At 39.8% G+C, this 70,128-nt stretch overlaps 7 protein-coding genes across 8 annotated transcripts in view; all 7 read right to left on the reverse strand.

Annotated features, from left to right (window-relative positions):
• Positions 1-14,763: 14,763 nt before the first annotated feature.
• tmprss2 (transmembrane serine protease 2) lies at positions 14,764-23,643 on the reverse strand. Of its 2 annotated transcripts, none has more exons than XM_044043034.1 (15): positions 23,524-23,643; positions 23,069-23,194; positions 22,674-22,730; positions 22,346-22,547; positions 20,786-20,878; positions 20,559-20,675; positions 20,337-20,466; positions 19,567-19,677; positions 19,392-19,432; positions 19,069-19,237; positions 18,807-18,973; positions 18,606-18,701; positions 17,444-17,586; positions 17,193-17,345; positions 14,764-16,583 (listed from the first exon to the last, which is right to left on the reverse strand). In XM_044043034.1, the coding sequence occupies exons 3-15, from the start codon at positions 22,686-22,688 to the stop codon at positions 16,575-16,577; spliced, it is 1,446 nt and encodes a 481-aa protein (XP_043898969.1). In that variant the 5' UTR covers positions 22,689-22,730; positions 23,069-23,194; positions 23,524-23,643; the 3' UTR covers positions 14,764-16,574. The 2 variants fall into 2 exon arrangements, with proteins under 2 accessions (XP_043898969.1, XP_043898968.1); XM_044043033.1 differs by having other exon boundaries at positions 22,674-22,744.
• A 1,612-nt stretch (positions 23,644-25,255) lies between these two features.
• On the reverse strand, positions 25,256-33,282 carry acat1 (acetyl-CoA acetyltransferase 1). Its single transcript, XM_044042969.1, has 12 exons — positions 33,159-33,282; positions 31,225-31,272; positions 31,016-31,133; positions 30,522-30,617; positions 29,303-29,403; positions 28,631-28,774; positions 28,204-28,354; positions 28,029-28,124; positions 27,471-27,584; positions 27,098-27,162; positions 26,720-26,877; positions 25,256-25,608 (listed from the first exon to the last, which is right to left on the reverse strand). Exons 1-12 carry the CDS (start codon positions 33,207-33,209, stop codon positions 25,488-25,490), a joined length of 1,263 nt encoding a protein of 420 aa, XP_043898904.1. The 5' UTR covers positions 33,210-33,282; the 3' UTR covers positions 25,256-25,487.
• A 497-nt stretch (positions 33,283-33,779) lies between these two features.
• Positions 33,780-37,920, reverse strand: mmp30 (matrix metallopeptidase 30). The gene is made up of 10 exons (XM_044041409.1): positions 37,616-37,920; positions 36,078-36,325; positions 35,810-35,958; positions 35,608-35,733; positions 35,364-35,525; positions 35,089-35,281; positions 34,703-34,827; positions 34,445-34,604; positions 34,252-34,352; positions 33,780-34,166 (listed from the first exon to the last, which is right to left on the reverse strand). The coding sequence occupies exons 1-10, from the start codon at positions 37,721-37,723 to the stop codon at positions 34,063-34,065; spliced, it is 1,476 nt and encodes a 491-aa protein (XP_043897344.1). The 5' UTR covers positions 37,724-37,920; the 3' UTR covers positions 33,780-34,062.
• A 1,078-nt stretch (positions 37,921-38,998) lies between these two features.
• LOC122780194 (collagenase 3-like) lies at positions 38,999-42,358 on the reverse strand. The gene is made up of 10 exons (XM_044043046.1): positions 42,249-42,358; positions 41,895-42,142; positions 41,659-41,807; positions 40,679-40,807; positions 40,291-40,452; positions 40,047-40,176; positions 39,827-39,960; positions 39,590-39,749; positions 39,411-39,511; positions 38,999-39,228 (listed from the first exon to the last, which is right to left on the reverse strand). Exons 1-10 carry the CDS (start codon positions 42,345-42,347, stop codon positions 39,119-39,121), a joined length of 1,422 nt encoding a protein of 473 aa, XP_043898981.1. The 5' UTR covers positions 42,348-42,358; the 3' UTR covers positions 38,999-39,118.
• Positions 42,359-45,284: 2,926 nt separating this feature from the next.
• Positions 45,285-48,305, reverse strand: LOC122780195 (collagenase 3-like). Its single transcript, XM_044043047.1, has 10 exons — positions 48,180-48,305; positions 47,851-48,098; positions 47,618-47,766; positions 47,376-47,504; positions 47,076-47,237; positions 46,813-46,936; positions 46,518-46,651; positions 46,249-46,408; positions 46,037-46,140; positions 45,285-45,934 (listed from the first exon to the last, which is right to left on the reverse strand). The coding sequence occupies exons 1-10, from the start codon at positions 48,276-48,278 to the stop codon at positions 45,825-45,827; spliced, it is 1,419 nt and encodes a 472-aa protein (XP_043898982.1). The 5' UTR covers positions 48,279-48,305; the 3' UTR covers positions 45,285-45,824.
• A 1,406-nt stretch (positions 48,306-49,711) lies between these two features.
• On the reverse strand, positions 49,712-58,842 carry LOC122779713 (matrix metalloproteinase-18). Its single transcript, XM_044042300.1, has 10 exons — positions 58,711-58,842; positions 57,270-57,526; positions 55,984-56,132; positions 55,755-55,880; positions 54,951-55,112; positions 53,295-53,424; positions 53,079-53,215; positions 52,822-52,981; positions 51,273-51,373; positions 49,712-50,800 (listed from the first exon to the last, which is right to left on the reverse strand). Exons 1-10 carry the CDS (start codon positions 58,840-58,842, stop codon positions 50,664-50,666), a joined length of 1,491 nt encoding a protein of 496 aa, XP_043898235.1. The 3' UTR covers positions 49,712-50,663.
• Positions 58,843-64,546: 5,704 nt separating this feature from the next.
• acer3 (alkaline ceramidase 3) overlaps positions 64,547-70,128 on the reverse strand; it is a 10,866-nt gene continuing 5,284 nt past the window's right edge. Inside the window, exons 5-11 of the mRNA XM_044042357.1 lie at positions 70,051-70,128; positions 69,905-69,940; positions 68,570-68,628; positions 68,354-68,455; positions 67,308-67,412; positions 67,162-67,207; positions 64,547-67,079 (exon numbers count right to left, since the gene is read on the reverse strand). The exon at positions 70,051-70,128 is cut by the window's right edge and continues 4 nt beyond it. Of these exons, the coding sequence (XP_043898292.1) occupies positions 67,026-67,079; positions 67,162-67,207; positions 67,308-67,412; positions 68,354-68,455; positions 68,570-68,628; positions 69,905-69,940; positions 70,051-70,128 (480 nt within the window). The 3' untranslated portion in view covers positions 64,547-67,025. The remainder of the gene's footprint in view (positions 67,080-67,161; positions 67,208-67,307; positions 67,413-68,353; positions 68,456-68,569; positions 68,629-69,904; positions 69,941-70,050) is intronic.

Here is a 70,128-nt window from a genome sequence, read left to right on the forward strand (position 1 = left end):
CCTGCCTATCGCCCGATATAGCTGAGATTGGCACAGCACCCCCCGCGACCCTCTGGTGGAGGATAAAGCAGTAGATGATGACTGATGACTCTTTGAAGTGCGTTGAAGGCAGCATGCAGACAGTAAATGTTCCCTTCCTATCTTAAGCGACCATGTTTTGTTGTGATGAGAAAATCACATTTGCATTATACGTGGGAATTTGAAAAGATTTTGCTGGCACAGACGCGACAGAAACTGCAGTGACATCCGCTGCCATGTGACTGTATGAATTTAGCATGGCCCATTTACGTTGGAATAGCAGGCAAGCCCGGCTATACTACTGTAGTCCCCCTCCCAGTGTCTCTCTCTTAGACTTAGCGTCCGCATCAGACACCACATGAACATGCTCTGCACAGGAATGCAGGACCTGTCACTGCCTGTCTGGCCCCTGCATGGGCTTCCAGGCAAGCATCCCCCAAAATAAAACAGATCATTATCACTAGACTCCAGCCACCCAAAACCAAGACGGCGGGGAGGAAAACACACTATTCCTCACATGATGTATACAAAGTATGTTTTTGTTTGTGTTGATTTTGTCTGATCCCGCTACCCGTCAGTCTCCTCGGCTCCCAGCAGTGACGGTGGCGTGTTGTTCAACCAGTTAGGGTGCCACACTCATTCTGACGCGCACGCCTCCCTTTTCCTCGACTTGCTTCGCAAGTGCATTTTGCTTCTTTTCCTCCATGAATACAACTTTACCATTTCTAAAAAGAAGAGGAAGCCACTGATGGAGTTCTTGACAGTAACTCTCATTTTAAAGCCGTGCAACAAATTATGTCAAAGCAAAACAGCATGTTGAAACTAATGCTTTGGCCAACCGGATAGCTGTGATGATGAAACTGTCATCAACTGGAGAGGATGACGGACATCATTCAAAACATGAATTGGCACGTTATATAAAGAAGGGAATCCACAGAAGATTCACTGTTGAAGACAGGAAAGTGCAGTCATTTGCAGGACTGTGAGTAAAACAGAAGAGTGGGACCATATTATGAGGAATGGTTTTCTTTGAATAGCATTGATTGCTTTTTTTTTTTTTAATTTATCCCGTCTTTAGTTTTTCTGTTAATGCATACTAAGTCGTACAAGAAAAACAATGGTATGTATTAATTAAATGTGCATTATTTGTGTACTATACTAGTTCTGTGACTTTTACTTTTAAATGTCACTTACTGCAAGCGTTGGTGTTTAAACGAAGAGACGTGATCAATCGCAATCTCATATAATTTTCCAAATCATATGAGAGCCCTAGAAATCATACACTGTGAACGCTGCCACAATCAACTACTTTCAACTACTTTCCCAGACTGCCTGCAAATACAGAGAGCACCAAAAACTCAGAGGTCCCTCGTATATGTGGCAACTCATCAAATCAACTGACTGGCTTACACTTTAAAACTTAATGATATTGTTAGCAGACCATCACATTTATCCAACCTATGATCTGCATAAAAAAAATTTAATAAAATCCAGAAAATAAAAGTTTAAGAACCATAATCCACACACACACACACTGACCTTCATTCATTTTGAAAGCGTAAACAAAGTATTATCCCTAATATTAAACATAACCAGTTAATGCACATACCTAACCTTAAACTAACCACAATTCAGATCTTGGCCTTAAACATATCCAGTTCCTCCGAAAATAGAAAATTTGCCTTATTAGGACAAGGTTTTGGTCTCCATAAGGACTAGTGGTCCTGACAAGGTCAGTGTTTATGCCAGAAAAGGTCCCATAGAGGTTACAAATACAAGTACACACACACACACACACATAAATTGTCCTGGCACTGATCCATCTCCTGATTGCCTTTTTGTTTTGTCTTGTTATGTCCAATCACTCAGCCATATGGTGTCACTCCAGTGAATAGTTGGGGTACAGAGATTGGATTAAAATACGGCCATAACTCACAAGAGCTCAATCCCTATTTCTCTAATCCCTGCTTTAACTCCATGATATGTTGTGCGGTAATAACGGCTGTTAGTTAAATATCAAACAGCTGTGGATGTTGAATGATAAAGGTTTATAAAAGAGACTTGATTTAAATGTTTTTTAATTACTGTGTACTAATGAGACACTTGCATGCTGTATTTACATACGACTTCTTGTGGATTTATGACGCTGCATTTTACTGAGAATACATGTATGTGTTGTTACAAGAACTGGTCAGTCAAGGCTGACACGTTTCTGCCTTTTTCTGTGAGAAAGTAAACATCACACAACATCACTCTCCTCCAGATCTGGCACAAAGGCTATAGCTCATTAAATCTGTTACAAAGCAAAGCTAATCAGACATTAGCTGAAAGACAGGTGTGTGGTAATCGCCAGCAACAGATATCACAACACCCAAGGAGACATTCTCAACTCCTCTTTGTTGTTGGAATACATAAAGATAACAGTTGTCGTGATATTTCAGCCTGGACAAAACGGATCGACAGAATGACACTGAATACTTCCGCAATACACAGTTATCAAGGAATTACATCCTACAGAGCTTGTGAGCAGTTAGTGATGAGTAAAGGTGGGAAGTAAATGAATTACATTTACTCGCAATGCTGTAATCAAGTAGGTTTTTTTGTGACCTTTTGTGTACTTTTTAATTAGGTATATTTTTTGAAGTACTGTACTTCGCTACATCTTAAATAACATCTGTTACTGAGTAGAAAAAATGTTGGCCATTTGTGACCTTTGACCCATTTTGACTGATACAATTTGTGTCGACATATTTCATTTTGTCAGCACTTTCATTTGTAAAGGTTTGCCTTCAATTAAAAACAATTCATGTGAGATTTATGTGACTCAAGAAAGAACCCCAACTGTGTTAAAAAAGTAACTAAATGTTAAACAAGCTACTTTTTTTACTTGAGTACATTTTTACTTTTAGACCAGAACTTTTACTTGTACTTCAGTACACTTTTATCAAAATAGTGGTACTTTTACTTGAGTAGAATATTTCATTTACTCTTTCCATGTCTGGTGATGAGCTACTATAATTCATTTATTGACAAAAGAGGTGTGTCCATATTGAGTTACCAAACTAAACATCTCTGAAACATAGTAGAACAGTGGTTGTAAAGAGAGAAAAAGACAGCAAGTTGACAGAAGGTGTGGCATTTCAAGTAAAAAATGGCTAGTCGACACTTGCTGGATATTAGAGAAATTGATCTCGACACCCCTGCTGAGAGTGTGATGTGTTCTTCCCGCTAAAACAACGAGTAACGCTGCTCAAATATCACATGATTATTTATATAAACAGGCACAAAGCTACATCTACCATTCATTTAGAGCAACACACAAGGACAGCAGATGAGGTGGAGTTGGGTAAACGGCGTGTTCAAATGAACTGAAGATGAAAACTTAACATGAAAATCGGGATGAAATGTCAGCATTTTGTAAACACTGCTGTCCCTAATCATGAACCTGGTAACAGAGCTGTGAAGCACACGAAACATCCTGCTGTGTTTTAAAGCAAACATCGCTTTGACCTGTCTGAGCTGTCAGAGAGGAAATCCTCCTGCTTTGCTCTGCAACACAACAACCACAGCTTTGAACGCGAATAAAAGCGTAAACTTGCAATGACTCCACATGCACTCAGATACCAAAAAAAGAAGATAGAATTATCAATCTCTCAATAACGTGTCATGCATCTTTTTTATATATTCACAAATAGTCACATTAAGTGATCAGCATTCAGAGTGTGCAACAAACGGTACACAGCATCCAAAAGGTTTGATTACTTCAAGGATAAAACTTGCCGATTACTCCGAACACACGACTTACATGGAGTTCAAGACTGATATGTAATGGAGTCCAACACCAGTTGTGGTACAGTGGAATCTAATCAAGAGAATGAAACAAGACGTTGGCGTCTCTCAGCATGAGCAGAGTATTGTTTTAAACCAAAGAAGCCATTTGGTAAGTGAGTGATCGCTCAATGGATGCCACAATAATGCAGCATCTCATCATCACAGTTAGAATGAATGTTTTCACTGTTCTTAATAAACCAAGTTCCAAAAAAAAGCCAGTGTTACAAGGAATTATATCCATTAAACTACATATCAAAGAGTTGGATTCCCAGGGGAAAAACCTTTACAGCTGTTATTAACAAAAACGCTCAAGTACTTTGACTATATTTAAGGAGCCCAATAAAATAGATATGAGATAATGTCTTAAAGATGACCAATGATGGCAGGTTCATCCCAATCTGAGACTCATAAGGAACATGGGGGGCTTTGCAGCCTGGGTCAGACTGCTGAATAATTCAAATCAACTTACGCGGTAGGAAAAGAGGAACTGTAGTGTAAGATACATCCGCAGACCCTCATTTTATTAGATCATCTTTGAATCCTTCTCTCCAACCATAAATTTCTGAACACATTGTGAGACAAAGTCACAATTCAAGTTTAATGAGTCGACATGTCTGCAGAATGAAGAAATGGAGAAATCGTGTTCCCTTTGAGAGTAATTTCTCGCCATTAGAGGGTGGAAAGTGCTGTGTCTGCTTGAAAATAAGCTATGTGCCATAAGCTTCCCACTGCAGGTACTTTCACAAGAAATGATTTTATGCTTCCAAAACCACAGCGACAAAAACGGTAATGGACAAAATTCTCAGAGGCAGCTCATAAACGACATAGTAACTGTATCATCTGTGTGCTGACGTCAACTCTGCAGCTTTTTACCGAAAACATTTTGTTATTGTGTCATAGGAATCTGACAGACAAGTTATTTAACGAGTCTTTGCCAAAGGTTTAGCTCAAAAACTAAAGTTTACAGCAACCTGGAAACCATCTTTCAATTCACAATGATTGATATCTCAGTTTTGAGTATGTGCATGTTCAAACTGTAGAAGTTCAAAGTCAAATGTAATCAATAATATCATCAATATTTGTTCAAATACTTTTGGTCTCCTTTATCTGTGTGTGTTAGTACTGAGTTAATGTACTGTATCCATGCAATGTTTACAAGCCATAAAAGAGAAAAACAAAAATACTATTGCCAGACATTAGATGACATTAAAACTAACCCTCACATGTGTTGTTCTCTTTTCTTTTCTGTGCTATATTATTTATTTTAACTTTTAAATGTTCATTCAAGCTGTACCAATTAGATCTAGAGAGAGATATTCACAAAATGACTGCACTCCAACGTTTTAGTTGCTGTCCAAATATGCACACTGGTTAAGTGAGAGAACTAAATTAATGTTTGCTAGAGCCCCAGTTGACAGGGCTGAAAAACACTATTTTTCCCCTCATAATCACTTTGCCTCATAAAGCCGTGACCAATCGAGTGGAGAGGGAAAGATTCCTTGACGGCCCACCTTAGCAAATCCATACATCGATCACAGTCATTGACTACTTTGCATCACACAGCTCAGTGCTCTCCTGTCCAGTCTTGACTGAGTGCACAGCACGGTCATCCACGGCTAATTCAACGTTTGTTTTTTAGGATAGCAGGTTTATTTAGCTGATTAAAGGAGGCGGTGTTTGATAAGGTGAAATCTTTTTTTATTTTTTTTTATTTATTCAGATCTGGGTCACTCCAGCTCAGATCCAGGACAAACTTGCATTTATTAACCTACTAGTAGATTCCACTGTGAAATTATATTTATTTTTAAAACAATCTAAAGTAAAGCGACATCAAAGTTAACATCTAAAAGTCACATTTCGGTGACCAATTAGCTTAGTCAGAAAAGTAGTTTAAACATTAATGATGAACAGGAACATTAACAACTAATAGTATATGAAACAAAAACATGTGTCCCTAGCTGTTTTTCATTAAAATGTGCATGTAATGTAAAATGTTTTTTAGAATTTGATGTAGGATTGATCGTAATTGAGAGTGGGATTTGACCAGAGATGTGGTAAACAAGAGGTGGGTCGCCTGTCATTCACAGAGGAACAGTCGCTCTAAACATCTTTGAGTTTGACTCTTCTGGTGCGTAACTGTCCAATATGGGGTGGCAGCGTTGCCTAGTAACCACAGCACATGACTGACCTTATCGGTGTGGTCATAAAAATGTATGAAGTCCTTTTATTCATTTTCCCTTCTCTGCTGTGCCCCCTTATTTCTCTCTCTCTCTCTCTCTCGCCTGTACATTATTGTGTTTGTGTGTAAGAGAGAGAGAGTGGGAGACGGAGAGAAAGAAAGAGAGAGAGAGAGAGACCAGCAGGGTGGTAATGAAGGGCTACCTGACACATGCCACACACAAGCAGCATGACGAGGGAGGGGTGGGGGAGAGGATGCAGTAAGAGGAAAATCAGTGGGTCACAACCTACGCAGAAAAACACGTGTGAACTGGTTCACTTTCACTGAAACGTTTCTATTATGCCCCCTAAAAAAAAAACCATGCAGGGATGCAGATTTAAGAAACATAATGGTATTTGGATTACATGTTGTGTAACCCATAATCATGGTTGCTGTCACTATCCCATCACTGTGATCTAGTATGTTGATGCAAATCTGTCTAGTTTACAGTGTCTTAATCTGAGCTTAATCCCCAGAACATATTTATGGAACTGTCAAGGAATTATGCAGTGGTGGTGTTGTGTATGACAGTGTGGGATTTTCCGGGGCCTTTATAAGAGCCGGGGGGCAATGCAGATGATCCCACGCAGGACATTATGCACTACGTTTGTCAGCTCATTGACACAATATCACAGAGATGGGGTTGCTTTCTTGCAAATTGCTCTGTTGTTTCCACGGGGAGCCCAGATGTTAGCCTCGCTGTCCCACTGACAACATCTGCACAGCTGTGTTGTCGGCTGCCACGCACAAGCAGAAATCTCCACAATCAGCTCTTGAACTGGTGACAGCCGGGGGCAGGTCGGCACAGATGGCAGGACGGGGGTGTCAGGAGACTGACACGGGGTGGGGCGGGTTGCAGGTAGAGAGTGGGGCTCCCATCTGGCCCCGGTGCTGGCACTCTGCCCTGGGGCATCTTCAGCGTTTACTCAACAGAATGCCTGTCAGGAGTTGGAAGTCACCTTGTGCAAAACATTGTACTCTCTTGGTGCTTTGACAGGATTTGAGGAGGATGGCAAGGATGGGGGTGGGGGTATGGAGGGAGGGAGGGAGGGAGGAAAATTAAACAGCTTCAGTCTATACTAATATTAACAGAGAGTGGAGGGAAAAGAATGGTTACTAAATAATTAATCCCAAGACAATAGCTTGTCCAACTTTTTTTTAGCCTGATTCTGGTGACGTTATGCAGTATGTTGTGAGGTCAATTAACTGCTTGGTCTCAAATACGCAGACAGATGCCAGATATGTTTGAAAGAGACCTGGCATTGCTAAGATTTAGGGAGCAATTTAAGTGAAAGTGACCTTCTAAGACCTATCTAAGAAAATATACAGATGAGCATGTGTAAATGAAGGATTACCTCCTCCCATGTTTCTCTTGTATTCTCTTTTTTTACTCTCAATTGCTGAGGACTTGATTGTATGCACAACTCAGAAGTTTTGACACTCGGTGACACTGTCATAAAAAGCTTTCCAGGATTTTTCAAATGATCATTCTAAAGCATAAATTAAGGACAGGCATTGTTGAACGAAAAATATTATGGGGGTTGTATAGGTTTTTCTTGCAAGGCGGTTTTTAACCATTTAAAGTACAATAAACCTGATGTGAAAATGAAAAAAAAGTGTTTGCATTAACTGCACATAAAACCTAGAGATCTCTGTTGACTGCAGAATGGGACACTGCTCAGTGGGTGCTCAGGTTATGACCCGGCTGTTCAGGGCAGAGGGCCAGCACAGAAGAAAAGCGCTTTACGGATGGACCATGTGTTCAGGTCATCTCTGCTTCTTCTCTCCTCTCCTTCTTCACAGCTCCCCTTTAATCCCAGCCTCAAGCTTCCTCCCTTACCTCTCCTTACACCACCTCACCGCCCCTCCCCTTTACTCTGCATATTGCTGGGACATACGAACAGATGCCCAGTGTCTAAGTCACGCATTATGTTCTTAGAGGATGTCCTGGTAATTCTGTTTTTTGTGCACAGCCAACCCTTGTGTTTAGAAATGGTGAGGATGGGAGGATGTGCAGAGGACAACAGGTAGCCATGTTGGCCTGGTCACGTGATGCAGCAGTCTATGCAAAACAAGATCTTCAACACCCAGAGGGGTCACATGTCTGTTTGGAGTGTGTGACAAAGAGATGGGAATAATATTCACAGAATTAACTGACGGATACCACACATAGACGGATGCATTGTTAAATAAGTATAATATCCTTGTGGTTATTTGTAATAGTATCATTGTTATCTAGGGGATAACTAAATGGTATTCAGGGATATCAAAATGAGAGTGTGCCAACAGCAGCGTTTAGTGCTGTATTTTATAACATGTTACTCATCAAGAATTTAAAACTGGGGGAGCAGGACTTCATTTGCGATAAGAAAATGTGTCACTCATGGAGACTCGGGGAGAAAGTGGTTTGACAGACCCTGAGGGGGCCACACTGACCTAAATACAAAAATTGTCAACAGAAACCGTTCACTGACCAACCACATGAGAGAACACGGGGGCAACAAACATTCAACTCTACAAATAACTGTGTGAAAACACCTGATCTGGGGGTCCACATCTCCAGAGGCCATTTTAATGTTTCATAGGACAAATCCATGACAGCTGTGAAGAACCACAGTAGCAGATAAACTAAGGCTGATGCTTTCTACACATGTGCAAAATACATGTTTATCCTCCCTAGAGGAGTAGATCAGGCTTTAAGTAACTAGCTGGCTTACTATTGTTTTAAATCCCTTTGTTATTCCTATTGTTTAAGTATGTAAAGGATTTAGACAGATGTTTATCTCTTATTGTTTATGTTCGTATGTTTTTCTACATGAGGGCTGAAAAGAGATTGTTAAGATTAAATTTTAACCCTTCCAGGAAAGAAGATTTTGCCACACGCTCACCCTCACTCATCGCTGAGGACTGACGCCACCATGTGGTCAGCAGAGGTGGAGTCCACAGTGAATCCTACAAACCATGCTTGCTGTTTTATAGATAGATAATCAATGGAAGGCTCATCCGTAAAACCACATGATTTGTTTGATATGATATGTCATTATACTGTAACAATCTGAAGTTTGGATTATCTATGTTAATTATTATTCCTTAAAATTAAATGATGAAGGTGCATTATTTTATGCTTACCGACACCGTAACAAGCAAACACAGCGAGGTGGAAATATGATACATATATATATATACTGTATATATATATACATACACATGATATTTATATGATACATTAGCTTTTTAATGCATAATTAAACATTTGGCAGAATAATAGGCAACTGAATTACGGGTGCTTAACTCGTCCCTTCATCTCTACAAACCACATGATCCACTCATAAACACACAAACAATTCAAGATTGAAACACTTTTAACATCACTTTCAGTAGTGAAGGCAAAGATTGTTATATGCAAATATTGTGAATACAAATATGGCTGTAGTTATTATAACCAGTCCATTATACAAATGTAAACATGCGACAGTTAGCTGAATTTAATCATATGACTGTTATTATATTATTATTACTATTATTAATATTTAGATACATGTTTTAATGTTTTATTTATATATATATATATATATATATATATATATATATATATATATATATATATATATATATATATATATATATACATATATATGAGACAATGAGAAATGAAATGAGAAATGAGAAAATGTATAGTTTAACTAGGGTTACAAGGATTATTAATCGATGACTAAATTAATGGTCAACTATTTTGATAATCGATAAGCGTTTTTTTCAGTAATCAGAACAAGCTTTTTGATTTTTTTAGCTTCTTAAATGCAACTAATTTCTGGTTTCTTTGCTCCATATAACAAAGAAATCATTAACACTGAATAATGTGGATACGTTGTGGACAAAACAAGACATTTGAGAAAGTCATCATTTGGAGGTTTGGTCAACACCGATCAACATTTTCTGACATTTTACGGACCAAATAAAAATAAATAACAGATTAATCGGTTAACAATAAAATACTTGTTAGTTTCAGCCATAGGTTCAATTAAAAATGACTCTCAGCCCCTACAACTTGGCCTCTCGCAGATCAGCATATCATAACCTGTATGACTATAGGTGTATTCCACAGGTAAAATCAGGATATTATTACTACAAAATCAGAGAAAACAGACTTGCAGAATCCTGCTCAATAACATGGAGAATTGCCTCAACCAACTGCAGCCAAAAACCTTGACAAACGTAGAAGAATTTTCTTAATAACCTTTGCTCTGTGTATAAAGGCAGTGAACACAAGCACGTGTCCTGTGAGCTGGACTGCACCCGTAGCTTACTACTGGTTGACCTACAAAACCAGTGAGAGTGCTGACGTTCATCACAACCGCGGGACCCTGGTGTGTCGTAAAGACTCATGCTGAGCTGACAGTCTATGAGGCTTGACGCATGACATCGACCTCGCGAAAGAATTGGGGGGTGTGGGGGGGGGTGGATAAACACACAGCTGCCCAGTAACAAGCGCTCTCTCTTTTCATTGGCTGCAGACAAATGTTGCATTGATCACAGTCTTTCTGCAAAATGACACATGGGTTTGATCCACACACAGGCAGGATTACAGTAACACACTCACACTCGCAGCAGCTCGTGTGTGCACGCCCACAATCTTCACACACATACAGTACACACACACAATACATGCACACAGCTGATATTCACACAGTGACAAAGTGTTGGTGAGAACACGGGCAGAATCACACCAGTAAGCCTATTTTTTCCTTAAATATCCTCTGAGAATTTATTTCCCCACTCAAGATTAGCACTTAGCCCCTAGTAACAGCACTGTCATTGTTTTGTTACACTTCACTCACTGCGGTTCATACCTCGCATCAACACAATTTCCATTGCAGATTCAGTGACTGGCTGCTTTTCACCTCTTTATGCCTCTAATTGAGAACATGACTCAGAAGTGAAATGCAATTTTCCCAGCCAATCTTACTCTGTCAATAAATTAAGAAATTACACAAAGATAATGACGTGAGACAAAACAGGCTTTCAAAATGGAAAAATCTTTGTTACTAGACTACACTGGACAAATGATCCAATTAGTTGTATGAATGTTCTATATTCTTATTGCAGAGACGGCCATGATTTTTACGTGTGCTGCTCACATGTAAATTGCAGCATAATATAAATATCATTCAATATCGCCTGCTTTCTGCGGCTACAGTATATATGAAATAAGAAAGCTAAACTACAGAATGGTGCCGATGCGCATTTAGAGCCTCTGTTGTTGCGGTGATTCTCGTCTAAATCTTTCCGTTGTATGAACTCCTAAGATGTTTTTTATAAAACCAAACAAATTCACAATGTGGTAAATCAAACACTGATCTTAGCTCAGGTCAATATACCTGTGAACTACAGCATGATGGAGTATGTGCAAGAACATCATATCATACAGGCTGTATGCATTTTCCACACAACTCTTCAGCTTCAGAGTCAGGAGATCCAGTGAAAAAACACTTTGACTCAAACCCCTGGGTTTCCCTGATCTTCCTATGTCTCATTTGAGAGGCAACAAGAAAAAAAAAGCAAATAGATGAAAGGTGATCCCCACAGTGGGGGATGACGCACCAAGGGTCCTCACGCTAAGCAGGCTGCTATTCAAATGAGTGGCTAATTGTGGCATCTGTTAACCCATTGAAGAGGTGTCAGTGCCATATCACAGGTCTGTTAATTGGCACAAACAGGTAGCAGATGCAGGCTCTGGAATTGAGCATCTGCCAATTAGTGAGCCAACCTCCATGCATAGCCAAGAAGATGCAGGGAAATTGGAGAGGAGAGGACTTGTCCAGGTGGGGGGATTGTAAAATACAGCATCTGACCTCCTCCTCCCAACCAAATGCACACAGCTGGAGTGACACATTTTACTTTTAAATATTACTTTTAAATGACTTGCCAGGCGTTCTGAAATCAAAAGCATGATGTGTGACACAGCAAATCTGGTGTCCTGTCCCATCATGCCTTGCTCTACCTTTTACACAGATGCTGAATCAGCTCTGTGACTACCTCGGCTACTGGCAGGAAGGGAGAACAGTGATGCCCACCACTGTGTACAGCTCTCAGTCAGGTCATGTTTATGTTACCATTATTCATTCATTGCATTCTCTTCTGATTCAGGCAACAGCAGCTCTTATGTTTTACTGACTTACGACTACCTGTTCCACCCCAATTACTTTCACCTGTTTCAAGTTGAATCACTGTCCTGACATCCTGCTCTTCAGGTGACAGTACAATTTTCTGCATCTGGTGTCGGGGATTGTCGTAGGGCAGTACACACATCCTCTGCCTATCAACCTGATAGAGGTGATGTTGCTGTTCTGTTCCAGGACATCCAGAGCCATTACCTTTATCAGATGACCCAGTCTTGTTTAGCCTCTCTGAGATTGTCTTGCAAACGGGCAAGCTGCAATGTTTCATTTGCCTGCTAAACATGGCTCATTGTTGTCCCTGACCCTTTGAGGGTGGGGGGTGGCGAGGTTAATACTGATGTTGGCAGCTTATCGGTGTAACATATACAACACATTTATTCTACACAGTGCAGAATTACTATCACCCCGCCAAAGAGTACAGTATGTGGTTTATATCTGGTTTATGACCTCACACACAAAAAGAAAGGACCGATGCTGTCGTCAGATGTGTGTTTCTCCAATACTTTGGTTATGCGTTGTAAAAATAGTGTTATGAGACTGGATACATTTTAGACGATCTTTGTTTGTGATAAGGCTTATGTTTGGTTTTTGAATACTGCACTGTAATAATCAGATAACATTATTTAGACGTGTCAGATAGTTTGGCCTGTAGCCACATAGCTGTGTATGCTCAATGTTAATATCCTTTAAATTTTTATTGCTAACTTGCTATCTTTCTTTTTTTGTTGTTGTTAGAGGTTTTTATTTCCTAAGTATACAATTTACTGTTTTTTTGCTGTATGAAGTGATAAAACTCAATAAATATATTGGAAACAAATGGCTTTAAAATCAACCCCTCCTGACTGGTTCTGGCTTCATATTTTTTAAGTTTACAGATATGAGTTACATATTTTAGATGTACTCGGTTTGCATCAGGACATACATTATCTACTACAATTCCAAATAAAAGCAATGGCACTGTACCTTGCTCACACCATTTGCTGCTTAATCCTCTCACTGCTTTTCTTCTTTAAGTGTTGCTGATGTGGGTTCATCTCTTGTAGAGAGAGCACTGTATGCACCTCAGTGAACAGAATGACACGGCTGTCTTCATTTTGAGCTATGTTCAATTCTTCTGCAAAATGAAAACATCCAATTATAGTCTTACAGCTCAAAAGGCATTTCATAGTCACATTTTTGTTAGGACCAAGAGGTTGGGAATAAAGCTATGGTTAGGCTTCACTTGAACTGACGGAGCCTGAGGTGTGACCTTTAATGAATGTTTAAAATTATACAGCTACCAGACATTATACTCACTGTGGACAATTTAGAGTTGACTTGATTTTCAATTATTTATCAGTTAAACATGAATTTTACTGTGAGGAAGTTGTGTGTTGACGGTGATACATTCCTCCCTGCTTTAACCCAAGCACAGACCTACTAGACCTTTTTCAGAGCAGACATTTTGACATGGTTTAGCAGGGGGGAAAGCACAGGTGTTTCTGATAACATTAATTTTATTATTATCACCTGTGCCAAGTCAATGGCTCCACTGCACAGCAACCAGTTTGTGATGTTCTATAAAACACAGGTGTTACTTATCACATCAATGATGCTACTGTTCAGGAAGCTAAATGGGACTCGGCCAACATTAATTTCATAATTTACACCAACGATTTTCTAAAATGTGACCTCTCAAAATGGCTGTTGTGAAAAGAGCTAGTTTGCAGAGTTTGCAGAGTCATTATCAAACAAAATGAGAAAGTAACATATTAAATTTCGGGCCAATACTCAGTTGAAGTTAATATTTCTCTCACCTTTAATCATTCTCTCAGTGAAACACTGAAAACAAAAATGTTACATATCATAACAATGCAATTAACTGACAAATGCAGGCTGTTTCCTGGCTGGTTTGCTAGCTCGCTAACATTCACAGTTTGTCCTCCGTTTCATAGGAAAACGTACACTTTAACAATAACACAACTGTAGAAAAAACAAACAAACACGGGCTTCAAACATTAGCATCACAAAACTGTTAGCATCTGACCTGTTCATCCTGAGGACACTTCTTTTGACTTATACAACCTTTGCTGCAGTTTCACTGGACGTGGAGCGATGCAGTGCACAAGTCGATACTGACACCTGTCGGACATTTTATGGTATTACTACTGAGACATCAAAATCAAAGTCATACAGTAAACCACGATGTGTATTATGTTTATGCTTTATTAAAGCATGCCAAAGAGAATAATCAGAAAGTCAATACATTTTTTTTTATTTCAAATTATTTTTTTTTACATTTGTCTTTTACATACAGATGAGTTGTCTGTTCACCGTTTGCAGACTTTTTATTTTTCTCTCAGTGCATAATTCTATTTTCATACTTGCCACTAATATTTTTTATTATTAGTTTTACTAATATTATTTTTGGGGGACCACTATGTTCATATACTATATCAATAAAAGGTTTTGTTTTTTTAAGTGACAGACAAAGGCAAATATGTAGCTATCAAATGTTATTAAAAAAATAGTCCTCGATTGTACAAGGTCAAACGGATTTTTATTTTTATTTAAAAGGGACAAGCACAAAACAGTTCTTCCCCAGGTCCTTTGATGGCCATTTACTGTATAGTCCAAACTGTTATTACAACTACATATCATTATGAAATATTTAATATTATAGCTTGGAAAAAACAACAACAGGGCATATTGTTCCTAAAAACAAAACAAAAACACAAAGTCAAGTAGAACAGGAGTCTATCATGAGCTAAAGTTCACAGATAGACACCATGATTTCAGTTCCGGCAGGAGGTCACAGAATGCCTCAGTGATCTCTGCTGTACAGTGTCTGATTACATCTATTATACATTTAATATAAGGCCTTACTAAAGAAAGACATTCTCTGATCTCATTCTCTATGATGGTGACGCCCCTTCCCTTCTCAAAAAGTCTTCCAGATCTCCATTTTTCATTTTAATTATTATAATTATTGCACATAAGGTGATTAGAAAAGGAATGAAGTATGTGAAAAGTGATACCAAAAAGGACTCTCCTTGTGGCCGTCCTGATGCAAGAGCTCATAAAGCACAAAAGTACTTCAGTACAGAATAACACATATTCAAATACTAAAAATATGTTATGACAGATAAAATACGTAAGAAACTCAATTGCTTAAGTGATGCAAAATAAAACTATGGCTAACTTCTTAAATAACTTTGGTGGAAATTCTACTATGACAAAATGAAATAACTGTTAAACAGTGAAAAACAAAACAACAGATTTAAAAAACAAAACAAAAAAACAACTGATCTCAAAATTAAGAAATGAATGAAGAAACTGCCCTGTTGTCCTGACCCTGAGCCAGGATTGGATCAACCAGGACTCATCTCACAGTTTGATGTTGTTTGACTCTAAGCAAATGACGCCCGACTGTTGTTTATTTTTGATTCGTCTTCTGCACTCAAATGTTTGACTTCATTTGCCTGGAGAGCTGCAGTCACATAAACACTGAAGGACTGGTGATGTCATCACCCTGCGTTGTTCATTCAAAATCACAGAAGTTGATTCAAATGTAAAGAAAAAACTAAATAAGAGTTGTATGACTGTCCACAATGAAATCAGCTTTAACCTCTGATGTACAGTTTTAGTGATTCTGAATGAAAGGATACCAATTTTTAAACTGCAACATACATATAGACTATGACATGTGTTGAAACACTTAGTTATTAAAGTTTAATTGATAATTCAGTTGTAACTTCCTGTGCACTGTAGCTCGGAAATAAAAATGATTTAAAATAAATAAACAAAATTGCAAGCTAGTGGCATGAGGTTCTATCCAATCATAAAATGAGAGGGAAGTCTGTTGAAATGGTCATCGCTGCATACTGTTGCAATAGCATGTCCAGCCATACCGTATGCCCCTGTGCCTGCTAAGTGCTCACTGAGTGCGTTTCTAGAGGCAGCAGGTAGATGCAGGACTGCAGGTGGAGTTTTTCCAGTATGTGTAGTAACAGTCAAATGAACTGCAGGTATGAGCCACCTGAGACTGCAGACAAATGTCTACATCTACAGAACATTTAATGTCACAATGTCAAACCCAAACTCAGCTCTTTGTGCAAAAAAATCAAAACAAACAAAAAATAATTATAACAAAATAGATAGATTTTTGTTCAAGTATAACCATCACTTGTATCAATAATTGATATTGAAAATTGCTATAATCAGTTTTGCTTTACAATCTTCCTGAATCTTCCCAAAGTTCCAGCGTAGTCACAGATTCAAAGTGCTGAGTGTTTAAGTAGTGCCGCTTAATGAAAGAGGTATGCCTTCAGGTGTGTTTGATGTCTCGATCAGTCATTCTGTAACAACAACAATACAAGAATTAGATGCCTGGTGTGAGAATATCATTTATCTCCTAACAAATTTGCCAACTGGAATCTTTAACCTCACATCACTACTAAACTATAGCACCTATTTACAAAACTGAAAAACTCAGAAAACGACCAGTGTCTAGTTTTAATTACTACTTATATATAATATACTCATAAAAATGAGTATCTCAGGGCTGGACCATAATTCGTTTTGACCTCTTTTCTGTCCATTAAGTAGTTTAAGAACCATAATCAACTTTGCCTTGTAATTATCTGACATTTGTAAAGATTTTAGCCTTTCTCTTTTTTTTTTTAAATTAAATTGTGATAACGTTTTTGGCCATATCACCCAGCCCTAAGAGTCACTAACGTCAGAGTCCTAATACTGTACTTCTTTCTATCTTCTTTTTACCCATTAGGAATCACTATTCACGCTATTGAAGCATATGACAACAGAAAAGCCACAGGATTGATCTCTAAAACTCTAAAACTCCCCATCATCTGTAAAAGAATAACTGTTTTCTAAATCTAGATCCATCATTCACTAAAGCTCCTTTTATCGGAGGGAAACATCTCTACTGCATTAACATACCATACCTGCATTTGTCCATATACCCAGTTAAGGAAGTAGGTAACATTGCCATAGACGCCTGGCTTGTTCCTCAGAGCACATCCATAGCCCCAGCTGGTGTCCCCTGCCAGCCACCACAGATTTCCCTCCTTGACCACTAGAGGCCCTCCACTGTCACCCTGCAGCATTGCAAAAGAAACGCAAAATATCTCAGGTTACTTTAAGACAGTGGGTGCAGGGTGCCTGTGTGTGTATCTGTGCGTGCGTGCATGACTACCTGACACGTGTCGACTCCTCCCGCCAGTTTCCCAGCACAGAACATGGTCTCAGTGACTTTTCCGTTCAACACACTTTGTCTGTTACAAGTCTCTTCGCTGTAAATAGTCACCTGTGCCTGATTGAGTCTGTCAGGGGTAGGTCCTGAGGAACAACCCACAGTTAGCTCAGCCAAAGTGTTCAAAGAGTCATGCCATTTTCTTGCTTTAAAAGGTCCACTGTGTACATTTTGAGTTTAATTGTATCAGCTGTATTGAAGGTACCATTTTGAACCACCATGTTTTTACAACAGCCCACAATGCACAAACTTAACATCTTCTGAGTTTTGATGATAACTGAAGGCTCCATGGGTGTATTTTCATAGCTGTAACATGCACCTTCAGCAATAAATGGTAAAATTTATGAAAAAATGTACACACTGTACCTTTAAGATTAAAAAGCAGGTGAAGTAAGAATATATATATATACTGAAAAACCACTAGCACGCAACTCGGCTGGTTGCAAAGGGAACTCAGTTTGAAGGGAAGTCTATGGGAAAATCAGTCGACTTCTCACTTTATTTACAACACCAGTAAACATTTTCCTGAGGATTAATGGTCTCAATCACTAGTTTCAGGTCTTTCATAGCAGATTATGTCAATTGTGTAATTTTCTTTCCTCCATTTGGAGAAAAATAGACTCAAAAAAAAAAGTATGGAGAGGAAACCCCATGTAGGAGTAGTAGCTCGCAGCATTGCCTTCAGAAAAAATGCTGGGGTTCACAAGCTGATCTGACCGAGGGCCCTTCTGTATGGAGTTTGCATATTCTCCACATGTATGTGAGTTTTTTCCGGGTACTTCAATTTACTCCCAGAGTCCAAAAACAATCAGAGGTTAATTGGAAATTCTAGATTGCCCCTAATTGACAGTGTGACTGGTCGTTGGCATTAGGATGAACAGCCTTTTGCCCTGTGTCAGCAGCTGGGATTGGCACCAGCTGTCCCGTGACCCTCGTGTGGAGGAAAAAGGGGTAAAAAAAAAAAAAGTGGACACAGCATTACCAACAGCGGGTGTAAAGTGTGAATTTACAGTTTCAAAGCCCCATCATGGCTCCAGGGGGAAAACAGCCACCGCCTGTATTCACACAATGAAAAATGGACATATTCGTTTAGCTCTGAGCTCACCAGATACGCGTAAGGATCCCCATCCTGTGATCCAGGCTTGACGTTCAGCTGCGAGGTTAACTCCAGCGTTGGGGAGACACACTGGTTTCACCGTGCCTGGAAAACAGTTTTAACTATTGCCATTATCAATATAGACATTATCTCACAGGTCTCATCATCATTCCATGTAATTAAAAAGAAATTTTGTTGGCATGCACTTACTAGATAAAGTCAGAGGTGAAGTGAGCCTTAGTAGAGCGATGTCATTGTCGTGAGTATCTGGGTCATAGTTTTCATGATTTATGATTTTTTGAACAGATTTTCCAGAGGTCATAGAGCGAAGGCTCACACCGCCAGCGTAGACCCTCCACTGATAAGCATTGTTGTAACTGTCATGGGTAAAAGAATGCACAAGCTTTTCTTCGTAAATATCAACTGAAAATACATAAAGGATGGCATAATGGTGCAGAGAAATGAAACTCACCGTTGGAAGCAGTGGGCAGCAGATAGGATCCAGTAAGGGCTGATGATGGAGCCTCCACAAAGGTGCTGACCATTTATCTGAAGACTGACCTGCCAAGGCCAGGCTCCACTCTTTGCCTCTGTACCACCTACGATACGAGAATTAGGGGCTGCTGAGCTCTTACCACATTCTAAAGACGGAGGAAATACTTTAGTTTTTTCATGAGGAAAAAAAACAACTTACAGGTCAAGTTAAAAATGTAAAGTCCAGATATCTTGCTGGCTAAATCAGACCGTCCATTCTACATATTCCACATATATCCGCATTGTGTCCAAGTTGCTTACCTACACAAGTAAGTGCGACAGCTGCGGAATAGCAGCTTGCGCTGAAAAAGACAAAAACTTGGATTTTTAAGACAGCAAATATTTGACATGTATGTCGGAGTTACTCATTGCACACACTGAGGAAGTGCCTTGAGTCAACTTGGTGAGGAAATCCACTTAAAAAAAAAAGTGATACCTGTAAAAGAGCTGTGGTTGAAATGGAAAGTCAGGGTTACTTCCATACTGTAGCTTCATGTAACCATTGGGAGATGAAGTACTGATTTTACTGTAGGCCACATAATCCTGGCTGAGGGACAGAGACAGGGACAGACAAGAGAGAGACACTATATTATACTCCAGCGAGATGGACATTTACAGCTGCAGTGCATCACAGGGCAAGAGACAAACAACTCTTCTACCGGTAAATAAAAAGGTGCCAATCAGCCTTTTTAGCATGATGACCCGTGTTTAAATAACACCCTCACATACGGTTAATTTATCCCCACATCTGCGTGTTTTTGGACTGTGGGAGGAAACCGGAGACTCTGGCAAAGGCAAGAGTGCTAACCACTACACCAACTGGTGTGGCCCATTATCTGAACTCATTTGACTATAATTTGAATGTAACAGACATTTATTCATATTTGAAAATTCTGCGCCACAGTTTCAAATAGAGTTTGGATGTTATTCTGTCTTGTAATCCAGTAACAAATGAAGGTACAACTTTAGGAACAATATGTGCCTTCCTTACATTGCTGTTTTCCTTCAAGTAATCATTTTAGTATCATATAATAGTGTTATTTCAGAAGTTGTTCATGATGATGATTCATTGAAAGGAAAACATAATATACACTTAATACTTGTGATATCAACGTGGAATTGTAAGCTCTGGCTTAAAATTTGTGTGCATCAGTTGGACAGGACAGACAGAAGTGGGACAGTGGTGACAAAGAAGAGGATCAGCACCTCATGTAGCCTATCTGCTCGCACACAGTCCTTCCAAAGTCGTTGTTCCAGGAATCAGCACACACGGGCAGCCACATATCGCTGTCTGTTGTGTAACTTTCCAGTATGGAATCGGCGCCTTTCAGACGCACTGTGGAGCAGACCAGAGTGTTCAGTGATTTAAAAAGTCAAAAAAACAGTAGTTGCTAATGTTGTAGGGACAGAATGAGTGGAAGATCGTACAGCAGTGAGTTTCATCCTCTCCTTGTGGACAGTCTCTGGTTCCGTCGCACCACTGTGACAGGCTCAAACACTTCCCTCCAGGTCTACACGACTTCCCCAGTAAACACTGGTGGACTACTGCAAACAAGCACACAGAGGACACACATCATTTTCACATTTGGGCAGGAGCACACAGGAATTTGAAGCGATGTTCATTTCACAGAAGAAAGTGTTGAGCTTGAACTTACAGAAGTACCACAGCAAGGTGCCGATCACTGCCAGGACAAGAAGCACACACAGAACTGCACACACGATGTAGCTCCATGGACATTTCTTTTTTCCTGTTTAGGTCAGAAACAAATTGTATTCATAGATATGATCAGTGTTGTAATGTAATAAAGTACAAATAATTACTGCACTTAAGTACAAAATTCACATATCTGCACTTTACTTTATTTATATTTCTAGCAAGTTTTACTTCTACTCCACTACATTTCCCCTAACTATGTTTGTTACTTGTTACTACCAAATAAAATTAGAAGGAGAAGAAGAAGACATAATGGTCTGTATTAATGTAGAGCTTTTCTAGTCTTGATGAGCTGCTTTACACTACAGTTCTGCCTTTCACACGCTTCCACATGGGGTTAAGTGTCTTGCTCAAGGACACACAGGTGAGCAGAGCCAGGAATTGAACCCACAACCTTCCAGTTGAAAGACAACCTGCCCTACCACTGAACGACCATGGCTCAATGCTAACTTCTCACTTTTTTTAATACATTTTCTTCTAAAACTTAAGTACATTTTATATCAGAAAATGTCTTTTGAATACTTCACAATTTGCATTTAGCTTTGTATTACTAGAATAGGGTTAGTATTTTTGAAAAACTATGCTTCCCAACCTCAATTTGAGTTGAGAAATAGTATATATATGTAGTATATATTGATATAGTAGATATAGTATTTACCATTAAATACTATTAAATTCTACAAACTGGCCATTTAAGCTCCAAATGACATGACATTACAGTATCACTTATATTCATACCACTATTATATAACAGTGTCAAAAATTGCTGGTTGTAACAATTGAACACAGTTAGAGTTAATAATTTTGGACATATCAGAAACAAGGTTTATTGTCTTCTCTTATAATAAAGTGGATATCATAATAAAATAGCATTTGTGGATAGTACAAATGCTATTTTAGCCTCGATAAACTATTAAGCTTTTATATGACTTGACCTTTTCAGTGCTTATGAATTTAACATTTTGGTTGTTAATGACGAGCGGCTCTCTGCATTAATCTAAAATCTAACGGATGCTGCCACTCCTATGAAGATATATAATCATTAAGGGTTTTGGTTTATTTTTATTTATGTTTGTTTTGTCTGACCATCATTGATATACGTCATGTATATATATGTATATATATATGTCATGTATACATATATATACATATATATATATATATACACATATATGTATATATACACATATATGTATATATACACATATATATATATACACATATATATATATATATATATATATATATGTATGTAGAATAACTGGAAGAATAACTGTGGCTATGGCCCCAGCTAATGGAGATCCCAATACATCATAAATCATAAAGTGGATCGTGCCAAAATATTCCTTCTCATTTCCAAGCAAGTGACACTGTGTGCTGTATTCATCTCAACTTTTATGAGTGTGTATATAATTATCTTGTGACTGAGTGCAGAAGTTAATGTTTACTCACTCTTTTCTTCCAGCTGCTATCACTGAAGATAAATCAAATATTACTATACCTTGCTTTTGTCCTATGGTAGGTGGAAGTGGTGAAGGTGCTGTAGTGAATTGGGTGTTGACGGGTGCTGAGGTCACAGCAACGTAGTTGGGCGTCTCTTGAAACAGGGGAGGGTAGATCTGCTGCTGCCCCTCTTGGTTGTACGGAGGAGGTCGTCCATTGTCGTGCTGGAATCCTTTGTTGTCATAGGCGGACTCAATCCCCTACAGATAATGAACAGAGTGAGGTAATGAGGTACAAATCAGAAATACTACATTCATAAATTATATAAAAGGTTGACAAAATACATGAAGTGTGTGTATGAAATAAGAGGGTCACACTGAGTTTACCTGATTATTACTCATATTGAAACTGGTCGTGCTGTGTGAGCTGGAAAACTGTCACTCCTGGAAAAACGCTTCTGTGTCAAATATGAGGAAAGTACTGCTCATAATATGAAATTTATTTTATAAAATGTGATACAAAATACATCAAATGTTAAGCTTTATATAACAGACTTCTTAGCAAAGTAACAAAGAGCTTACCACACTATCAAATGTTATCAAATACAGTATAGTGAAGTATAATGAACTCTGACTCAGCAAGCTGTCGAACTAAAGCAAACTGAACATGTTACAAATATTTACAATACTTACAAATACTTCAAATATATCTAAACTCACATTACCTGAGAGGCTGTTTTATGAACACATTTATAGACATATTTCACTTCGTCTCTGCTTACCTTGAAATTGCCACAAATTCCTTCAGCTCTCAACTCGATGTGTTCCTCTACTCCCCGATTCACTCTGTGGTCCGTGTCCACTCCGATTCTCAGTGTAATCAACAGTCACAACCACACCTTCTTTTACTGTGTGCACAAGCCAACCTGTTACACATCACTTTATCACACTTGACTCAAGCAAACACCAAGGTCAACAGCACTAATACTCATTAGTGACTGCCCTCAAGATAAAGGGAGTAAGATTTAAAAAAAAAAACTCACACAGCAGTCATTTTTGATGGTGAAAAATGTTGAGAAATTTTAAATATGCTCTAATCTCTGCCGTAACGACCTGAACCGTTTCCTCAAAATGACTAGACATTTCCAGAATATGTACCAAGCAGATCAAATATTCTCTAGTAACCTATTAAAAGCCATGCTGTGATTGAGAAACACAGGCGGAAAGCAGTCCTTACGTGTCGTGTGACGTGGAGCTGTTATTCATATGGAGCACTATCAGGATGAAAAAATGTTCCAGGAAGATCATAAATCAGGATAAGTTTGGTTCTACTGCATGCTATTGTCCACGCTCGGTTTCAAAGAGAAGCTCGCCAGAGCTGTTTAATCAGTAACATCCAAACAAATGGCCAAGCTGACGAGCAAATAGTGATGGCTAAAAGACTTTCAGACCTCGTTAATACTTAACTAAAGCCTTTCACAGCGTTAACTGGCAGGAAAAAAGGGACATAATATCCCAATAAAAGTATGGAAAAGTCATAATGTTCCACTGAGTCACAATGACTCTATGATAGTTTAAAAAAAACAACAACATTGTACAGCTATATCAATGTTAAATAACATTTAATTCCTGAATTACTGAGTATTGTATAGATTACTGGATTTACACATTGACCTGTGTAAAGCACCACCACGAACTGACTCATGGGGTGATTGGACAATACAATACAAACTTGACATTACAAAAAGAATAATAATCTTTACAAGGCTGTCGTGCATGATTACAGTATATGAAACAATAGCAAACTTTACATGTACAGTAAAATGATAAGCACTCATGCAGCATGTTTATTGATATCAGTATTAACATGATCATGGAACAGGAATGTCCTGTAACCATCAGTAACCATATACTGTAGTTGACAAGGCTGGCCGTTATCTCCACTAAAGCTAACGATATCCTTTGACCAGAGATAGATTACTACTGAGAAGTTGCCAAATAATAAAAAAAAAAAAAATCATCATTTTACCACATTTTGTGCAAATTGGTTCAGAAATGTAGATTAAAATACCACCTCTTTGGCAAAGATAGTGATCAATGATGTGTTCTGGTTTCTAACTATTTTGATAATCGATTAATTGGTTTGATTTCAGCTTAACCTCCTGCTGCCTTGTGTGGGTCAGTTTGACGAAGGAAGCAGGAGGGTTAAGTTCTTATCCTACGATTATAAATGTGAAATGTTCTAGTTTTTCTTACTTCTCTAGGTCACAGACATTTTAGCATGGTTACAGTAGGAAAATCACAGATGTAAATATTTAAATTAGGATTGTGCAGGAGCAGTGGGCAACACTTACTTGCACTTGGGGAGCAGGTGCCTTGCTCAGGGGCAGCCCAACCCTTGGTCGTTCCCAGGATTGAACCAGCAATATTCCAGTTACAAGCCCAATTCCTTTCCTCTTGGCCATGGTCTGCCTATGATGGCTCACGTCCACTGAATATAACAATACACATATACATATATATATATATATATATATATATATATATATATATATATATATATATATATACATATACACATATATATATATATATATATACACATATATATATATATACACATATATATATATATACATATATAATATAATATAATATAATAACAAACACATTATTGAAGACAAGAATCACCCAACTTACCAATAATGAGAATAGTCATTAGTTGCGGGCCAAGGTCACAAAAACTTAATCCGTCAAGCTGAATTGTGTCGACAAGTAGAGAATTTAAAAAGGGAAATAGCAGCATCTAGAGGCCAATTTGAAAATTACAGTTCCAGCTCAATATGACTGTGATTCAAGTTTCAGAGGAAGCAGAAATAGCAAAGCCTACATTATCCACTGGTCAAACTTTTCAATCATTATCATGAAGAAAACATTAACGTCAATAAGTATCAACAAAACAATAGTGCTTTCATGAAAATAACAGTATTTATTCAACCATTTCAATACAGACTTAAATATTAATAAATCTTTTTCCACATGTCGTGTTGACAAACAAAAGGAGTCTTTAACATTGGAGTGATGTTTGCTGTAACAAATTTAGTAGTAAAAGGGAGCTTACATGTGTCTTAGCTGTTGGAACTGCAAGATCAACAAACACTAGTTCACATATGTAACGGGGACAGAAAGGTCTCAAGTTTCCTACAATTTCTGGATGATGATAGATGAAGCTCCACCGCCACCGTTGCAGATGCCTGCTAGACCGTACTGACACGATGTCAGATTGTGCACCATGTGACCAACAATTCTCGCCCCAGACATCCTGACAAAGAAAAGACAGAAGGATCCACATTTTGATGACTTGATACACATCTTTACATATATGTTCAAAAGAACGAATGAAAGGGGAAAAAAATTTAAAAAAAGATAGTAGTATATAATACTACACCATAAAAATCACAAGTGCAAATTCAGCAATAAACTATCGTTGCTGTGCAGACAAAAGAGACAATACCTGGTTGCTCTCTGGGTAAAAAACTCAGCATCTACAGGCTGAAGGTCGGCGCTCAAACTTCAAGATGATCAGGATGATCGCGGTGATGTGGTAATATGGTTTAATGGTATGCAGGGTTCCCACACCTTGGTTGACATCCAATTCAAAGACTTTCCCTGACCAATTCCCTCAAATTCAAGGACCAAATGAGCTGACACAGATTAAGATGGAAGGGGCAACTTGTAAGAGCCAACTTCCTCCATTTTCCCTGCCATTTTCTCGTTCTTGTTCGCTTGTTTATGTATACACTTGAGCAAACGTAAATATGGGTAGTATATTCAATTTCTGACAATAAACCCTCCTATATGGACACTCTGCACCTTTAGGTCGTCAATATTAAGTGATAAGACTCTCATGATGTTATAGGTTTGTTTTGATTTCAGGCCAATATTGTCAATATACTGGAGAAAGATACAGTTTCTGGGTCATTTGTCTGATTTGCTTTATTAATTACAGCTGATTATTTTGTCTGCAAGTTGTTCAGTTTGAAGAAAAACAAAATCAAAATAATCTAATCTTTATCTCAACATCACAGAGCAATGTAGGGGATAAAGGAAACCAGACATGTTCTTTAGAGCAGTTTTTCCTCAATCGTGGTCCTGGGGAAGTCTCCACACTCTGACACACCTGATTTAAATAAATGGGTCGTTAATAGGGTTCTGCAGAGCTTGATGACGAGCTGACCGTTTGAATCAGGTGTGTTGGAGCAGTGGGTCCCCAGGACCAACCCTGCCTGAGAAGACAGGAACATTTGTTCCTCATGTGAACTCGGGTATTCCTAGGAGAAGCTGAAGTATTTGTTTCCTTTCCCTTCATTCCAGCTCAAGTCCCTGATTCACAAATAACAAACAGTTGGTCTGTGTCAGTCTCTGCTCCTTACCCGATTGGATGTCCCAGGGACACAGCTCCACCGTTGACATTGACTTTTGCTGGGTCAATGTCCAACATTTTGATGTTGGCCAGCACGACAACACTGAAGGCCTCGTTGATCTCCCACATGGCGATATCGTCCTTCTTCAGCCCTGCTGCGTCCAGCACCTGACACACATTCACACACATGGAATTAGTATTACAGCTGCACACACGGGACACAGTGGAGTTGAGAGCAAATGAAGCTCCTCTTGGAAAAAAGGTTTAATAGTGCAGACACTTACAGATTCATTCCGAATGTGTGACAAAATAAAAAAAGGTGTCATAGCACAGATCCCTGGAGGCAGCTCACACAAAAGCACCTAATTATTATTATTACCAGACCCACCTTTGGTACAGCATATGCAGGAGCGATTGGGAAATCAATGGGTGCAACTGCAGCATCTGCAAAGGCTGCACGGACAAAACATGAACATAATCTAGTTACAACAATATCACAACTGTAAATAATACATGTACATAAATACATAATAAAGGTTTTGAAAGTAGTTAATAAAAGAATTTGGTGTTTTTTGCCATAGCAATAAACTTATCTGCAATAAAGTGTGTTGTGAGGTCACAGTGACCTTGACCTATGACATTTGATCATCAAAATCTCACCCGTTTCTGTTGTAGTGAATGCTTGAGCTAATTATTACGTTGAAGGCCAGACCACAAATGTAATATATTCCCATCTTTATAATCCAAATTTTCCAACGTACCAATGATCCTTGCCAGTGGAGTGACATTAAGCCTCTTTGCAGCATCCGCCGTCATCAAAACGAGAGCAGCGGCTCCGTCATTCAACGTGCTCGCGTTGGCTGCCGTCACTGTGCCTAATAAACAATAAATAAACACACAGCAAGTCAGAAGAAGAGAGTGCAATGAAACACAACGTTTATATGAACAAGGATTAGATAAGATTTTACTTATCCCACACTAGTGGAATTCAGCTGCAATTAAGTGATTAGTACATAATAGAAATACAAAATATTACTGAAAATCCATACACACCTTTTACAGTGGAAAGTATACATGAAACAGGGCAGTGGCACAGAATTATTCCACAGATGTCAGAGATAATAGCTCTGCTTCCTCTAAAATGTTATAAATAAAAAAAGGTCTGTGTTCTGTTGTGTTTACATTTCATTAGAACTTCGGTATAAATAACTGGACGTGAAATTAACTTCCCTGGTTTCAAAGAACCAGCAACAGCCACTGATAAAAAAACAACAACACTCTAGTGGCTGATTCAAAGTAAAAGAAAACGACTTATTTACCGTTCTCTTTCTGGAACACTGCCTTTAGTTTGGGGACTTTGCTGAAGTCAACCCTCCTCCACTCCTCATCCTCAGAGACGACCACATCAGGTTTACCTATAAATAATCACATTAACATCAAACAAACTGTTTTCTCTGTGCCATATTTTAGAAGAGAAATGTTTTTGGTTTATACCTCTCTGGGGAATGCTGACGGATACAATTTCTTTGGCGAGCAGTCCCGATTCAAACGCCGCTTTGCTGCGGCTGTAGGAGCCGATGGCGTAGGCATCTTGTTCCTCCCTGGTGATGTTGTAGTTTTTGGCTGTGTTTTCTGCGCAGTTCCCCTGTTAAACAGAACATTTTAAAAGCAAACATGTATCATATATCAACATATATGTCAGTTAAGTTAATTCATCTTAAAGGAAGGACACATGAGGAGCCAAAAATATATATGCCTATGGTATATTATTGTTAATAATCAGTAGAAATACAGTGCACATGCATACATCTCTTTTCCATTTTTTTAAAGCAGTATGAAATTCTCTCTATTGTGATCCTGTAAAAATACTGCTCTTAGATTTTCCATCAAGACAATATTTAGCATAAACGTGGGCAGATACCATGTGGAATTTGTTGTAGACGTCAGTGAGTCCATCTTTAACAATGAGGTCTTCCAATCGCACTCCTCCGTAGGCTGGCGTTTCTCTGGCCATCACATAGGGTACGTTTGACATGCTTTCCATTCCTCCTGCCACCATCACATCCTAAAAATGAAAAATAAAAATTACCAGATGTTGAACTGTAAACACTCCTTTACATTGACTGTGTTTCCTGTCGTCTAGGACACAAGTTGGCCGTCATGAGAAACGCTGAAAACACTAGTTTTCGTTCACCTTGTGAGACATGTTCATATGTCTCATATGTAAATGTGTTAGAAATGAAACCGGGATTTAAATTACATTTTCAAATACATATACATAACTTTAATATGGAGTTGGTCCCACTTTTGTTCTGTGCTAGTTGCAAATAAAATAAATCCCATATTAATGTTCTCATTGATATCAAGGAAGCCTAAATTTACATGACTGCGTTTGATATAAAGACCCAAATCTAAAGTCACAGTCCAAGTCTCTTGTCAGTACAGTGGTACATCTCACAAAGCTGCTTTGATTCATCTGTATATCCCACAAAGGCAAAGTCTGTGTTGTGCTTGTGTTTTTGGTTGCATATACCTAGATACAGATGCAGCATGTAAAAAGAACTTCTTTTATAGCTTTTTTTTTTTTTGATACCTGATGTCCACACATTAGACTCTGGGCTGCCATCATGATGGACTTCATCCCAGAGGCACAGACTTTGTTGATAGTTGTTGCTGGAGTGCCCTGGGTCAAGCCTGAAGAAAACAAAGACATATTATTGAATTTGCAAAGATAAATTAAAAACATAAATATAGTTCACTGTAAAAACATAAAACTTTTATTCAAAAAGTATTCAGATATATAACACATTCATTCATATATATATATATATATATATACACACACACACACACACACACACACATATGTAGTCTATACGCTTTATTCTTTTTGCCCTCGGTTTACTAAATATTATGATAGACTATATATATGTGTGTGTGTGTGTGTGTGTGTGTATATATATATATATATATACACACACACACACATATATAGTCTATACGCTTTATTCTTCTTGCCCTCGGTTTACTAAATATTATGATATTGGTCGTCTTAAATGATACTGAGCACCTCACAGGACAGACAACACAAACGTCCGTCTAACCATTATTCATTCATTTATTTATATTCAATTGCTTGATTGCCTTATTTACCTCGTCTCTTCCTGTCCTTCACCTACCTCTGTTTGTCGATCTAGGCTTTGACATGTGACATATTAATAGTCACTAATGGTGTGTAAGAACGATGGGTTAGGAGCAGAGGTCAAATTCACTATCACTAATTGGTGCGTTTGCAAAAATAACTAATTCTAAATTCAAAATGAACTGATCTCCTGGGATCAATAAGATTGTCTGACTGTCTATAAAATAAATTAAGCATTACAAAAATCCCTGTTCTGTGTAACAGAGTATATTAAATGCATTGTGTGGGATTAAAATTGAAATGTTAATCATAGAAATATTGCTTTAAATATTTTTATCTGAGTGTTGAATTTTCCTACCATTTAATTACAGTTGTGATACAAAAGTGTTCCATTTCAAATGCTGCGTACAATAATGAAAGCCTGGAAGAGGCCTCACCATGGTAGTGCAGGTAAACCTTGCCTGAGTCACCCTGCAGAAAAAGACTAGTCTTTAACGTGCATGTATGACCTTTTTAAATCTTTCAGGAGAAAAAAGTATACAGCACCAACTAGCTGCCAACAGTCAGCCTTATATTGGAGAGAGATGGCATTCCAGTGTTCAGCCGTTTTGTGGACATCAAAACAAAACAGTGGGACTGCAGACATGCGTATAAGCGCGCACACACATACCTGCAGCAAGCAGGGCTTGTCTTGTGGGGGCCTGTCCTTCTCCTGCCTGAAGCACGTTGCCCATGTAGACCTCCTTCACCTCCTCAGGAGCAATGCCTACACAGAGGTGAAAAAAAAGATAAATTAATAACAACTCCCTATTTACACAGTCAGTCGGTAGCGATGCAGCAGTCCAACCATTCATCGTCTACTGCTTTATCCTCCACATAAGGGTCGCTGGGCCGCTGGTGCCAATCCCAGCTGACACAGGACAAAAGACTGGGCAGTCAAACCATTCATAATATATTTTAAAATTGTATATGAGGTGTATTAGGCTCTCGTCTGCCATGAGGCTGAAAAAGTGTGAAACAGTGTCATACTTGCTGGTTAGGCAGTGTCGTTGTTGGTCATCATTCTTTGCTGCTGCAGACTCTCGGTACAGTGTATGCCAGGTTTAAATCTGGTTAATATGCATTGAGCCACTACTAAATGAGTAAGTAAATGAATGGACATACCTGCTTTAACTATGGCTCCTTTGATGGCAATGGAGCCCAGTTTGGTGGCTGGTACTGCTGCCAGGCTGCCTTTGAAGGAGCCCATTGGAGTGCGGACAGCACTGACAATGACAACTTCCTGAAACCACATGTATAGTAAGTCAGGAAAACTGGATTCAAATGTTCAATCCAAGCATGCAACTATGATGGGCTGTTTTAAATCTACTCACATTGAGCAAGGGCCGAGAACTGTAGGCTCTTGAAAGGTACTTGTGAGCCTGGAATAGCAGGATAATAAAGACCCATGAATGAGAGAGTGACTATATCTGCTACAATCTTTCCATTCAGTCTTTGAGTGTTCAACCTGTGGGCCTTTCCTTCAACTGAATGCATTTAAAACGAAGAAAATTGATTTTAGGAAATCAGCACCAAACCTAATACTGACCATCACTGTTGGAAGTAAAATTGACTTGGTGGAAACACACAGGTATTTGTGTTCTATGTGGAAACTTAAAGCTGACCAGCTTTTTCAGATGACCTGCAAAATGATTGGGACGAGTCAGCCACAGCCCTCTGACTTCTATTCCAGGCAGATCCTGAGGAAGGCCCAGGCCATATTGAGCCATACTAATCTGCCACTGCAGAGGGCGTTTGAAATACAGAGTTCCTGCTCACATGATAAATATATTTGGCAGGAAATGCAGAGCCATTCTGTCTGCACAGCAATTAGTAGCCTGCTCCTTTATAAAATTTCGGGTGACATATTTGTTTTAATTAGTCGTTCACATTCATCTGAGTTTTGCACTGGCTTTGTTGTTAATTGAAGTGATCATGCATTTTGTACACACTGTCTATCGTTGCTGTTAATATTTTACTAAGCAACTGTTTTGGTAGGGATGTGTGTATATTATATATTTTAACTAATATGCATATACAGTATCCTCATTACTGATAACTGCTGTGATGTATCAGGTGAGTTGATCAGCAGGACTGTGGCTGTATAAAATGGTGTCTTTGTAAATAAGTACATTATGCTCAAAACATCACTGTCCTTTAAAGCAGTGGTTCCCAAACTTTTTATACCACTTACCACCTGATACAGTGGTGTAAATAGGCCGAGCAAAGTCAGCTATGGACTTTTCACAAGAGGCAGATTGATTCTGAATAAGATAATTTGCTCCGTCATCATTCTCCTATTCCTCACATATACCGCAGAGTCACTGGTATTGTGAAATTAGATGAAGATGGAGCAAGAGATAGCTTGGATTACTCTAATTATTGTTGTTGAATTTGTTTGAGAACCATAACTTTAAAGCAAGCTCCAAGGCAGAGCTCTCAAACTCAGCCTGCCAAACAATTTTTTGATAAATTTTGCATCATGTTATGTATTGTTAACTATATGTGTATATATATATATATACACACACACACACACACACATATATATATACACATTGTTCCTTATCAAAACAAACACTTTTAAGTTGAAATGATGTGAAATATTATCACAAATGTTGTTATTGCTATATCATGATGGACTATTGTGATGTGATTTTGAGGTCATATAGCCCACCACAACTGAACAGTTGCTTTTTCCACACAGTTGGGACTTTTTTTTACCTGACTGACCCCCTACTCGCCAGACTTGAAGCTTATGTCTACTCTAAGGTGCACGCCCCTTCTTTTTGTTATGAAGATTTTCAGTTGACCCAGCACTGAATGTCAATTTTATAGTTTCCTTTGCCTGACTGGAAAAGACATGGAGATGACCTTGAACGCTATTAGCATAGGTAATATGTTAATATAGCAATTGTAATAATAAGGAGAGACAGTGGAAGAAGTTTGCAGATGTTAACAGGTTAAAACAACGGTGTCCACCAGACAAGTGTCAACTGACGACAGCTTTGTTAGCTTCTTAATTGTGTCGTTTAGAAAGAAGACATTGCTGTTAAACACGCTACTAACACAGTGACAACTTCACAACATCACATGCGTGAGTTTGTTTTCAGGCTCTTACATTATAATTTGTCAAGGACGCACACAATACACAATACTTATAGCAGCTGAGCTAACGTTAGCTGCTCGCAGCTACAGCTAGCACAACTTTGCACAATAATACATCAACAGAGCGGACAAAGAGCTTGTCTTACACACCCACACTTACCATACGTTTACAGATTTGAGTGTGCATTGTTAAAAGTCCACTGGATGACATTTTGGACTGAGGGACAGGACTACGTCTCACACACACTCGGACCTACTTCACCTTCAGACACACGCGCACGCAGCACAGCAGCGGAGGGATAAATATTTCAGCCAATCACTGTGAGGGGTGTGTTGCACCGCCGACGTCACAGTTGACTGGTGCATCATGGTCGCTGTAGTTTTACCACCAAGAAGGCATCTGTCAAGTGATAAAATACTAACTTTTTTGGAATTATTCAGTCGGGGTGGGCAACATGATCTTAAAATTATATCACGGATATTCCATCATGATAGTGCAATAAAAATATTATTAGTGAATAAGTTAAGATTTTTTAACAGAATTTCAAAATAAAAGTGTATTTGTTGATATGGAGTGGTATATATTTCACAATAAAAATGTGTTTTATTTATCTCTTACCAAAGAAAACATACAGAAATAACTCCCTTATAACTTAGAGAGCTTCAAACTGTACAGGGTAGCATTACACCTCAGCTTGTCAGAAATAATTATTAGAGGAGGAACATCAGGATAAATGATTGATAAATGGAGTGCAATTATAAACAATAATGCAATAGTCAATAATCTTGAGTCATGTTTATTGACGTATATCAAAAAAGTAACTAAAAAAACAAGCACTTGTCGCTTAAAGCATTACACATTTTTTCATAATATTTGATTATTCTACTTGTGTGCAGCAGATTTCTTCTTCGATGCTACAATAACTCGAGAGGAGTTAATGGTACAGGCCATTGCTTTGTTGCATACTTAATGTTTGTGTACATGTGTGTCTCAATGTGACAGTACAGTGAAACGAATGTGATGGATCGTTACAGCCGTGCTGACCATGTGCATTGTTGTTTCTTTATTCGCAATCCATCCAGTCACTGTTTGACAGAGTGCGGATGGTTCGTCTTCGCGTGTAGTCGTACTCTATCTGTGTGGATCCATATGAAAAGTACAGGTAACCTGGGAAAAGAGGGGTTTGCGTCATTGATATGCACAGGAACACAAGGCTGTGGCAGAAGGACAGTACAGCTTAACTGTGACGCACCTTCATTCTCAAAAACAGCATCCACACGGGTGATCCCAGGCACCTCTACCTTTATGTATCTTGGGTACGAAGAATACATCCTTTCCCTCCTTTCATTGTAGCTGTGAGTAACATGAATGAAGTGGTGTTCATCAATATACGTAGCATCATGTCTGTATGTTTTTATATATGCTGTTTACATTATGTTACCCACCGCCATATTTCCCTTTTCACAAAGAAGAGGGTTTTGTCTGTGAATGGCTCATGAACTGCAGCATCTATCTTTTTGACACATGGAGGGAAGCCAAAGTCTCTGAGAGGTTTGGGATAACCAGCTAGGACAGCGTTTCCACTGATCCTCCAGTAATGGTCCCCTATATGAAAAGGCATAGTCAGAATAGTTGATATTTTGAACTGGTAGCATGTGTTTATGTCTTTCATTTTACTGAGCAAAAAGAAAAGAAAACATTACCTTCAAAAACAACAACAGTATTCTTATACTCATAAGCAGCATCAACGTGGCTGATTTCAGGCCAGACAGACTGAATTTGCTTCATTGTGATGCCGTCCCAGGAGCTGCTCTTCTTCCAGAAATATCTGACAAAAGAAAGAACAAGCATAACAATAAGCTCACTGTGTACTTTCATTCATTCATTCATTCATTCACTGTGCTAAAGGTCATGGCAGGAGTTGGAGCCAATCCCTGTTGACGTTTGGCAAGACACAGGATACATGCCGGACATGTCTCCAGGCCATCAAGGAGTTATAACATACAAAACATTCATACCTGATACACTGATAAGGAGTATCACAAGTGTCATGTATTAAGAAAATATATGATCTCAACAAATGTCTCACCCATCTTTGAAGAAGTAAAGACCTCTCCCAATTGAGGTTGCAGCATCAAAAACCAGGTCCCTGCTGCACCTGTCTGGTAAAGGTTCGGGATCTGGTGTAGGTTCAGGGTCTGGTTCAGGTTCTGGTTTTGGCTCAGGTCTTTTAGTAGGCTGTAGAGTTGTCTCTTCAGTTGGTGGTGTTGTGGGTCGGATTCCTTTGAACACAGGTGAGTGTCAGGTGCTTTCACATAGAAAAAAAGTGTTTCTGAAACATAACAAACCGTTGTTTATTGTCACCATAGATAGCTTGTACTCCCTGTTTGTCGTCATCGGGCAGCTTGTAACCATCTGTGTTCTCATATGTGTATAAGGGATACATCAGGGCCGTCTCCACCTGAGAGTGGGCCATTCCCATTGCATGGCCAAACTCGTGGGCTGCCACCAAGAACAGATTGGATCCTGCATGTACACACTGATCAAGTTACTGGGGATACCAGGCAGGTCAAAATAATCCAAATAACAGTTTACTTCACGTCACTACCTGCTGAGGTAAGAGTCCAGGTTTCATCTTCATCAAAGTGGGTGTCACCTCCGTGGCCTTCTCCAGGGGAGAATGCATGGGCCAACACTCCACTCACCCCATCAAATGCAGCAAAGTCTCCGTGGTCTGATGAGAAGCAGGAGTAAAATGACCTCTTGATCAAACATTTGAATCACTGAATGATGCAGAACATGTGAATTACCTCCGCTCTTGAAAGAGATCATAATGTCAGCGGTGCCACTGGGGATTTTCTTGAAAGTCAGAGGAATGACGTCGCTGTAGATTTTCAGAGCCTTGGCTATGGCGGAATCCACTTCCTCGTGACTCAAGTCTGGTGTGTAGTTAACTATCCTACATGTGGTATGAGAGTGAAAAGGCTTTAAAGAGAAGTTTTGTTGTGTTTGTGTTTGGGTGAAGTGCATGCTGGGACGTGTGGCCCTTTGTTCCGACATGAATATCTTGTGCAATACCTGTATGTGACCACAGACTTTTCCCACTTTGGTTGACCAGCAAAGTGGCTGTAGCGGGCCGCGTCTGTGAAACCACAGCGGGGCTGAGACATCACTTTCATTGTGCCAGAGTCCAAGTGCCCTGTCACGTCCAGGCCAAAAAACTCCTGCATTCTTCTCAGAGTGTCGTCAAAGGAGTCGAGGGAGCTGCGCCGCACAGTTTTGGGTGCAGTGACACCCACATCAGAGAAAAACTGAGACAGATATTCCTGACAGAAAAAAAAATGAACAAGAATAGGAATAACTCCTACATTTACCTTCCGCACCATGTGCACTCTGACCCTAATAATTATAAACAACTTATGCAGATAAAACTACAATATTATAAAAAGCTAAGTTATTCAGAATTCTGACTAATTCAGGCTGTTTCAAATATTTTTTATTATATTATGTGGCACTAATTCTCATATATTTGTCTTTCTTGACCTTCTTTTGATTTTTTTACTTGCTCTACTCTTGACACTATGAAATCTTTGCGCATTAAATACTTTGTTAATGTTTTATTAACTTATTTACTGTGTAACCTTGTGTGTGTGTGGCCAGAGTGTTCTTCAGGCAGATTCCTTGATGGCAGGGTGATAAAGCCTCTGCAATGTTGTTTGTTCTTTTGTGTTCTGCAATGACCATGTCCATCCATCCATTTTCTACCGCTTTATCCTCCACAGGATGAGGGCACTGTGCCAATCTCAGATGAAATAAGGCGATAGGCGTGGTTACACACAGGGCCACATATAGAGACAACCATCTACTCACACACTTAAACCTACAGTCAATTTAGGGGGTCCAATTTACCTAATCCCCATATTACATGGGTTTTGGACTTTGGGAGGAAACCAGAGAACATGCAAACTCCATGCAGAAAGGCCCTCGTTCCAACGGGGTCTCGAACCCCGGTCTTCTTGCTGCAAAGGCAAGAGTGCTAACCACTACGCAATGACCATGTTTTGCGTGTATTTACAGTCATTCACTGTTTCTCTGCAAAGCGAATTTTTCCCCCCGTTAGTAGCAGGGTTTATCGTTCCTTCTACTGGCCTCACAGTATAGTGTTTTTTTTGTATTTCTGTAGAGTATTAACAGAGTAAATGAAGCCCCACATTCCTCCTGCTGCCTCACGACATTTGCTCAACAGTATTATCTTCTCTCCATGTACGTGTAGCAGCATTAGATCATTAAAGAGCTCCAAATAAAATCATACAGCTGCTGTTTGTGATATTTTTTGACGCTCACTACTTTCCGCCCCCACAACTGTGGTACCTGCGGCATAAAACCACACCCATTCTTCGTCCATGAGTGGCATCAAATCCACCCAGACCGCTTGAGGATTGTACTGTCATTTTATTCAAGTGCACTTTCCCCTTTAGGACAATATTTTGGGAAGTATTGACTGCTATAAAGCTGGCACTATACATGCACAGTGCATTCATCCATGTATCTCCTGCATATACAGCTTATTGAAGAGAAAGAGAAACCCCCCTCAAATCACATCAACAATTTTTTACCTGGGCTTTAGCGAGCTCTTCTTGGCTGGGTGAAGTGATGGGCACAGCTCCACAAAATGCTGCAACCACCACTATCATCACCGTTTGAAAAGCCAGTGCTCCTTCCATGACGCCTTCTTCCACCGCAGACAAGACACGACTGCAGCCTCTTCTCGTCTTCTCTCTCTGTGTACGCTCTGCTCAGATAACGAGCTGGAATGCACTGGATTGCTTGTATCTGCTAAACAGTCGATTTCAGTATTTTGGATGCGAGAGTTGGGAAGGTTGCATGATGGGGCAATAAAACATTCTTGCAAGTGTCTGAACAGGCCCATTCAAACAACAGAGAGGTGATAAAAAAACTGCACTGATGAGCGAGGGAGGTGGAGGGTCATAGAGTTAGGATAAGGAGGTAGGTAGAAGTGTGGGCCTGTATGGACATGATACTGATCAGAAACTGTTCTGTCTGAACCATCAAGAGGAAAACACAAGAGTTTAAATAAGTGATTCAGTGCGTTGTTGTTGTCGAATAATAGATTATTCACCTTTAAAATGCCTTGAACTTGTATTCATTTCCCTGATGAAGATGCATGTTAAAGCTTTGAGCTTAACAATTACCTGAATGTTTAGATTGTTCATGACCACAGAACGGGCATCAGAATGACCCTCTGTGACTCCGCGGTTCACTGTGGAGTCTTTCTGCCTTCCATCCTGACCTCTGACCTCATCAAAAAAAGCCCAGCAGAGACCAACCTGCCTAAGGTGATGATGGTACACTGCCATCATGGAGTCCAAGGGACAAGGCCAGACTGAGAGGGCGATTGCTTGCAGTCTGCCACCGCTCCAGGACCTGCATGCCAGGACACTGAGACTTGCAGGTAAGATTGCAGATAACCCCTCTCACCTCTGACACAATCTGTTTGTGTTGCTCCCCTCTGGCAGAAGGCTGTGGTCCATCAGGGCCAAAACAACACGACACAAAAGCATGTTCTGACCCCATAAACTGCCATAAAGTCTCCTAATTTCTTTGGAGAGTTTTGATAGATTGCAATTTAACTGACTTAAATGTGTCCAATTAACTCAGTTCACCTTTCAGCTTCAGTATGTCCTCTCTACATCCACAGTTTAATTTTCGTTTACCTGCTGTATGACCATTGTTGTTTTTTGGACCTCGACTCTAGTCTGTGTGATTCTGATACTGTGGTTTTTGCCCCAATCCTTTGCCTCAGTGGTGAGTAGACCAACTCATCTGACTTGGTGTTAATATAAATTTTCTTTTTGGTATAGTTTACAGAAAACATACCACATCAGTGCTGCTAAAGTACATTAATAAAAAGAAACACATACAAGTATAAAATAATAAAAAAATATGTTTATTCAGATGCTATTGAATACAGTGTGTTTGCAGAGCTGATGAAATGTTAAAATGTTAAATATTAAAAAAATAATAGAAATATAGGAGAAATATCTTGAGTTTAATGTTGCAACACCGTTACCCGTACATTCACTTGCATTCAACACAAGTTAGTATTTAGTGCAACGTAGGAAGTAGCTGTTCCTCAACACACGATACAACCTTCCAGACTTCAGGTCATACTCAAACATATAGGGTCCACTGTAGAGGTAAGTGAAGCCTGCAAATACAGAAACACACAGTGTTGTAAGCTGAAAAGATGTGATGGCTAAAGTTCTGGAATATGTATGTATAAATATTCACTTCACTTCTCAAGCAGTAGGAGAAGATTAATGCCACTCATAAGTGGAGTATAGGAGGATGACTGTTCTTAGGCTGAATATCTCTGACGTCAGTACTCACCTCGGTACTGGAAAGCTGCAGTCACCTTGTTGAGTCCAGAAAAGGTCTGATCGATACGTTTGGGGAATCCCTGGTCCATAGATCGTCTGGCATTATCATAACTGAACAACACAGACAGTCAATTGCATGTTTTAAGAGTAACATTGTGAAGTCAAACACGGACTTGACTCTGAACACACCTGTAGTAATTGTTGTCCACAAAGAACAGAGTTTTTCCCGAGTGTACGTCATAGAGGGCAGCATCGATTTTCCTCACGTTTCTCGGAAAACCAAATCTGGTCAGTTTTTTTGGATAACCCCGCTCTGGTCTGTAGCCGCTGAAGGCATACACTTTCCGACCTGTTGGAACGATATAGTTTAAAAACTCACAACTTTGGCAAAACATGACATAGTGACAGATTTGTGTGTTTATGTACCTTTAAAGAAAAAGATTCGGTCCGACTGCCGGCTCTCGAAAGCGGCGTCAATATTGACCGGAGCACTGGGCCAGAAGCTGGTGATGAGGCTTTGCTGGGGCATGCTGCTCTGTGGATAGCTGCGCCAGAAAAAACTACACAAAAGCCAGGCACTTATGTTGAGAGACTCTCTTCTGAGACATTGGACTGACATGTTTTTTTGTATCTGTATCTGTGATACCTGTCTTTGAAAAAGAACATCTCTCCTCGCAGGGTGGTGACAGCATCCAACACCATGGTTGAGTCACAGGCGTCAGGGGTGGTGGGAGGTGGAGGTTCAGCTACAGACGGATCCTTCTCAGTGTTTGGACCTGGGGGTTAAACGAAATGTAGATCAGAAAGCATAGTGCAGGAAAACTTAAGCACAGAAACAAATCGTGCAAGAGATTAAAGAATGTGTAAACTGTCTAGCCTCTCCAACTGACCATAGAGAGACTGGATGCCGTTGACATCGTCCCGGGGCAGAACAAAGGTCTCAGGGTTTCTGTATGTGTACACGGGATACATGAGAGCACCGGGGTCATCAGAGTGAGACAAGCCCAGGGAATGACCAAATTCATGGGCTGCAACCATGAAGAGGACGTAGCCTGTATTGCAGAAAACAGAGATGTCAAAATTCATTTACATTTAAGCATTTAGCAGACGCTTTTATCCAAAGTGACTTGCAAGAGAGGAATAAGCTGTAGAAGAAGTCTTGGAACTCCACTCGATAGGAACAGTGGACTGATAGATGGTGAGAGTGCCGAGGTGGATGCAAGTGCAGAAGGAGAGGGGGTAGGGGTAGGGTAAGCATAGCACAAACAAAAAACTCACCTCCATTGGAGCGGAAGGTGAAGTTTTCATCCTCGTCAAAATGAGCATCTCCTCCGATGCCATTAGATGGAGCGAAGGCATGAGCCAGAGTGCCGTCACGGCCGTCAAAGGGGTAATAATCTCCATGTGCTGTTGAGCCAGAGCACACGTGTGTTGACTTAAAATCTGAGCGACTTCATTTAGGTTTTGATGTAGTTTTCACTTGTGTTTCTGTACAATCCAAATCATCTGAACTCTTAAGTTCTATCTTCACCAAGATCCTTTCCTGTATGTAGTGTATTGTAGAGATTTATGGGATATCATAACCATAAATCTGAGCTTAGGGTAAAAACATCATGTTCAACACCTTCTTAGCCTTTAATAACAGTGTAGTGAAGTAGCTCTGAGCGCTGACATGCCACTGTGGAATGACTGTTTTCTCTTTGGTGTGTTGCGTGATGTGCAATGTGAAACTGGACAGTAATTGTCCAGATGATCCCCTTTTTTAAAATAGAAATACAGGGATATATATACATTCCTGGAGGTCACATTTAAAATAGAGGATAGATACAGTAGCAAAGATTTTCCTTGGATATTTTTCATTGTGTTTGGATCCTGTGATTTGTGTCATGTCAAGACAGATATCCTACAACACTGCACTAAAGCAAGACAGCTGCAAACAGGTTAGAGTACGACCGAAAACAAATGGACAATCCCGTAAATTTCACAAGTGAATTCGCAGTCCGTCAGGTCATCTTACTCGACAGAGCCTGTTTTCAGATGAAGAATGTAATGATCTCCTAAAATAAGTATTTCAACATTTTATGGTGTTTTCCCACTACCTACTTATAATTAACCAAGTATTAGCTTTTTCATCTAATGCCAATCTAATGCCAGTAAACACCTGGGTTTTTCCCCAGTTGTATTGATATTCCTTTCATTGATGTCCATTTGATGTTCAAGACTGAGAAAACACATAGTTAAAGCTAAAAAAAACTCACACTGGCTCCCAAAGGAGATCATGATGTCAGCGGTGCCACTGTAGATGCGTGTGAACCTCAGTGGAGTGACTCTGGCCCAGACCTGCAGCGCTTTCTCGATGGAGTCGTCCACCTCTGACCTGGACATGTCAGGCGTGTAGTTCTCAATCCTGTCGGATGGAAAAGTTGTCAACAAACAACTGTCTCACATATTGTAAGTTCTCTCTCTCTCTCTCTGGCTCGCTCAGGTCAGTCACCTGAAGGTAAGGCTGTTCTTCTCCCACTTGAGGTTTCCTCCAAACGTGGAGAAACGGGCGATGTTGCCATCTGGAACACCACAGCGGGGCTTCTTCATCATGGCAATGGTGTCAGTGTCCAGTGTTCCAGTGATCTGAAGACCATAGAATCTCTGCATCTCAGAGAGCTTCTTGCTCACAGGGCTGATCCCTCGTCTGGATGCTGAACCGCTTTCCTCTGTCAGATTGAAGAAATTCTTCAAATAGCTCTGCAAAACAAGATAACAATTTAACATGTAGTTGTCAGCTTCTCTTAATTTGTGGAATAGTGGCAGTTATTGCACAAAATGCACAAATAGTTATTTCAAAACTAACCTCTGCAAAGTTTTCATCTTGCACGGTCGTCTCTGACTGTGGGTCACAGTGAGCTGCCACTGCGAGGCTCAGGAGAACACACAGACTGGAGGACCTCATCCTTCCTTTGTGGTGTGTCTGCACTGCACACAGGCTGTTATATAGGCATTATATGGACGTGCTGAGGAGTGGGCGTGTTGGGCAACACAGAGCAACATTCCATGTATGGATTTGCTGTTGTTTGCTGAAACTAACGAAACAGTCTCCTACGCATGACGGCAATGTTGCTGCTGATGACCTAATACGGGAAGTTTGACATTTACATACTGAAACAGACTATAAAACTATAAATGAAAAGTCATGTGGAAGTTTAGAACCTAAAAGTCACAGTTAATGAGGAGAATGGTGATTCCCATCATTAGAGGTGCTTTAATACTCATAAAGTGTTGTTATTCTATATGTTTAAATTATGAGTATCATCTCTCTACCCCTCAGGCTGCTGTTTTTGCTGGTAACATTGTCGAGCCGTGTCCTCCGTGAGTAAACACCGACAAGCTTGGTCTTGTCTTGGAACAAAATCCCTGTTGCCTCAAACCAGAGATAACAGCTATAACGAGGTCTGCCTGACAGCTTGAGGATTACTCGTAGATGCCACCGGTGATCCCTCGGCATGATGTGCTGCTTCACTTATTATGTAAGAACATTTGTGACTCACTATTTTATAATTTGGCTTCATAATGTTCCTTCAAAGTTTCCGGAATTAGTTTATGTTATATTGATGGGTGCTAGAAAACAAGTGATGGTTTGCTTCTCAGTGGAAGATAACTTGGGTAATTTCTGTTGTGGGTGCAGCTCTATTGAGGGTTGTTAAATATGGATTATGCTCATAAATGTTGGTGAATGGTTGTCTTGTTGTCTTACATGCAACATACAGTATATGAGCAGTCTGGATGCCTGACCATTATGCTGGACGAGAAGGCCTGGCTCACAATCTCTGTTCCAGTTCATCCCAAAGGTGCTCAATGGGGTTGAGGTCAGGGCTCTGTGCAGACCAGTCGAGTTCTTCCACACCAGAATCTTCAAACAGTGTCTTCATAGTCCTTGCTTTGCATGTTGGAATAGAAAAGGGTCTTGTTGCCACAAAGTTGGAAGCGTAGCATTGTCCAAGATGTTTTGGTATGCTGAAGATTGTCCTTCATTAGAGATAAGGGGCTTTGTCCAAAGCCTGATTGAAACACTTTAAATCAATACTAAACAGGTGTGTCCAAATACTTTTGTCCATATAGAGATAATCGTTGTGTGTGATTACATGTCTGTAGTAGGCTGTGAGGACACATTTTTATTCAAACCTATCTTTGTGAGGATATTTAGGTCATTCTTGCTGGTCCTCACAATTGTAAAGGGCTTTTTAGGGTTAAGACTTGGCTTTAGGGTTAGAATTTGGTTTAGGTTAGGAGTTCAACATTTAGTTGTGATAGTTCAAAGTGTCCTCGACAGCTGCGAGTTTGATGTGATTCTGTAGTGGAGTGGTAGTGTCCATTTATAGATGTGCTTATACACAAACATGAACTTATACATCCATCTCTGATGATGTCTTGGAAAACACAGGTGAGCATGAATCACCGTTGCTGTTTCTTGGAGCATGTTTTCATGTGTTGGAGGGAGGAGGAACTTCTCCCACTGAAAACTGAGTGGACACCAGTGGAAATCCCCCCAACACGCCTCAGAGAAATCTTTCCACTTCTCTTAATTTCTTCCTTCAATTGTTTTTAAAGATGTTTAAATCAATCTAGTATCTCTTTGTTTAGCAGCAAACAGCAAACAGATGGCGATCAGGTGGTGGACAAAGCGAGTGTTTAACAGCTAAGACCTGGATATTAATGTCAGGAGCTGATGTAAACCAAAACAAGAGCTAAAACGTTTGATTGATTATTTACTTATTTGTTTGTTGTGCATTAGTGCCCAGCACATAATTAACCAAATTATCTTTATTGTAATTATGCAGCCGAAATTGTAAAAAATCAGATGGAGGGTTGTTCAGTTTACAAGGGACCGTCCGGACACGGGGAGAGCATGCACACTCCACACAGAAAGCTCCCACACTGAGAGTTTCACCCACCACCTTCTTGCTGTGGGGCAACAGTGCTCACCGCCATAAGGGCTTACAAAGACACAACAAGAAGAAAACACAAAAGCATCTAACAATATACACATTGACAATTTCATATTCGTAATTGTACGAATACAAAAAGGTGGATACATTATTCTCTTCCTTAATAACCATGGCTGTTCTATAAATCTGGCTAAGGCATAGATCTCATTCTTAAATAACCGACATAATGTATCATAATTAGAAAGCCAATATAAATCAGTAGACTTTTATACACAACATTTCCCTCTGCTCAGTGTACACAGGGCAGTGGAGCAGAAAATGTAACAAATCCTCAACAACATTCCAACATAAACACTGCTCTTTAGGGTTAACTGAGCACACAGGGAACTCTTTTGAAATGCTATGTTAAATAAGGCAGGGTTTTCTCAAGCCTGGTCCTCAGTGTCCTTGCTCCAACACACCTGGTTCTAATAAATAGCTTGTTATCAGACTTCTGCTAATGAGCTGACCATTTGGACCAGGTGTGTTGGAGCAGCAGAATATCTAACACATGCGGAGCAGGGGATCTCAGGACCAGGACTGAGGAACCCTCAAATAAGGTTCAGTAAAGTAATCCTCTTTAATTTGAGCATAACACCTGAGCTTTGGTGTACAATAATCTCCTGTTATATATGTGAAGCAATTTCTCTTTGACTGCATTTCCTTTACAGTGAAGTTTATTCAACTTTTATCAGATGAACACAAACACAACTCTAATGTTATTCTGCCCCCATGTGGACAAAATGTTTTACACTCGTGTAGAAACAAGTATTTATTGAGATTATTTTTGATGAATTGTTAGTCTATTAAAATTGACTGCACTGCAAATATAAAGCTAAATCATAACACAGACAGTGTTCACTTTGTGTTCCACAAACAAAATGACAACAAAACTCAAACAAAAATGGGTTTGAACGGCTTTTATTTTGACAATAAATACTCCACAGTCTCCTCACTTTGTTACATTTTTGTAAACAAATGGCAAATATAGATTAAGTCTATGGTTTTCAAACCGTGCATGTACCACCAGTGGTACACAAGCTTCTTATAGGAAATACAGAAATACAGTTCTACTGTATAGGGTATGTGATCGGAGGGGAGCGAAGAATTTTTAATTACTGTAATTTAAAATGTTACTTCAAGAGCTCAATGAAGAGTTTAAGAGCCACTGGATTAAGTTAATCTTCATCAAACACAAAATTAAACGAGCAACAAAAACAGCAACAGAAATAATTACATTATTTTCAACATTATTTTCATTATCAATAAAATTCAAAAAACTTCAACACAAAACAAAACAAAAAACAACAACATGTAAGGTGCTTTTAAGGTGCTTTCTCAGGATAGGCATAACGCCAGCATACCCGTAACTGTAACATTATAATTATACACTAAAAAAATAATGATACTTTGGTGCCTTCATTGAGCTTGTTAACTGAGCCGGTCTAGTACTTAGTGCAGGGCAAGAAGTAGCTGTTCCTGAGCACGCGGAACAACCTCCCACTCCTCAGGCTGTATTCATACATGTGAGGTCCACTGTAGATGTAAGTAAAACCTGCGGAAAACAAAGATGGAAACTGTTAATTCCTGGTTTAAGGAGTCAGTTTGAGTTATCTTTGCTATAATTACTGAATGAGGAGCTTTGAGTATAACTCACCTCTGAACTGTTGAGCCGCCGTCACCATGCCGTTCAATCCGGAAAAGGTCTGATCAACACGTTTGGGGAATCCCTTATCCATAGTCTCAAGGGCCTCATCATAACTGAAGACACATTGACGGTATTTAGAATTATTTTAGCATTTAACAAGGCTTTTTTTTTACCTAGAAACTTTGCCATAAAAAGACGCAGATCACAGGATTTAAACACACCTGTAGTACTTGTTGCCAACAAAGAAGAAAGTCTTGCCGGAGTGCACGTCATAGAAAGCAGCATTGATTTTCGTCACAGATTCAGGCAGACCGAAACTGGAGATGGACTTTGGATATCCAGTTTCCAGAGTGTAGGCATTGTAGGCCCACACTTGGCGATCTGCAGAAGTGAAGAAAAGAAAAAGAAAAACACTTATCATTTTTTTGTGAACTCAAATATGAATGACCTTGAAATATAACGAATTGAAGTGGACAAAAAAAAAACATACCTTTAAAGAGCATGAGCCTGTCTGATTGCTGGCTCTCATAAGCGGCGTCAATGTCGGTGGGTGCGTCAGGCCAGAAGTTTGTGATGAGACTCTGCTGAGGCGTGTAGCTCTGAGGGTAGATGCGCCAGAAGAAGCTGAGAACACACAAAAGAGAATAAATCAGTTCAGGCGGCAAAATGTGTGTCTTATTCGTCATGAGTGAGCTGTTAGAGGAAGGTGATCAGCTCAGAAGAAGCTTCTTGGAGGAGAGGTGAAGCAGTTGCCTAGTGCTAATAACTGAAAATGTCAATAATACCTGTCCTTGAAGAAGATCATCTCTCCTCTCAGGCTGGCAACAGCATCCAAGACCATGGAGGAATCACAGGCATCAGGGGTGGTGGGGGCTGGTGGTCCAGGGTTAGGGTTCTTGTCACCGGGGCCTGAAGGTCAAATTAAACAGCATTTAACATCGCATGAAAGTCACATGAGCACCAAGTTTTAGAGGAAATCCTTCACGAGACAGTAGCCGAGTGCTGTTTGTGTCGGCTGTCACTATTGATTCAGCAAGTGAGCCCTCACCATAAAGAGACTGGATGCCGTTGACATCGTCCCGGGGCAGAACAAAGGTTTCAGGGTTTCTGTATGTGTACACGGGATACATGAGAGCACCAGGGTCATCAGAGTGAGACAAGCCCAGGGAGTGACCGAATTCATGGGCTGCCACCATGAAGAGGACGTAGCCTGTACAGCAGAAGACACAGATTCACAGGTGAGTTACAAAGCTCATCTCGGAGTTAATGAGGTAAAATAAAGTCACTTATACACTGACAGAAGCGTAAGTATCCAAAAAAAAAAGGACAATTCACTTTATGGACTCACCTTCGTTGGAGCGAAAGGTGAAGGTCTCATCCTCATCAAAATGAGCATCTCCTCCGATGCCATTAGATGGAGGGAAGGCATGAGCCAGAGTGCCATCAGGGCCATCAAAGGGGTAACCATCTCCATGTGCTGTTGAGAAAGAGCACATTCATGTCATACAAGACTGAGAAAACACAGAGTTAAAGCTAAACACTAGCTTGGTCAGAGGGAAGGAGAAAGAGAACTATAGCTTCTGTGCTTACATCCGGCCCCGAAGGAGATCATGATGTCAGCGGTGCCACTATAGATGCGTGTGAACCTCAGAGGAGTGACTTTGGCCCAGACCTGCAGCGCTTTCTCGATGGATTCGTCCACCTCTGACCTGGACATGTCAGGCGTGTAGTTCTCAATCCTGTAGGGCGGAAAAGTTGTCAACAAACGCGTTCAAAACATTCACTTCTCTCTCTCTCTCTCTCTCTCGCTTCAGATCAGTCACCTGTAGGTAAGGCTGTTCGTCTGCCACTTGAGGTCGCTTCCAAACGTGGAGAAACGAGAGACCTTGATGTCTGGAATGCCACAGCGGGGCTTCTTCATCAGGGCAATGGTGTCAGTGTTCAGCGTCCCAGTGACCGGGAGACCAAAGAACTTCTGCATCTCAGAGAGCTTCTTGGTCACAGGGCTGATCCCTCGTCTAAAAGTTGGCCCACTTTCCTCTGTCAGGTTGAAAAATTTCTTCAGGTAGTTCTGCAAGAGAAAACTCGAGTTAGATACTCAATGCTGAAATGCATCAGGAAATCTTATATAAGTCAAAGCAAGTATACAAACCTCTGCAAAACTCTCATCCTGCTCGGTAAAGTATGATATTGGCACACAGTAAACTGCGACTGCCAGGCTTAGTAGAATGCTCAGGTTGAGAGTCTTCATGTTGTCGTTGATTGTGACTTTACTGGGCTGCAGGCTGCCGTTATAAAGGCTGGGGATTGGCAGTGTTGAGCAACTACCTGAAGGAGTCAGTGACTAAGTAAACCCTTTTATGGGCAACAGAGGAAGTGAGGCTTTGATTGCTCTCCCACCAGAAAAAATTCCCCAAAACAGACACTGAATTAATGATAAAACAATGTATTTGTTACATAGTGTAACAAAGTTGGATGTAAAAAGTAATCTAGCACTATTGCCAGTTTAGGATATATGTGTATATATACAGTATACAGTACATTCAAAAGCTCCAGAAGCACTAATGAATGGTAATAGTGACTTTTTGTAATCACAGAAAAAGAAGCAGGTCTTTCAATGTGCAGTAAATTAAATTTTCTACAAAGACGACATCTCAGAAATGACGAAAAAACTATGCTGAAAGCAAGGCGTCAGGGAGGACTAGTATTGTATGATCACAGATTGTTCAGTTTAAGTCATTATAGTCTATTTAAGATTCTAAACATAAAACATATTTAAAAAAATTGTATATATACATGAATTATGTAGATCAGAGGTGTCAAACTCACGGCCCGTGGACAAATGTGCCCCCCACTTAATATAAAGTCATAATTGTTATTATTATATTATTATTTATGTCAGTTTTTTTATTTACAGATTCATTTTGCATCATAAATACATTTTGTACTCTAAACTAAACTATGTTCCATATCAAAACAAACATTTTTATTTTGAAATTTTATTAACTATCACCAAAAATATCATCATTGTTATATATTGTGTTTTTATGTTTTTTTTTTTTTTATACTATAAATATGAATTTTTTTCTACTTCATGGGCCCCTCATGATGTGTGGACCCCAATTTGAGTTTGACACCCCTGATGTAGAAAATTTGGGTCAACTCACAGTATATCTATAACCCAGCCTTGTAAAACGTCTGTCCTGAGATTAATATGGTCAAACATGGGTTGATAAACAAGAAATAAAACGAAACAAAATGTATACAAAAACACCAGAAACTCTTCTTTTTAACGCGTGCCACTGTTTATGACTAAATAAATGATAAATGTATGTTACTATCACAGAGATTATTTTTAAAAGCCAAACAAGTTTATGTCTCACTATTTGAATAACATGTCACATTATCAAAGAGAAGAGGTGTAGCCAGCCATTTTATTTGGCATGTATGAACTAAATTTTGTAGTTTAAATGTCGTGCATAAACAGCATTTTTTTATGGCCACAGACTTTGACGATGTGATCAAGTACAAATCAGAATATTTGTTGTTGGGGTTGAGCCAAAAGTTAAGTCAACTTTATTTCTAGAGCACATTTAAAAAACAACCAAGGTTGACCAAAACACTTTACAGATTTGCATTAAAGGCACAGCAACAAAACATATAATCAATAAAAAATAGTAAATAAGTAAAACAGTAAAATAGTGACATAATAGAATAGTAAAATGGTAAAAACTACCTAGAAGTGTCCGGGTTGACTATTCCTATCCTGAATAAGCCAAGAAGAAGAGGTGGGTCTTTAAAAGCGATTTAAAAAGTTCATGGTGGGGGCAGATTTAATTTTTAAAGGATCATTTGCCAGAAACTCACTGCTATTAGTAGCAAATTATATTGCTGTTTGTGGCAAAAGTATACATATCTTAACAGACGTATACATTCTTTTTTCCTGACTATTGCAAATGATTTTCCTTCATCTTTTTAGTCTTATCTTCAATCGTCTGACGTTGTGATCACGCTGTTGTTGTAGCCTCTGGCAAAGCGGCAACGTCACATGCACAAGCACAGACACGACGCACCCCGTCATCTTTAAATCCCCCCATTATTCTACATTTCAAGTTAAATGTGAGTCACTGTATTTTCTGCAGTTAAATAAAATACATATTTTTTTTATGTCTCACATGTTGACATGGACAAAATATCTGTAAAAATCCATGACTGCATACACCCGTCACATCACTGTTAGTGGAAAGCTACACTGTAGTCTGTGTTACCAAATATTGGACATGATTTAGTTGTAACGTTATGACAGGTAATTAACTTAAGCAACATCCTTCGACACAGACATTCACAAGGAATTCATTGTTTTTTACATTTTCGTTCCCATTTTTAGTGACTAATTAGTCACTGTGTCATAATGATGCAAACCTATTATCATAAAATACATTTTGCATTATGTGACGTATCTGACTATAGCACAGGGGTATTTTGTGGCAACTATATTTTACATCAACTTTAAACACAATTGCTATTATTGCACCATTTTATTACACCTCTGTTTCAACCACTTCCCTATGGTATTCATCACTTCTCATTTTTGTGTAATGTGCATTGTGATTTGCAGAAAATCTTTTTTCTTCAGTTATCTCCTCTCTCTCAGTGTTTCGTTGTCTTCCTTGTTGCACTCCAACACTTCATTAGCGGCGCTGGTGGAGATGACGTGTCTAGAGTTGGAGTCATATTTGTAGTGGATGTTTCCCTGGAAGAAGTGCACAAATCCTGTGGAAAATCAAGATACAGTGTTGTAATAATATATAAAATCAATGCAAATGTATGTTCAACTACAATAAGTCATTTTTGGAAGTTAATATTAAACATTTTTACAGAAGGACTTTTTTCAAATTCACAAACTTTCAAGGATTTTAAGGACCTGTGTGAGCCCCTATTTTAACAACACATAGTATTTTAACATTGGATTATGTATAGAATGAACAAAGTGCACATTTTTGTGCAGAAATGTAGTTTTTTTGAGGACACCAGGCTGCTACCATTTTGGAGAAGTTGGTCCTTCTAAGTAACATTTGTGCTTTACAGCACAGGAGCATCGCAGTATTTTTTGCACTGAAAAGTGCATAATTCACTCTCACCCTATTTTATTACATTTCAATTCATTTACTTTGATCGTAAAAATGCTATGTGCAGTTCTCTTTGTAACAAAACTGATTGCAAAGCAGGAAGGTGTTGTAACTACCATCATAGAAGACAGCAGCGTCTATTGGAGCTGGAATCCCCGGCCACATCTGCTCTATGAGAGCCGGTGACTCCTCCATCATCTTCTGCTGCTCATTGTACCTGAGTTTCATACACAAATGACACAGGATAGAAATGAGTCTCTGAAACTCACTGCACAGAATTACCCATTTTTGGTCACTCTATTGATGTTTCTTCTGACACAGATAAAGACATCATGGTCATGACTGAACGACTGTAAACCCACAGCGGATGAGAAATCACAAAGTCTGTGACAACAGATGCTTCTGTAACTTGTAAGTACATAAAAATAGGGAAGTAGTGTAATCTTGTGTTTACTCACACAGCAAAACATTTACGCAAAGCAGCGTGAGAATCTTTCATGGACTGTGTCATCATGGTTCCACTTACAAACATACACACTTGTTTACACGGCTGTTTATCTGTTTACAAGACTAAATATTAAGATGGCCCACAAGTACTAAAACTTGCTCCATAAATGAATGTAATTATATATATATATTTTTTTTTTTGCCGTACTGAATAAGTTTGATGGAAAAAACTCATGCTTAGCTCATCAAACAACATTAACAACAAAAAGATTGTTAATGACACAAAGTCACCATAGGTTCATTCTCTCTAAAATGTAGCTTCCAGCAGAGACAAGATAATGCAGGGATTTTTTTTTTTTTTTTAACCATCAAAAGGCTCAACTAATACAATCAAATCTGCAATGTCGTTGCAATGTTGCTTTATCTCACTGTATTTTACATTATAGTGCACAGGAGTTATCCAACCCACTGCTGCTTCCATCAGTGAGTTCAAATGAGTTATTTTGTGTGACCTGTTGTTTGAAATCCATTGTTCAGGTTACTTAACCAATGTTGTGTGTGCTAAAAATGCTAATTTTCTCTATGGACACTCTCTGGTGCTAGGAATGAGTGGACCACAAACAAGATAATCAGTTTTTGACTTCAGGGAACAGTGCATGAGAATTACCCTAACCCTAAGCCTCTTGTCCTCTAACCTTACCTAACCCTAACCCCAAACCCCTGAGCCTCTAATGCTCTAATTCTCTAACCCTTAGCCAACCCTAATCCCAACCCCAAATCCCTAAACCTCTAAACCTCTAACCCTCGAACCCTTACCCAACCCTAACCCCAAACCCCTAAGCCCTAAACCTTTAATCCTCTAACCTTACCTAACCCTATGCCCAAACTCCTGAGCCTCTAATGCTCTAATCCTCTAAAATTTAGCCAACTCTAACCCTAACCCCAAACCCCTAAACCTCTAATCCTCTAAGCCTCTAATCCTCTAACCCTTACCTAACCCCAAACCCCTAAACCTCATGTAATTCACATTATGGGGACTTGATTTTTGTCCCCATAATGTGACTGTGTAAACTTATTTAAGTCCCCACAACATAAGGTATACAGGCACACACACACATGCAAACATCGTATTTGACAGTGTGGCATTACCTCATAAAACCAGACTTCATAAAGCCTATCACTTCAAGTGAAGCTAATAATGTGTAACACCTTACGTACTTCCAACACTCACGGCCTGTGAAGAACACAGTGTAGGAGTCATTTCTGAAATGAAGAGCAGCATCAACAGATTTTACTCTGGAGGGAAAACCCAGGTCTGAGATGTTTCTGGGAAAACCTTCCTCAAGGACTTGCTGCCTCAGCAGCCAGTACTGATGTCCTACAACAAATATCACATATTTGTTGATAATATATGACCCATGTAGACATAATCTGCAATTTTATTAGAGAATTTTTAGAGAAATTGCTTTATTTACCTTTAAAAAACACAATCAGGTTTTCTCGCACATTCTGATAGGCAGCATCCAGGGAGGGAGGAGCACTGTCTGGCCACAGACTGTTTATCAGAGTGATTCCAGTTTCATCAAACTGAGGATGTTTGCGCCACATGAATCTGAAAAGACAGGAAATATGTCAGACACCATTGTCCTCACTGATGTCCTTTAAGCATGTACATGGGACAATTTACGTACCTGTCTTTGAAAAACAGCACCTCCTGTTGTAATTCTGTTACAGCGTCGAATGACAAATCCGGATCACATTTGTCCGGCGTTCTTGGAGGGGGATTTTTTGAGAACAGTGAAGCAAAATTGGTGCTAACACCTGCAGGAAAGCCAAGAAGGAAATGTGTCTTACTGACAGAGACAACAAAGAGTCTGACGTATGAAATAATCCATTGCGTTCTCTTCAGTCATAATCAAAGAGAACCCGGTAACTTATAAAAATACATCATCTGCATATAGTTTCATAATGTCGCAGACAAAGTGGAATGCATATATTCATAAAATGAACCATACACATGAACAAAACGACACTATATGGACAAAAGTATTCGGATGCCTCACTATTACATTAACAGGGACTGTAATAATGTATTTAAATACGTATAAGGGAGTTTAATATGGAGTTGCTCCCTCTTTTGCAGCTATTACAGTTTCCACACTTCTTGGATGTCTTTCCACAAGATCATTATTATTATTATTAGAAATGTTTCTATTTGTGTCCATTCATTCTGCATTTATGAGGTTAGGCACTGATGTTGGATGAGAAGGCCTGGCTCAAACTCACACTGTTCCAGTTCATCCCAATGGTGCTCGCTGGTGTTGAGGTCAATCAGGGCTCTGTGGGGTCAGTCAGTCTTCCACACCAGACTTGTCAAACCATGTCTTTATAGTCCTTGCTCTGTGCACTGGGGCACAGTCATGTTGGAATAGAAAGGGGCCTTCCTCAAATTGTTGCAGACAAATTTGGAAGTGTAAAATTGTCCAAAATGTCTTGGTGCTAAAGTGATAAGATTGTCCTTGACTGGAGACTGGAGATAAGTGGCCTAGTCCTGAAAAACAGCCTGAAAAACCGCCCCAGTTCAATGCTGAACAGGTGTGGGCACATGCTTTTGTCTATATAGTCGAAGTCAAAAAATATGGACACTTTCATTCTGATAGTAACAGACTGTGGGAATTTTAGATTTCGTATAATTGCACAACTGTCACTGGCAAATTACTGCAGTATCATGACGAAACAGTAGAAAGAGGACGTTGTGGTTTGTTGCTGTTTGGCCTTCAGTAACACTGCTGTGATTGAACACATAGTCCTGATTTACAACAACAAAGATTGTGTCAGTTGACCATGAAGAGGATTACTTACACGCATACCTGCAAACTCTCATGCATTCTGTTTCCTATAGAAGTCTGCCCTTGTTTACCTATAACCGCACATTTTAAACATTCTGTCTGACATTGTCGATTTCAATGTTCATAGATATATAAAGCCAACCCTCTGATCACAATTGGTCCTTGCTCACTCCAGTTCCAGAAGACCCTGGTCTTCGCATCCCGGGCTGACGTTCTCATGCTCTTTTGAACAAAAATTTCCAATGCATGATAACAAATTTCTCCCAGCAGACATAAGAGTCCCTTTGTTTACTCCTTTTCTAGGGATATTTTGGATTCTAATAGATTCCATCCATGTGTATGTGATGGCCTGTCAGAATGATGGATTCCTGATAGCCTCGTATGAAAGAATTCCCCGGATATACAAAATCAGCAATCAGCTGTGTTACTGTGCTCTTCTAAGACAGATACTACACTAGTTTAGTTTATTTTGTTAAATCCAACAAGTGCAATACTTACCATACAGACGTTGGATGTCTTTGACGTCACGGAAGGAGAGCCGCAGCTCATAACTGGGGTCAAAGATGTACGCGGGGTACATGATGGCTCCAGGGTCGGATGAGTGGGGCAGGCCAAGTGCGTGGCCAAACTCATGGGCTGCCACAGCAAATAAGTTATAACCTAGAGCAGGAACAGAAGCCAAGTGAGGTTGCACAGAGGGGAAAGACAAGGGTAAGGTGGACATCACTGAGTCAGTCCATGAAAATATGGAACCGCCTGACTGTAACAGGTTAACATAAACTAGATACAAGGGAGCATCATTGAGACATGTTTGTGGCTTAGAATAGAGAACGTCATCAAACTTGTCAGTAGGGCAGCGACAATGAATCGTCAACTATTTTGATAAACGACTTATCAAGCTCTCTGACAAGTAGTTGATTAATCGAGAAAATAATCAAGAGATGAATCCATTATGAGAATCATTGTTAGTTGCAGCCCTACTTGTCAGCTAAGTCTCAGTTAGAGAGTAATAAAACGTGAACTACTCAACAAATCAAAAATCAAAAAGCCATGGTAAATGTTTTGCATGAAAGTTTAATTTCTCAAATTAAGTAAGTATAGATTGTTGTTTAAAGCAGTTCATGGGAGAAGTATGAAGTTAAAAGTAATACATTTCATTTGATAGTTTATATTTTAGGATAGATGGGCCAGAAGCTTCATTTTGTGTCCACAAGTTAGCAGAGAAGCTATTGTCTCTTTACTTTTGGACATAGAGCCGGCCCTGGCTGGGTTAAACAACAACAGTATATTCTCAAGGGCTACCAGTAGAATTAAAGCTCCAGGCTTCTTCAGCATCAAAGTGAACATCTCCTCCAACTCCAGACCCAGGCAGAAAGGCATGAGCCAGGATTCCTCCTTTGCCATCAAACGGTGAGCCGTCCTTATGATCTGCAACAGGCAGTGCAGCCAACAAAGCATCTATTTAATCAGAAACCTGTATAGGGTTGCTGTGTTTTTGCGAATTCGCTTAGGGGTTCTCTTTAGAGCTCACCGCCGTTGTGGAAAGAGATGACGATGTCAGCCTCTCTCCTCCTCCGCTTGTGGAATTTCATCGGTGCAACGCTGGACCAGAGTTTCCATGCTGCCCTGAAGACTTTGTGAAGTTTGGAGGCAGAGATGGGAAGGTTGGAGCCAGAGATCCTGAAGTAAAAATGAAAAGCCCTTGTTCATGTTTTTCTCAGCTGTTACAATGAGAAGAGTAGAATAACCTTTTTTAACATGACACTTTAAATAGTTGATTAATCAGCTGTTTTTCTGATTTTATAAACTATATACAAACATTGCTGTTACAAATAACCTCTCCTCTGTGGTTGTGAGGCTCTAAAGCTGTTTTTTGGTGAATAAATTCCACCCTGAGCAGACGCATTCATGAGGTGACAGAGGGAAGTTGGGAGAAGATACAGAGTGATTAAATCTTGTTTTGCCTGTTTTGGCATCCCCCCCTTTGCACACAGGAAGTGATTCATTTTATGGCGATGGAGGCAACATCAACATTGTGTACTAGTAATGCAGCTGCAATTACTGCAGCTGTGACTGAAAACATAAAAAAAAACCCACTAAAGTTTCAGAAGTAAGTTCAACTGCTCAAAAACAAACATTGTTCAGCAATTGATGGATAAACGCGTCTTGCTCTTTGCCTGCACTAACACTCCCTCTGTCAGGTCTGATAGTGTTGCTTGACAGACGCTATTTGCAGGTGAAATACCTAGCATACAAACAATGTTAACATTGTTTTTCTTCACAAAGACCAAACATCCATCCATCGTCAACCACTTATCCGAGATTGGGTCGCGGAGGTAGCAGCTCTAGCAAGCGCCCCATGCTTCCCTTTCCCTGGCCACATTGTCCAATGCTGACTGGGAGATCCTCAGGCCCTCCCAGACCAGTAAGGAGATATATCGGTGCAACTGATGTCCCTAGGTCTCCTCCCAGTTGGACATGCCAGGAACACTTTCCAAGGGAGGCACCGTGGTGGCATCCTTACCAGGTTTCAGAACCACCTTAACTGGGTCCTTGCGGCAGACCACCCATTTCAGGTGCTTGTATCAGACCAAACAGAGGCAGGAACTGCTTTTACAACAGTTTTGAGTTCTATGTCTTAACAACAAATTAGAAACAATCATTTCCTTCTCGGGTCAAAGTTTCAGCTCATCCAACACTTGAATTCCAACCATATTAACGTCAGTCTATCTACCTGTACATTTAGCTCAAAGCAGAGACTCACACTGAGCTTTTCGCCATTGCAGTCGAAATTGATTGTAACTGGGACGTTCTGACCTGTAGCTGAGGGTTCTCCTCCTCCATCGTATTGTGTCTTCAAATCGCTCCACATCTGACAGACCACAGCGTGGCTTCTTCATGACCGCCACAGTCTCTTGGGTCAACTGTCCACTTGGAGGTAACCCAAAGAAGCGTTGCATGTTCTGGAGCTTATCACAGAGTCCAGTCCTCCAATCAGCATCTCCGCCTGAGTCCACACTCCTCCTTTGTCTCTCCGACTTAGGCTGGTAGCCATAGAAGTGCCGTAGATACTCCTAAAGATGTGTGCAAAGTGGTGTATCACTACCGCCATCTAAATGACAACAAATGTGGTTTGACAATATAATAACGGTTAAGATGGAAACCAACAATAGTGTGTAATCTGTTTGCAGCATAACTCCTGTAATCACATTGGTTGAGGAGGAACATAATGGTCATCCGCACCGACAATGACAACAGTCTTCACAGTCAACATTCCAGGCAATTTCTCAAACCTTTAATAACAGCAGGCTGCAGACATGTTGATGCGCTTGCGGGACTGTAAGCGACACAAGGCCTATCGACTCTGTAACCCGCAGCTCTGTAAACATCTGTACAGTAATCATCATAGCCAGATGTTATTCACTGTGAAACTGTGTGTGTGTGTGTGTGTTGATTGTCAGACCAGTCCATTCATGAACCCAGATAAAGTTGATGAAGTTGATGTTTTCTTTTCTTTTAAATTGCAATGCATTATTACACATTTCGTGTTATATAAGGCTAACATCTGCCCTGGCTATTTGACCTTGTTTGTAAAGCTGTTAGATGAGGGCTGATACAATATCTCACCAGATTCTTTTCAACCAAATTCCCTCAGAGATCGTTATCATCTGTGTCTCACATATCTCAGAATGGAAGTTTTTGATTTAGATAAGGGATTATTTATCTGTATAATGTTTTAGACACCTGAGGCCATTAGCTTATGTCAATCAGTGTACATAATGTATTGACTGTTAGTACCCAGGCCTATGAAGTGACTCAGAGACCAGTATTAGTTCTGTTAGTTCGTGTGAAGGAGAAAATGTAATTTAATATTTTACTGTAAATTTGGAAAACAACATCATTCCAACGACATGTAACGGTAGGATTGGCGTTCGTATTACAGAGTCTATTTTATCTGTGTTGTAATAGACAGTGGTTTTCATTTATTATGTCTGCTGTTACCACATGATAAGATGGCTTAATTCTTGAGAAGTGAGAGGCTGAGAGAGGAGCCGTAAATCTTAAAAGAAATCTTAAAAGTTACATGAAACAGTGTTTTGTTTTCTTTCTTGGAAGCAGGACATATCAATGAGTCAAGAGTAAGAAAGAATAATGAATAATACTATGCACTATCCTGCCACAGAGAGCTGTAAACACCAGCTTGACTTTCCGTTGTTTCTTCAGGTATAATATGACATGTATAAAGTGACAAAAATACCTCTGCAAACTCCTGGTCAGCCTCAGATGGCCCAGCATGGCGTGGTGTAGGAGGATCTGGGGCGTGGAAAGGCAAACTCCTTACAGGAACCTGGCCTGGCACCAGAAGAGTCAGGAGACTCAGCCAGAGCATCTTCTTGTTTGTCAGTCAGCTAGGCAGAGGAGTCCCAGCAACCAGAGTCTATGTTTATGACATGTGCATGTGCTAGTACACAGGGCTGTGTGCAAATCTGCAGTGAAGACCACCTGTTAATTATGTGCAAGTGTTCCTGTCCCAACAAGAACAGCAAAGTGGCTCCATACATAACAGGGTCATATTTGATGTCTTTTATTATTATTAAAGAACAACCACAGCCTTAATCTATAAACTATCATCAGACCCATCCGCAACATTTTATTCCCAATGTCATATGTAATGGAGTAAAACATTGTAGGAGAATGATGTATTATTATATTTGTACAGGAAACAGTGGAACAGCTGCAAACCTGCGAAAACCTCCCGTGTGATTGCAAGACACCTACAGGATGACCTGATGAAGGCCGGTACAAGTGGACCAGTGACAACTATAAGCTGTGCACTGAATAAACAAGGACTTCATGGCCGGACTCCAAGACATACTCATACTCTTGACCACAAGGAACATCAGAACTCGACGAGAATATGCCTGGATAAAACTACAGAGTTTTGGGAGACAGTTCTATGGACCGATGAAACCAACCTGGAACTGTTTGGACGTGCTAAAGGCCAGGCCTATGACCGTAAGAGTACCATCCCCATGGTCAAGCATGGAGGTGGGTCATTGACGATGTGGGGCTGTTTCTCTGCGGCAGGAAGTGGCAGTCTTGATCATGTACTTCCCAGAAATACCAGGCCATAATACAGAGGAACGTGATGACTTCTGTGAACAAATTGAACCTTGGACTTTCCTGCAAGACAATCATCCCAAGCAACCCTATGACACTGTATATATTGTGCTGTGCAACCCACAATTCCCCCCCAGAGAAGAGTAACTGGATCTGTGAAACATGATTGTATTGCGTTATAAGACCAACTTAAATTAAAAATGAATGTATCTTTCTCAAAATCAAACCAGTTTTATTAATTGAGCATGGTAATGACGATGTTTTAATGATTTTCCCTTCTCATTTTTGGCGACACCCTTCACGCTTTTAAATTTGCGTCACCTCGTGAACAAATGTGGTGCGAGTGGGTGGATATTTATTCACCAACAAACCTAAAGCCCAACCTCACAAGCAAAAAAAGAGTTCCGTCTCTTACATGAAAATGTTCTTTGGGCCCCTGAGACTGAGAGACCATAGTCACTGACCAAAGACTATACTGAAATGACAACTGGGTAGAGATTCTAACACTTGATGGTAACTTTAATATTGCTCTAAAAATGTTTTATGCACACATCAAGGCGACATACATCATATCAATTGGACTTAAAATGTATAGCACACGTGTCGAGAGCCTCAGCAGTGACGTCTGAAGCGACAAGTGCTTCGGGACGTGCTGCCACTCAGTTGATCAGCCTTTGGGGCAAGTTGGGCATTCCCAGCATGAGTCACATCCGCACTGATGTGTGTGTGTGTGTGTTTTACTGCTAGGACACATACTTGAAGCAGGACTATAACCTCTGTGAGCGATAACATGCTCCTCTCAGCAGATATGAGTCAAAGAGAGTGGGAGAACTGGGGAAGAACCTCTATTATTACACATGGTGACGCTGACTCACAAGCTTCTTGTTGTCTTCTGAAGGCCAAAACTGGATTTGACGTTTCCAATAAATCCTGCCACATTGGACAAAGGTTCATATTACTTTGCACTCTGTGCATTCATTTGCTATGGCTTCACGTAATGTGAACACGACGATGGAAATGAAGTATTGACAGAAACTGACAACAACTGTGAGAGCAGTTATGCAACTCCAGTTTACTACCTCTGAAAGTCCAGGGCAACATGATTGACACTGCGTGAGTGTTTATGTGACTGCATCTTAAATGACAGCTGTGTTTTGATTACATGCCAAAAGACACAAAAATCCCACTGAAATGAAGTCGACACTGACAGGACGTGTTTGCGTATGTATCTCACAGCACTTATGTAGCATTTAGCATCGACTGCCTCCATAATATCCAGAGAGGAATGGGGTGTAGCGTTTGAATGCTGTAATCATTCTCTGTCAAAACACGCTCTTCTTACGGCACGATTGAAGGATGCCGAGGACGGCTGCTGCCAAGAGACGCACACGTCCTGCATGTCGTTGCATGTCAGTTTGCTCGCTATAGTTTGCACGTCGTTTGACTCATCCTGCCGTGGGAAAAGCAAGGTCACAAGTTTATAAAACATAGTGCGTATGTATAATGTGTACAATTCCTTGTCATTTTGTTACCATCACTGCGGTTCCTTTGAGTGAACATGCAGCTCCCAGAGAGCAACCCTTTTCACAGTCCCTTACCCATTCAGACATCTGACCTCCAGCCATGTCCCCCCTACTCCCACACACTTTGTGTGTGTCTGTCTGTTGCGATCTCGTTACACTCTCCTATCAGATGTTAATAAAGTTGATGAATGACGAGATTAAAATATCACCCTGATTTTGGTTTGAGATACAGTATATTTTTTGCAGTTACTGGCGTGTGGGTTTTTTTTTTTAATCCTTGTTGGTTTTTGTGAATTTCCTGTTTTATTTTGACACATCCTGTTTTGCTTTGGATACTCACCTCTTATCATGTCATGTCACTTTATCACTCCCTGGTCTTTGTCTGCTTTCCCGCCCTTTTTTGATTACTTGCCCCGCCCTAATTAGTTTCACCTGTGTCTCGTTGTCGCTCCCTTCCTAGTGTGTATATATACTCACTCTTTTCCCCTTGTTCCCTATTGGATTGTCTGTTTTGCTTTTGCTTTTATTTACTGTCCCTGCACACTTTTGCTTTGTTCTTTTATTTTTGTTTGAGTCTGCCTTTGTTTACTTCATTAAAACAGATTTTAAGGAAGGAGTGCACATGAAGAACGCAGAAACAGGAAGAACATGCAAACTCCAAACAGAAAGGCCCCAGACTGGGAATCATTGTCATGTTTCTTTTCTTTCTTTTTTTTAAAATATATTCTTATCTGTAGGCAGTTAATATCAAGTGTATACTTGAGGTGGGATTAAAGAAGAAAATGGATAAATAATGTTGCATACACATTCAAACGAGATGAGGTGAGGGAGTTGGGAGCTTATCTTTGATATAGTCAATGAGTGACTGCCAAACTTTTGCAAATTGTCTGCAGCCGTTGGGCGGGGCAGTTACCTGTCACCAACTCATTTGCTGAAGAGACTCCGTGACTCAGTCTGTGAATAGAAAATCCAGATGATGCATGTTTTAATCAGAATCCAACACAAACATTAATGTCTAGTGGGATGTTTTCTCCACTGATGCCAGCCTAAAACAAATACTTCCCCAAAGCGCTGACAGTTTCCTCACTCTTTGCATAAAGTGGGTTCAACAGAAGTCTGACAAAAGAGTCAAGAGTTGTTTAGTCACACCGTGACACAACAAGCATGTGCAACCCACGGAGCTTTGAGAAAATGAGGATCCACTGACCAATGGGTGGAACCTGGCATGGATTGTGAGCCAGTGGGCCCCTGGGCACAGACTGGAAAAGTGCACGTCACCCTCGCACAAATCGACAGCTGTACATTTTGCGCAATAGAAGAAATATTTGGTTTGCCATGTAAGGAATCTCAAAGATTCTCCTCCTTCCACCTGGCTAATGATTATAATATGATTGAGGGACTCTGTTAAAGTCTGTTTTGGTGAAAAAATGTGCTTTATAAATAGTATTGTTTTTTGTGTTTGGTATGGACACTACACCCCACTTCCTATAGACAGAAACGTAACCATTTTATTGTGTTGATTATTAGTTTTTAGTTATTGTTTCATTTTCTATGCCTCAGCTCCACTGCGATCACATACCCTGGTATATACAGCAGAACAGTATTTCTGATTTTCCTCCAAGGATGCTCTCGTACCACTGCTGCTGCACGTACCACAGTTTGAGAAACCATGGCTATTGATGGATGTACTTCCATGCCATCTCACAGAGATGCTCTATAGGGCCTGTAGACCCATTCAATAACCCATCCTTGGATTAAAATGGGGATAATAGTGACCATTTTAGTTGTGGTTGTGTGTGTTCCATTTGAAGGCTCATACACACACACACATTATGATTGTTTAGATTATTCACTTTGCTTTAATTGTGAAATTCCACAACTCACCAACAACAACGACCAACAACAGTGTAACCTACAGCTTGAATCAAGACACACATATTTTCAGTCTCCCTATACAGAAATAGTCGTAACAGACCGCTGACAAGGCTTTTGTGACGACAAGTCGCGCAAAATGTTTCACTCAAGACATCTCAAAACATCTCAGCTTGAGCACAGAACACAGGATTCCCATATCTCTCGGATCTTTTGTATGTAACCTCACTGCATAAGAACTTGGCACAGCATTCAGTTCACGCCCTCCCTATGATAAGCTGTGGACAGATGAGCTACAACTTAATTTATTTATTCAACACATTCATAGACGAATAAACAGAGGCGCTGCTGTGTGGAGAGTTTGTAATGACAGACAGTGGTAGGCCCGAGGAATGTCCGGATAAAGACAGGAGAAAAACGAGGAAGAGGAGAAAAAAAAGTAAGATAAATTTGTGTTTTTATTGTGCTACAGAATTCTATTTTTAAATTGCACATTGTAAATGTGTATATTTTTATTTTGAGAAGATACTAATGGGCACTTTTCAAATCAAAACGAAACATTTCACATTTTTCTAGGGCCCCAAGAGACTCTAGAATCGCCTCTGCGAATAAAGAATACACCTGTGTGTGTGGACTGTATGGATGCCCAATTGCTCCACAGCTCGAATTCTGATTGGTCAAACTGATAAACACGTCTTGTTCATGTCTCTATAGTGTATTAAACTGTCTGAATTAACTTTACAAAAACAAGCTTCCCCGTTCAAATGCACAGTGTGTTGTGTGTGTGTGTGTGCGCACACCTGAGTCAGTAAACCCTTGAAATGATAACACAATCTCTACTAAGATGCCAAAACTGAAACTGTATGTTGAATGATTCACACATCACACTGCACTCATCCGTGTCATAATTACATACATTTGATAGTAGGGGCAGCTACGTGCACATGTTTTACACATTAGGTAAGAAAAACATTTAAGTATAGTTACTTTTATTCAGAGCTGGTGTCATAATAAGCACTTTTGTGTGATAAACACAAGGTATACGCTAACAGTGTCTGCTTAGGGCCTCCTAGAGCATTTCAAGGTATTATTTTGTTTATTTTGTTTTATTGTTTGTGCATGATAATATTATACATAGTACATTTCATGGTTGCAATAAATGTATTGCCTATTGTTTTATTTTGTTTATCTTTTGTACTTTTTAGTAGGCGGACACCATATTCATCTCTTAGTATTCTGCCATTATTGAAGAGAAAATCAACACAAAAGCATTCTTCTGAGATTTGCTGCCATTCAAGATTAAAGCCAATAATAAGGGCAAGAACAGGCCAGGGTGACACTGAGATGATGCAGGCAGCACAGCTACAACTGTGCAGAAATCTGTCACTCCCTGATTATCATGTCATTTTACTGCTTATTATTGGTGTCCATAAAGGGTCCCAAAATCTAATTTAACTTAAGGCCGTATGACGCCTTGGGCCGGCCTTGGGCTGACATGGTGGACACCTGGTTTAACACTGTAAGCTGAGAAGCAAAGACAAATACAATTAAAAATATAAAGCTGTTCTGGAGACAAAGTGTCTGAAACATTGTTTTATTTGACAATTCAGGGCATCATTTAGGACTGGCACATTACCAAAGTTTAACAAAAAAAAAAAAAATTCTGTTCTGGCCTCAACACATAAGTATGGACACTTTGAGCTACAAATAGCATCATGAGCACAAATGTAACTAAGCTGTTTTAGACATAATGAAATGAATGGAAGGCCAAAGAATTAAGAGGCTGTTACTGTCTGTCCTCCTAACTGCTGTTGACCAGAGGGGAGGGCACATTGTAAAACACAAGGAACAACACGAGTGGGTTTATCACAAACATCAAGGCAACTTGGATTACACTGCGAGGATAACAATAAGGCACCTTCTTTGAAAACTGATGAGACTTGATAACGCGCACACGACGGCGTTTTCCAACACAGACATTTACGCGGCAACGGTAATACTTTACTGACACACACTGTACTTCTGTGCTTTTGAATGTTTGTAACACTGGCTCTGAGCAGGTGTTATAGCATATTGAAGAGTTAGTGAAACAGCCAGTATGCATTGTGAGAAACAAAAGGAAAAAAAAAAGAACGTGTTGTCTCAACAGATAAAAAAAAGAGAGCACAAAGCAGTTTAGGAGGCCACACAAACGTCTACTTCACCAGTTAATTCAGGGTCTATTGTTACGTATTTACAAATTCACAGTAGCAAAACAAATGTAAATAAATAAAAAAAAAGCCCTTCATACAACACTACAGATCCACCATGTGAAAACTGAGACAAAGATCCTAAGCATTGTTTTCAGTGGCTCGGTAGTCTGTCAATGCTCATAAATGACATACATGGCAATGTCTGAAATAAGCTGGATATTTCTGCCACCTAGTGGCTGTATAAGAGACTGTCTCACACCACAGAAAGGTGTGCCTGTGCCCTTTTATGTCTGTCTCTTCGTCTCCATGCCACGGTGTGAATAAATAAAAATCAATCTAGTAGTATAAAGTATATGATAACATAAGACAGGGACACAACACTGGTCACTGCTGTGACAGATATTGGAAAAAAAGGAAGAATTTCCAGAATTGGCTGTGTCTCATATCCCCATTCCCTGCAGCTGATAAAGATGCAATCATTCAGATATGTTCCATTCATGCACTTGGTCCTTTAAATAGAATCTATTACAAAAGGAAAACAAAGTGGATCTTCTCTGTTGTGGCTGGCTAAGTTCGCTGCATTTCCAGTGATGCCTACGCATGTTAGCATTATTTCTTCTTCTTCTAACACTTACTCAAAAGAAGCTCATGATTCAGATATAAAAACCCCAACAGAGAAAAACAAGTCAACAGAAAAATCCCTTTTGGCTTTGAAAGGTGGCTCTAAAAGTCCGGCACTGACCTCGCATTAGTGTGGAATATTCTTTTATCGACAGTGAAAGCAGTCTTAAAGAACGCAGTGACAAATGTGGTACAACTTGCTGTGTGTAGTGTCAAAGTTTTACCGGCTCATATAGATCATTTTAAGTCAGTGTCATGATTTTGAACAAGACTGTATGTAAGCGCTGCCTTTCTCAGTTTGTTTATAATGAGGTAAAGATAGCGACATTTCTCTCACGTTAAACGGTCACTTTAAATCCCAGTGCAACTTTGGCAATAACAATAAAAACAACAATAAAAAAACTAATAAAAAAAAAGAAAATAAGAATTCCAGTCTTGTCATGTTTCGATTGGAGACATTCAAGTAAAAAAAATAAATCAGTAGCACTTTCACTTTCTAGCTGGTAGTTAGTTAGTATGTCGTGTAGTGATCTCATCCAAAAACAATACAATGCTCCTCAAAGCTCAGCTATTTGTTTTTTTTAAAACTACAATTATCATAGTTATACTTCAGGTTCTGCATCTATTTAAATATCTTCACAGGATTGAACACAGAACTAGGGCTGCAACGACTATTCCATTATTTATCAATTACTAAAAATAAGCTTTTTGATTCTTCAGCTTCTTAAACTTGAATATTTTCTGGTTCCTTTGTGAATCATTCAAACTGAGTAATTTTTGTGGGACATTTGAGAACGTCACTGTTTCTCAATTAATGAAGAGAACATAATTGAGGGATTAATCCTTGCAGCCCTACATACAATGATTATTTAGACAATGTAAATTATTTTCCCCAAACCCCTAATCAAGCTAACAACCATAATCCCTTCAACAGTCACCACTGTAGTGGACTACACATTACATTTGCATTAAAAAGGAGCAAATTATATTAAAAGAAATGTCACTTAAGTACACTAATCTAATAAATTAGGACTGATGAGAAAAAAAATCTTCCATTTCTTAAAATTAGAATCAGAGCTATACTGTACTGTAGTAAATCCCCACAGTGTCCTTGTGGTGGTGTCTATAGTGTCCACCTGTGTCCTGCCTGTGGGCTGACGTCTCAGCAGTGGCAGGTCCCTGTGCTGATGATGGTGTGTGGATGTGGCAGTCACCATCCTCAAGCCGCTCACCATGCATCCACTTCAGCTCGTCTTCTGAGGCTCGATGTGCAACGTGGGCCAAACTCCACACAGGAACTGGACCATTTTAAGACACGACATAGAATTAAAAGAATGAAAAAGCTACAAAATATGCAAATGCTGAAAAAGCTGGACCCACCTTTACATTTGGTCTGTACTTGAGGTAGGTTGACCTGATCTGCAGGCTAAAAGAGAGCACAAGAGAGACGTCAGTGGACAAGAACATCATATGTCACCACAATAAAAGTTCACTGCAGCCGTAATCGCCTGCTGCTGAAAGCTCACCTCAGAAGTATGTGCAGGTACGATCCCAGGCCTGTGAAGATGTGCCACCAGGCATGGAACTGTGTTACTACTCCAACAGCAGGGGGCAGCATTTGTCTACTAGCTCTAAATAAATGACACAACAGAACATTAGTTCCATAGAACAGCAACAGATTCTCCACAGCAGGTTGATACTAAACACTCTAAGGGACCTTTTACTGTACTGTGTGAGTTGACATGTACCGTGTGCTTTGGATAAATTCAATTTAAAGCTTCGTGTCACCAAAACACTGCTAGTGTTGCTACCCACTCGTCGAGTCTGCAGAGCTTTCTGAAAGGCAGGGCTCCAAACGGTTGCATTTTGCGACCAAAATTTGATCTACTGTAGATTTCTCCCCCCGACCAGAGAGCAAGAAGAGAACGCTGGATTTCCAAGAGTGTCGTTAATATAGTTGTGTGGAATACGATATGGCGTCAACACAGGGTCTTTTATTCTGAAGGGGTGGGGGAAAAGAAACAACGGAAGCTTAATGTTCTTTGGTTAAAGCTAGGGTAGGGTAACCTGTTTTTGGTAATATTAACCAGTAATTCAATAAAAGCCTTTCAGCACAGTCTAAATCAGGCAAAATCTGGCCCTTGTCCAGACACTTTTGGCACTTTTTCCATTATACAGTTCTAGCACTACTCGGCTCTAATCCACTCGGTTTAGAGTGGATTAGGCACATTTTATTCAATTACTATAGTACCTCCTCAATGTGGGCGGAGCTATCACAGCACAGCTGCGCAAAGCTGCCATTTTTAACTGATCTACAGTTTGGCATTGATCGGTTTGATTCTTGTGTCGGATGTCGCGCTCATGGCTCTTCCAGTGACGGCCAATGTTTGTGCAATGTTGTGATCGAGAGCCTTGATCCACAAACGTGTGTGTGTGTATAAGCCCTGAGGATGAGAATCAACAATGAACGAGTTCTCCAGCGATCCTGTCGACCTCAACTTTAACAGCATTGACGTGAACATTGTCCAAACCATAGCTTTAAACACACAAACAAACGTTTAAACCTCCTCACCTCAATGAGTCACAGAAGATATTGTCAATGTTCCACAGCAGGAATCCTAACAAGAAGATACCCAAGGAGGTGTAACAGAGTGGCCTGAGCCAGGGGTACACCCTACAATTTTAAAGAAAAACAACAGAGAATATCATTAAATATGAATTACTATATTAACAGCCCTCTTTGCTTTGGTAATGATGTAGCATTGAACTGTCCTCATGGAAAACTTACCATGTAACAATGAAGATGGACCGCATCACTAGGCAAGCTACCAGTGCGCCATACATGACCTAAAAGAAGGGGCAGTTATTGGACTTTGAAACACAGACACTGTGGACGACCAATAAAATATTTGACCACAATTAATATGTTTTCACTAAGTCAGTAAAGCTCCATGACCGACATGAAGTATGATAAAAGCTGTAAGAAAATGACAATTCTGTCAAACATGACTGATTGATGATTTCTTTGATTCATACGAATGTAATTCAATTCGATTGAATTCAGGGACTGACACGTTAAAAAGAGAAAATCCACTGATTGTTGATTTGTCAAACTGCAGGTCGTCACCACACGTATCGTCTCACAATCAGTCTTGTTCTGAACCTCCATACAGCTGTGTCATTAGTAAACAAAATCTACTATCTCTATATAGTAAACAAACCAAAAAAGCACCGTCATGTCGTCCTTAGTGCTGTAAAGCAACACACCGTGAGACTCAGAGCATGGAGCAAGTATAAACACCGGGTGTAACAGGAGGCTTTGTTTGTCCTGTTTTGCATCAAACGTTAACTGTGGCATGATAGAGTTAATGTTTAATTGCAGAGTTTCGCTGCATTCACACCCACATTAGGGATGAGAGTAAAAAAAGATCCAAAAGCAGAGGTTATTTATATTTACTCACTACATCCTGTTTTTTCAGTACACACACACATTAGCTTGTTACTATATGATTGTACCCCTGGTTAACAGGGTTATATGTAGCACCTGCTGCTAACACTGCTAAGGCCTGGGTTGTATTTTAAGATATGCCATTCCCTGTATCCTCTGATCTGTGATCTCTGAAATGTGACTCTAAAATCTAAATCATGATGACTTGACTTTACTTGGTGACTCTATTGTGCCTTGATGTGGTGCAATTTTGATTATTCTGTGATTAACAGCCCTGCTATAAAGACTATACACAAATGAGCTGTAGCCACAGTGATCGTGGTTATACAGCACAGGTGTCAAGTGTGTTTTCAGGGATTGTTCTCTAAAACATGCCACAGCATGTAGGGGGGTGGGGTCCACCTGGGTGTCATGTTCATATTACTGCAGCATAGAGCTGGGTGTATCTTGCTTTACAAATGTGTGGACAGATAAAAAAGAGGATGCCTATCAATCTATTAGCTCCTTACACACAGAAAATAGTTAGTGCCTGCCCTATTCGTGTTGATCTTAATTATATAACTCTTCAGCAATCAGCATGTAAAGCTCAAAGTTTACACAAAGTAAAGATGACTGAGCCCTGATAGCAAACAATGAGCAACCTGAGCTGGACCATAACTCAGCGCACACCCTTACCTGGTGAAACACTGGCTCCTTCCACTGCAGATACACCTACGAAACCCAAATACAGAAACAGTTCATTAGGACATTGTGCAAGTTATGCTCCACTCATATCATGGTTAAAAGGAAAATATGATGTTGTAATAAAAGTGAACACTCACCACAGTGACTGAGACACTGAAGATGATTAATAATGCAATTGGAAACAAACTAATGCTGTTCTCTTGTTTGAAGCACTC

This window comes from Solea senegalensis, linkage group LG13, assembly GCF_019176455.1.
Source record: "Solea senegalensis isolate Sse05_10M linkage group LG13, IFAPA_SoseM_1, whole genome shotgun sequence".
Lineage (NCBI taxonomy): Eukaryota > Metazoa > Chordata > Actinopteri > Pleuronectiformes > Soleidae > Solea > Solea senegalensis.

Bases quoted from the DNA above. Each gene is read 5' to 3' on its own strand.
- tmprss2 (XM_044043034.1), bottom strand. The intron at 20,676-20,785 runs GTAAGTTCAAGC...GCTTGTTTGCAG, and splicing joins CACCTTGCTGTGGTACTTCT to TAGTCCACCAGTGTTTACTG. The intron at 18,702-18,806 runs GTAAGTGCATGC...ACTGTTTTCCAG, and splicing joins TTCACCTCTGACTTTATCTA to GCACGGTGAAACCAGTGTGT.
- acat1 (XM_044042969.1), bottom strand. From the start codon at position 33,209: ATGTCATCCAGTGGACTTTTAACAATGCACACTCAAATCTGTAAACGT. The intron at 28,775-29,302 runs GTATCAAAAAAA...TTTCATTTTTAG, and splicing joins GTCTAATGTGTGGACATCAG to GATGTGATGGTGGCAGGAGG. The intron at 28,125-28,203 runs GTATAAACCAAA...GATTATTTATAG, and splicing joins CGTCAGCATTCCCCAGAGAG to GTAAACCTGATGTGGTCGTC.
- mmp30 (XM_044041409.1), bottom strand. From the start codon at position 37,723: ATGGAAGGAGCACTGGCTTTTCAAACGGTGATGATAGTGGTGGTTGCA. The intron at 36,326-37,615 runs GTAAAAAATTGT...TTTTTCTGTCAG, and splicing joins AAGAGCTCGCTAAAGCCCAG to GAATATCTGTCTCAGTTTTT. The intron at 35,734-35,809 runs GTAATTCACATG...GCTTCTCATCAG, and splicing joins GATCTCTTTCAAGAGCGGAG to ACCACGGAGACTTTGCTGCA.
- LOC122780194 (XM_044043046.1), bottom strand. From the start codon at position 42,347: ATGAGGTCCTCCAGTCTGTGTGTTCTCCTGAGCCTCGCAGTGGCAGCT. The intron at 40,453-40,678 runs GTGAGTTTTTTG...TCTGCAATACAG, and splicing joins CACCTTCCGCTCCAATGGAG to GCTACGTCCTCTTCATGGTT. The intron at 39,512-39,589 runs GTGTGTTCAGAG...TGTGTTGTTCAG, and splicing joins GTGGACAACAATTACTACAG to TTATGATAATGCCAGACGAT.
- LOC122780195 (XM_044043047.1), bottom strand. From the start codon at position 48,278: ATGAAGACTCTCAACCTGAGCATTCTACTAAGCCTGGCAGTCGCAGTT. The intron at 46,937-47,075 runs GTGAGGGCTCAC...TTTGACCTTCAG, and splicing joins CGGCATCCAGTCTCTTTATG to GCCCCGGTGACAAGAACCCT. The intron at 46,141-46,248 runs GTGTGTTTAAAT...ATGTGTCTTCAG, and splicing joins GTTGGCAACAAGTACTACAG to TTATGATGAGGCCCTTGAGA.
- LOC122779713 (XM_044042300.1), bottom strand. From the start codon at position 58,842: ATGCTCTGGCTGAGTCTCCTGACTCTTCTGGTGCCAGGCCAGGTTCCT. The intron at 56,133-57,269 runs GTCAGAACGTCC...TTTTTACTTCAG, and splicing joins AGGAGAACCCTCAGCTACAG to GATCTCTGGCTCCAACCTTC. The intron at 53,425-54,950 runs GTAAGTATTGCA...GCTTTCCTGCAG, and splicing joins AGACATCCAACGTCTGTATG to GTGTTAGCACCAATTTTGCT.